The sequence below is a fragment of the Panicum hallii genome, chromosome 3 (assembly GCF_002211085.1).
Source record: "Panicum hallii strain FIL2 chromosome 3, PHallii_v3.1, whole genome shotgun sequence".
Taxonomy (NCBI): domain Eukaryota; kingdom Viridiplantae; phylum Streptophyta; class Magnoliopsida; order Poales; family Poaceae; genus Panicum; species Panicum hallii.
The window spans coordinates 7,184,587-7,253,253 of NC_038044.1; the positions used below are offsets into that span (position 1 = coordinate 7,184,587).

Genomic DNA, 68,667 nt, shown 5'->3' on the forward strand with positions numbered 1-68,667 from the left:
GACAATTGAGCATTCCCAATAATCTTTCCATTTACCTTTATAGGCATGCACCCACCACAGACAGCCCTCCTTCACACATACCACATCGTACTTACGAGATCTGCACTCGACTGTTTTAAACTCTCGCATAAGAGAGAGACCAACACTTAACAGTTTCCTTCACCTCTTCAATTGAGTGGTACCTCGCACCCTGGACAATTTTATTCTCTCTGCAATCCGAAGGCACACTAGATCCGTCATCTACGACAAGATAACTGAAGTCGCTGCTTACCCATTCTTCAGGCACATCATCGTCATCATCAGACAAATCGGCATTTATTGCTTCATCCAATTCACGTTCTTCGTCTTGCAGTTGTTCAACAATAAATGGTATGTTCTCGCCCTCATCAGCCACGCATTGAGGTGCTGCGGTGCCACCTACCTCAATATTTGCCTCCTCAACTTCATCAATATTTTCATCCCCGGAGCAGCTGCTTCAATGTTTATCAAAGGGTTTTGGTGCACACTGACAAAAAGTACCAATGGTCATTATCAATGACTTGCATTTTGCAAATAGGTTAACCAGTCCTCGTTGCTTGCAAGTGGCATCAGCTCTCAGATCAAAGCGTGAGTGGTACGATTTATGACGTACTGAACACTCACAGTGTGTGTCTCCTGATTAATCCTTAATCCCCTCATTAACCAGTTGCATAGGGATTCAAATGTCCTCTCGTGTAGTCTGGTAATTTCTCTAACCGCACAGTTGAATTCACTTAAATCTACCCTATTTGACCCATAAATCACATTTCCTTCTCCATAATATATACTGAAAATACTTTTCTCGGAAGACATATCTGTCAATCATTAATAAATTAGTTATACTACATATTAATACATAACAACTCTAAATTTCAGCGATTCCCAGATTATATTTTACATAATCTAAACTATTTAGAATATAAATTATACTAAAATAATTGAAAATATTAAAAACTATTGAAAAAATAACTACCCTAAGAAATATTTCCTAGATTACAGTTATTTTCAAGTAATTATACGGCTAGAATGAGAATATACCTCCAAATCGACGTGTGAACAGAGTTTCGCCGCTTCCTCTTCTCTCTTCCTCTCCTCCCTTTCTTTTTTTTTCTGATTTTTGCTGAATAAAATGGAAATTTTGGGGCAGGTGGGGGATTATATAGCCCGGAGGGGGATCTCCCGCTCGACCAACGGGCGGGATGCCCCTCGGCACCAACTCCCGCCCGTTGTACGGGCTGGATGCCCCTGCAGGGACCTCTTCGCGAATAAGCGAGGACCTCCCGCCCAATCAACGGGCGGGAATTTTCCGAATTTTTCTCATCCGGTTCCCCTTTCCGAATTTTATTTTTTTATTTTTTTAAAAAAAATTCCCTTTCTGCGCGTGGTGCTTTAATTTGCCGTTCGACCGGGAGAGTGCCCTCGCCGATGCGGTGGCGGCGTTGGCCTACTCTCTCTCCGTCCATCCGCGTTGACTCGACGATGGCGGCGGCGGATGCCCACCCCTGCCCGTCCCCCCTCCATCTGCGTCGCCTCGAGCGTCGGCCAGCAGCATATCCCCACCACGCGCAGATCGACCGGCTGCCTCGCGTCGACGCCGCGCCGCGGCAGACCCGTGGCACGGCGGAGGCTGGGCCGGCCCTCCGTCCCGTTGTGCCTGAGCTGCCTCTGCGGCGTCGATCCGCCTGCCGCCCTCTCCCACCTGCTCCACCGTAGGCCGAGCCCCTGCCTCACCCGCCGCCGCGCCACTCCCGACTTTTTTTCACCGCATCCACCGTCACACGTTTGAATCCCGACGCCGGCCGCTCCCAATTAGTTGCGAAAGAGCGATAATCTTGGACAGACTAGAAGTTATTTAGAAGGAGCCGGAGGTCAGATCAGGAGGCAGCACACAGCAAGATGAGTTTCTCGTTTAGGCTTTGCAATCAATTTTTCCTCAACAATATCCCCTTCCGTCGCGTCGGAGCCCGCCCGCCCGCGAGCTACTCCTGCCGCCGCTCGTTTCCGTTTGCCTGCCGCCGTCCGTTCGCCGCGCTCGTCGTCCCTGCCTCCACGCCCGCTCGCGAGCTGCTCCTGCCGCCGCCCGCTCGCCGCCCCGGCCGCCGCGACGCGGACGCGAGAGGCCTGGTCGCTCGGGGTCACCTGCGCCGTCCAGCCAACCCACCGCGCCGCCCCACAAGCGAGTAAATCGTTCCTGCTTCTCTTCTGTAGCGAGTAAATCATGGGTGTTTCTCCAGTTGAATTTGCATTATAGTTATTGATTCTTCTTTACCTGCTTGTGAATGCTTGACGGCATGATTTTCTTTTTTATTTATTTTGGCCAGGTCTAGATTATTACCCTGATTCCTCTAACGTGTGAATCTGAAGTAAACAAACTGATCCAATGTTTCTAGGTTTTTTTTCCTTATAAGAATGTTTAGGTAGTATTGAAACTACAATTATTCTTTAGGGCTGAGGACGATATGAACTTAGTATCTCAGGCCTAGATGAATAAATAGTATGATATTATATTAGGATCTGTATGTATGATGTCAAATAGTGATTGCATTAGTGTGCAAAATGTCAATTTTTGTCTACATGGGAGGAGTAATGGCTGAAGTGATCTATGTGCTCCTTACAATTTCATCTTGTAGTTTCTTTCATTACTATTTCATCGTCTCCACCTTACTTGAATACAGGCCGTGCAACTCCTCATCCCATCTAATCTCTTGTGCTCTTGTCCCACTATGAGATCACAGAGGTGCAAAAACGTAGGTTGCTCAAAGGTACTACCAATTAACATTGCCTCCACCTTACTTCATTTTGTTTCTTCAACCCACAGGCTAATTATGAATGAATCGATAGATTTTACCTACGTAGGAATCAAAAAAATTAGAATAATTTCTGTGAAATCATGCATCTGTCAGAAGGGAATTTATGTTTTTTGATGCAACTCTCCTTAGTTTGAGCTATACTAAAAATATTGTTGTCAGTCCCTAGATATCATCAGCATATATAAGGCACCGAGCGAATTTTCAGTGTTGCAATTTCGTCAAGTCTCTAGAGATTTTTGTTTCATCTGTACCATTTCTGATGTGAGATATAGTGAGCACCACATATCTGCATGCACTGATGTCTCGGTAAGTTTTTTTAAAAAATTCTGATTTGTTTTCTACAGCCTGTAAACCATAATTGTATTCTTTTTTATTTTCCAAGTTCTGTTACTAAAGTCTGCTGCATTTTAATATTTTATTGATTTCAAAATATTAATAGAAGTGCATTCATTCATCGAGTGCTTAAAATGATATCCATGGAGCAAGTATTCAAGTTATTGAAGTAGATACATCTATCTTAAGTGAAAAATATGTGCTTTATAGCTTGAAAAAGTAAGATCTGTTCCTGGTCCTGTGGCCAACAATGTGGTAATCTTGAGCTACTGTGAACATTTGATTTATAATTATTAATTACTTAGGTTTTCTATCTATGAAAAAATATAAATCGGCAGCACACATAACTTGTTACTTAGATAAATTTGTAGCAAACTCAAGATAAAGCTGGTGATTTCAATTAGGAATATTTGCATTATAGAAAATGGGGATCTTTGCACTATATGTTTCTATTGATACTATGAATTCTAAGTTTCCTATAACACAACAGTTTGTAACGATTTCTTTCAGGAAATTCTATGGTGGCTACAATATTCAGGTTATAATGCCCACAGGTAAGCTACAGGAACTACTTTTTTTTTTGACTTAAAGTGGCAGAACAGATGAATGCATATTACTCTACAAGGAATCTGCAATTTTTTATACTCTTTGGAAAGACATGACATACCTAGCAACTAGCAGCCATGGTGAGTATTGTTTTTGGTTTGTCTATATCATATGGTGTTTACAAGTAAATATTGCTACACTAACTAACCTTTTAGATTAATATCTATTCTATTTGCAATTTGCAAAGTTCTTTAGTAAATATTTACCTTTTAGATTAACCTTTTAGTTTATATAATATGGTGTTTACAAGTAAATATTCTTTTGTTCCTCCTCCTAGAAAATATAGAATATTGATTTTGACATCTGGGTAGAATTCTATATGCTTAGGCTTTTTTAAAGGTTGCAAAGTTGAATGTACTAAATGGAGAATCTTCACTTAAGTCAGCTTCAATCACTCTTTATAATTTTGGAATTCTGCAAGAATTATCCTCGTAATATATTTGACTTTTTAATCTTATTACGTGTCTGATACTGCATATACCAGAGGAAAAACTTAAAATGGTGATGCTGTAGGAGAGGGAGGGTTGCCAGAAATCCGAATTTGAAGCCAAATTAAGGCAGGCTGATGTTAGTTTCAAATTTCTAAATTTTATACTGTTGGGAACTCTGAATGAGCAATATTCAGACAAAACACGGCTTAGATTGAATTCTGAATTGATATCCCTCTTGCAAATGCCTACATTATTTTCCTCAAGAATGTTTGGTATTGCGTTAAAAAAGTTTTTATCTCCAGTAGCAACACACGGTCACTTAACTCTCTATAGACACTGCATGAGATCCGATTACGAAGATTGCCACGGAGGCTTCACGCACGCATATATTTATTCAGACACATTCCTTCCCTTTTTACACGTGCTGTGCGCTCAGATCACCGCGCTGGACCTGGACGACACCGCTACAACTAGCGTCTGCACGTACACCGATACTACCGGATACACGTGACTACACACGCGTCACTGCCTCCCTTCGACACGGCACACACAGCAAAAGGACTCCCATGGGGACACGACGGCGACCCCGCCGGCGGCGACCCTCGAGCTCCCCGGCTCCTCTCTAGCCGTTGACGATGACGCCTCCTGCACATCCATGCACGACGACATGCATGTCCACAAGTCAGTATATGCATATAACATGTAGCATATATACATATATAGTATATGTGCGTATGTGTGTACAACATACCGTTGTCGTGGAGGAACTGTCCGGACATGTAGGACGAGTCCTGCTCGCTGGCGAGGAAGACGTAGCTGGGCGCCACCTCGGCGGGCTGGCCGGCGCGCTTCATGGGCACCTCGGACCCGAACTGCTGCACCTTCTCCTTCCCGAACGACGCCGGGATGAGCGGCGTCCACACGGGCCCCGGCGCGACGCCGTTGACGCGGATGCCCTTCTCCGCCAGCTGCAGCGCCAGCGCGCGGGTGAAGGCCACGATGGCCCCCTTGGTGGCCGTGTAGTCCAGCAGCGTCTTGTTCCCCTTGTACGCGTTCACCGACGACGTGTTGATGATGCTGGCGCCCTCCGCCATGTGCCGCACCGCGTGCTTGGTCACCAGGAAGTAGGAGAAGATGTTGGTGCGGAAGACGCGGTCCAGGTCCGCCTCCGTGACATCCGTGATGGACGGCCGCTCGTACTGCTCCGCGGCGTTGTTCACCAGCACGTCGATGCGGCCGCCGTAGGCGCCGGCGACCTCCTCGACCACGCGCCGGCAGTTCTCCTCGTAGCCCAGGTCGGCGGGCACCGCCATGGGTTCGCGGGCGCCCGTGCGGGACCGGATGTCGCGCAGCGCCTGCAGGGTCTCCTCGGCGTCCCGATCCTCCTGGCCCTTGATGTAGGTGAAGGCCACCGTCGCGCCCTCCAGCGCGAAGCACAGGCACACCGCGCGCCCGATGCCGGAGTCGCCGCCGGTCACCAGCGCCACCTTGCCCTTGAGCTTCTCCGCCGACTTGTAGTTCTGGATGATGGCCTCCGGGCGGGGGTCCATGGCGTGCTCCTTCCCGGGCTGGGACCCCTGCTGCTGCGGCGGGAACAGCTGCTGCGACGCCATGGCGCGAGCCGGCGACGGCCTCGCCCTCGCTCTACCACCCAAAGGCCGGGCCGCGAAGGAAGCGAGCGCCCTTGTGGCGGCTCCTCTACTAGCTGGTGGACGAAGGTGTGGTGATCTTGAGAGCTGGTGGAAGAGGAGCAGCGCGCGCATGGCACGGTGAGGGAGACTCGAGGTGGCGCGGGGGAATATAAACGAGAGGGCGAGGCCGGCAGGCGCGGGCGCGTGGCCGCAGAGGTGTGAGGGACGTGGCGGGAGGCTCGCATCCGCCGCTCCCACGCGTCGAGTGTGGAGCTCGGAGAACCGGCACGACCACCGCTTGACGTACCGGACGTACGCCTAGTGGATCTCTCTAGCAGCGTCAGTGCGTCACGATCTCACTTCGCTTAAAGAAGCTGTAAGCTTCCATCGATTAGAGTATCCATCCTATTTTGGAAGAGGGGCGAGGAGACTAGTGGTAGGCTGCCGGCCCAAGCCCAACGAAGGCAACGAATCCGCTTGCAACGCCAAGCAGAGCAGCCGCGAACTCGGCCACTGGCGACAGCGAAGGCAGAGCTAGCTGCTTCCTAGAGCCCGTCCTACAGTGAACTTGCGATCGATTTGCTTAGGAGGAGCCACGTGTCACCATTCACAGGGTCTAAATTACGGCGATGACTATACATCGCTCGCGCTACGATAGCGCGAGCCATCGTCTAAAGAGGAGCGACGCTCTCAGTACAGCCTAACACGACCCAGCGGTTTCTCCTCTCTCCTCTTCCTCACGGCCGCGAGCTCCTCCTCTTCATCCTTCTCTTCATCTTCCTCGCGCTCGCCATTCATCTAGTCGGGTTCGGGGCTTCGAGATCAGGGTTGGGGTCAATGTTCCCCGGTTGTAGAGGAGGTCCTACGGCGGCAGACCGGCGGTGGCTGTGAGGCGGTGGGATGCTGCCGGCCGCGGGTGGCAGGAGATATCCGGTGGGCGGTGGAGGAGGCAGGGGCGTGGTAGCGAGCCCTCTCACGAAGCTAGATTAGGTGGGGACGACCGGTAAAGGAGGGCGGCGCACGGGAGACTAGAGGAGAGGATGGAGTCGGGTTGGGCGGGTTAGCGGCTCCTACCGCCGGAGATGAAGCTAGAGGGCGGTGTGGGGGCGAACATAGGCAAAACGAGAAAGAAGGCACTGTGGGCCATTGTACTCACGGGCTGTCAAATTTGTGGCCCGTCGAGCTCTTCAGGTGATGAATCCCGATCTAGTGACGCATAGCCGCTTCTCTAAATTACATGGGGAAGACAACAATTGTAATAAGTGAATCATTAGGGAAACTGTGGATTGTTCATGACAAACTCAGTTGTGTTACTAACTCAGCATGCAGGTTGTTCTTGACACCCACATTAATTCAGAGATCTGAACAGCTTTCTAGCATCACATTGGCCTGAGCGGAACATCAAACGTTTGAGGGTTCAGCCTCAGAAATAAAATCTTTTTTAACTTTATATTTGAACAAATAGGCATGTGTAGATTTGCACATAAATCGCAGCAAATGAATAATGGATCCTCTGTAATTTGGAAAACTGGATTTGTGTCAGAGTAGTGGGTGTAGTTTTGAATAAATAGGCATATCCACCCTTCCATGCTTGGTTTGTCTGGTTGTATGTATTTGGCTTGATGCGTGCCGACGATGCAGCCACCATACCCGATCTCAGCGAGTCAAACATGTCTCGACTGTATAAGAATCTCAATTTGATCCATGTGAAGAAAGAAAAGAAAAGGAAAAGTGATCTGCGCACGTCCCTTGGTCTTTGCACTTGCGCACCTCTGACAAGCCACTTGTATAGAATAGAAGTACACGTACATACACTTGGAAATTTTCAAAGCCATAGCCACTACCTCAACTCCTTGCTTGCTCGGTTTTTGCAAGTCAAAACGTGTCTTGAGATGTACTATATATGCATGTTGCCATGCGGCCGGAATTAAGCGAAGCAGAGCACGTCGAGACGCCGGCCATGACGCTGACTTTCACCGTGCGCCGGCGCGAGCCGGAGCTCGTCGGCCCTGCTGAGCCGACGCCCCGCGAGACCAAGCGCCTGTCCGACATCGACGACCAGGAGACGCTGCGCGGGCAAGTGCCGTCCATGTTCTTGTACCGTGGCGGGCCGCGCGCCGCCGACGACCCGGCGGGCGTCATTCGCCGAGCGCTCGGCGAGGCGCTGGTGCCCTACTACCCGCTCGCCGGGCGGGTGCGGGAAGTGGAGGCGCGGAAGCTGGTCGTCGACTGCACCGGCGAGGGGATCATGTTCGTGGAGGCCGACGCCGACGTGCGGCTGTCGGAGCTGGAGGCGGCCGGGCTGACGATGCCGCCGTTCCCGTGCGCGGATCAGCTGCTGTTCGACGTGGAAGGCTCCAGCGGTATTCTCAACAGCCCCTTGCTGCTCATCCAGGTATACCTGCATTAGTCTTACTCGTTACATACGACTATATATACGAGCCAGTAATATACATAGTTGTTAAAAATTCAAAAAATAAATATGGGTCCGCAGCTAATCACTCTTATTTGTTCAAATTCTAACAGATACCCATATATCTTAGATAATTTGCTTTCTTTATAACAGCTCGTGTGTTATATATATATTTTAATTATCAATTATTTTTATCTTTCCATCCTTATTCATAATTTTTTTACTTTTGTATATACCGAAATAATAAATCTAGCATCCTCCTTTTTGTGTGCATGCGTTAAAGCTATAACATGCATGATCATTCGTCAGGTGACACGGCTACTGTGCGGCGGCTTCGTCTTGGCGCTCCGCCTCAACCACACCATCTGCGACGCCATCGGCATCATCCAGTTCCTGTCCGCCGTCGCGGAGCTCGCCCGGGGCTTCCCCGCGCCAACCGTTGCGCCGTCATGGTCCCGCGAGCTCCTGGAGGCACGCAACCCGCCGAGGCCGACGTTCCCTCACCACGAATTCGACGCCGTGCCACCGCCGGCGCCGCCTCCGGGCGATATGGTCACGCGGACGTTCACCTTTGGTCCGTCCGGCGTCTACGCCATCAGGAAGGGCCTCCCACCGAAGCTCCGGGACACGGCCACGACTTTCGAGGTGCTCGCGGCGGCTCTCTGGCGTGGCCGCACGGCGGCGCTGGAGCTCCCGCCGGACGAGGACGTGCGCCTGGTGTTCGTCTCCAACATCAGGGGCGTGCCGGAGCTGGGGCTTCCGGCCGGCTACTACGGGAACGCGTGCGTGCCCACGGGTGGGCTGGTCACCGCGGGGGCCCTCCTCGCCGGCTCGCTGGGCGACACGGTGGAGCTGGTGCGCGAGGCGAAGGCGGCGGTGACCGCCGAGTACGTGCGGTCCACGGCCGACCTGCTGGTGCTGCGCGGCCGGCCGTATGTGGCCATGTCGAACATGTTCCTCGTGTCAGACAACCGGCGCACTGGGTTCCACCGCGTCGACTTCGGGTGGGGCGTCCCCGTGTTCGGCGGCCCCTCCACCGCGATGTGGGGCGGTAGCTTCATCCTCGCCGTCAGGAACGCCGACGGGGAGAACGCCGCGGCATTGCCGATCATGCTGCCGCGGCCGGCGATGGATCGTTTCGCGTCGGAGGTGGAGAGGCTGTTGAAGGATTAGCACCACAAACACACGTTCTACTTCAACCACTGCCATGCAAGTTGACCTTATTATACTAGCAAGGTGCAGTGGTCGACATATATTATATGGCTAGACCAAATCTTTTACCATCTGAACTCGTGAATTGCAGTTGTGTAGACTGTTTGTTCGTTGAACTCGTAATTGATATTTGACTTTTTCTTCGAGTAAGTGTAACTTTTGTACAACTTAGTATTGGATGGCTCAATTGCTTAGGTTTTTAGCTCGTTTTGAATAGAGAAAGGTTTCAAAGCATGGCTTTCCGCTTCTTTTTTTTTTTTGCTCAATTGTGTATCTGTCACACCATCCTAATGCTTTAGCCAAATTAGCTATCAAGGTTCAGAAAATGAAAAAAAAATGTTACTACACAGCCCTGATTTGGAAGATCCTATGCATAGTAACATTTCCTTTGATTCAATCCGAACATTTTGTGACACCATATCTTATTCTCTAGATCATAGATAATATCTATCTATTATCTTAATATCGTAGTATTAAAAGAAGCCATAACATCGATTAAGGAAAAATAGATTTATCTATACCATACTGATCTTATGGGACTAAGTTAAAACGGTAGAGACTGATTTGATCTAGATGGAAGTTGTACTAGAACACAACTCTTAATTTAGCATGTTCGTATCTATACATAGCTAGGAAGAAAACTATAAATAAGAAAAAAAAAGAAATGAATACGTATGACACTAGGTCGGGACTAGGTGCGGGAGAGACAGACCCGCCCTCGAAAAGACCCATGATATTTTACCACATCTGTCCTCACAACACCGTGCGGATGAAATGTTACACCCACACCTGCACTCGTGGTTCACTCATCAGGTTCCGAGCACTCGCCACATGTGCTAATGACACAACAAGTAATATTTCGTCATGAATGCATCAATGTGTACTGCAAGCATTTAACACCTAAATTATCACGCAAGCAACAAATATAACTAAGCAAAGCCATAGCCGAAATCATATTTCTCATAATGACACAAAAGAAGTAAGCGATGTCCATAGTTCCAAACTCCGAATTACTAAATGATTTAAGTCCACCGTACCCTTGCTTGAGGGCCCAATTGCCATCTGCGGGTGGAAATTCTTTTTTTTTTGTGGGGGTTGGGGGTGGGGGGGGGGGGTGGTGGAGAGCCCAGTGAATGGAGGTTGCTGGACATGGGGAAGGAATAAGAATGGTGGAGAAGAAGGTATAAAATTCAACCGATTTCCACCCATGAATCTGACGACAGATTCATATTAGTAAAAATAGAGATTCTCTGCCAAGCCACATGTATAGAAGTGTACACACACACACACACAATTGAAAAACTTCAAAAGCAACTTCAACAACCTCAGCTTGCTCAGTTTTTGAAGTCAAAACGTAGCTCGAGATCTATATTGCCATAGGGCATAAGCGCATAACCATCGCATCCTTCCTAGTACCTCAAGTGGGAAGCGAAGGAGCACGCCCTCCGATACGCCGGCCATGCAGGGCGCTGACCTTCACCATGCGCCGGCGCGACGCGGAGCTAGACGCCCCGCGAGACCAAGCGCCTGTCCGACATCGACGGCCTGGAGGGGATTCGCGTACAGGTGCAGTGCATGTTCTTCTTCCGGGGCCTCCCGCGCAACGACGCCCGGCCGCCGGCTGGCGTCATCCGCAGAGCCCTCGCCAAGGCACTGATGTCTTACTACCCGCTCGCCGGCCGGCTGCGGGAGGTGGAGGCACGGAAGCTAGTCGTTGACTGCGACGGCGAGGGGGTGATGTTCGTAGAGGCTGACGCCGTCGTGCGGCTGGTGGAGCTGGAGGTGGCGGGCCTGAGACCGACGTTCCCGTGCGCGGGCCAGCTGCTGTTCGACGTGGAAGGCTCCGGCGGCTTGTTCTTGTTCAACTGCCCCTTGCTGCTCATCCAGGTAAGGTGACGTTATTCAGGCCGTCAAATTCTGTGAAGATTTCGTACATAATTGAAAACATGTACAGTTTTATCACGAAAACATAGTACTTTCTGCAAAATCTATGTGTTTCCGAATTGAACCTGTAAGGAAATAAATGTAGCAGCTTCCTCTGCGTGCATGCACCATGAGCTTGCAGAGTTGTAACATGATCGCTCGATCTCTAGGTGACCCGGCTGCTCTGCGGCGGCTTCGTCTTGGCGCTCCGCCGCAACCACACCATCTGCGACGCCATCGGCCATTCGGCCTCGTCCAGTTCCTGTCCGCCGTCGCGGGGCTCGCCCGTGGTCTCCCCACTCCCACGGTGTCGCCAGCATGGTCTCGAGAGCTCCTGGTGGTGCGGAGCCCGCCGCTCCCTCGCCCCGAGCCTGACGCCGTGCCGCCGCCGCCGCCGCCGCCGCCCGGCATCATGGTCCTGCGGACGTTCACCTTTGGTCCAGCCGATGTCGGCGCGATCAGGAGTGGCCTCCCACCGGGCCTCCGGGACACGGCCACGACTTTCGAGGTGCTCGCGGCGGCTCTCTTCTGGGGCGTGCCCGGGGTGGGGCTTCCTGCCGGCTACTACGGCAACGCGTGCGTGCCCGTGCCCGTGCCCGTGCGGACCACCGTGGAGGGCCTGACCGCCGGCTCGCTGGGGGACACGGTGGAACTGGTGCGCGAGGCGAAGGCGACGGTGACCGCCGAGTACTTGCGGTCCGTCGCCGTCGACCTGGGGGTGCTGCGCCGGCGGCCGTACAAGGCGATGGCGAACGTGTTCCTCGTGTCGGACTGCCGGCGCGCAGGGTTCCACTGCCTCGACTTCGGCTGGGGCGTGCCGGTGTACGGCGGCCCCTCCGCCGCGGTGTTCGGGATTAGCTTCCTCATCGCCGTCAGGAACGGTGACGGGGAGAACGCCGCGGCCATGCCGATCATGCTGCCGCGGCCGGCGATGGATCGTTTCGCGGTGGAGGTGGAGAGGTTTTTGAAGGATTAGGACCACGTTTTTTTTCCAGGAACACACGTTCTACCAATGCAAAGCACCCCTTTAATATTTCGACTCTCGAATTGCACTTGTGTAGTAGAATGCTTAAGTTGCAGAACTCTAATTTGTTATTTGACTTTTCGTTCAAATAAGTGCAGCTTCTCTACAATTTAGTATCAAATGTCTCAATTACTTAGTTTTTTAGCTCATTTTCAATAAAAAAAGATTTAAAAGCATGGTTTCCGTCGCTTTTTTTTTTGCTCACCCGTGTATTTGCCACATCATCCTAATGCTTTCGCCAAATCAACTATCAAGGTTCAAAAAAATGAAAAAATGTTACCGCACAGCCCTTTTTGAGAGGATCCTATGCATATTAACCTTTAGTTTGACTCAATCCGTACATTAAGCAACACCAAATTTATTCTCTAGAGATCATGATACCATATCTATTTTTTATAGCCACAACCACGTCTGCTTAGATAAAGGGCCTAGAATTACCTTGTTAATCGATGCAAAAACAGTAGATCTTGTGAACTCAAGTTAAAACAATTGAGCGTATTTGATATCGATAGATGCTCTACTAGAACACAAGTCTTAATTTAATTAGCATCTTCGCATCTAAAACGGTAGGAAGAGAACAGTGAATCAAGAAAGTAATCAAGCATCTCAATCATCCTCCCCGCAGCAAGGAAATTGTAGCCACTAATACACCCTTTACGGTTTTGAGCTGACTAAAAGTTTCGCCGGTTGCATACTGTCAAACTTCCTATACCTTCTAGATGACCAGAAAATTTTGCTCTTGAAGGCAAATTTTCTACGTTTAGATGGCGATGGGACTGTACAAATCCTAGGGCCGTAAAGAAGAATGATCTCAACTAATTGAAAATTATAATCTTCCTTACATTATTGATCACACCAATGAGCAAGGAGGAAACAGGAGCCAGGCTATGAGTTCCTACTTCCTAGTTGCTCTGTTACGGGAGCCAGGCGATGAGCCACTGAATTTTTTTCCTTACTTGGTCGGTGCACATAACAATGCCGGAGCGGACAAGGGTACACTAACCCTTCAACAACGCCTCCACCTCCGACGCGAACCTGTCCATGGCCGGCCGCAGCAGAACGATCATCACGGCAACTGCACCCTCCCCGCCGCCGTTCCCGACGTGGACGAAGAAGCTCACCCCGAACAGCGTCGCCGCGGGGCCGCCGTACACCGGCTCGCCCCACCCGAGGTCCACGCGGTGGAACCCGGCGTGCCGGTTGTCCGACACGAGGAACAGGTTCGCCATCGCCACGAACGGCCGCCCGCGCAGCACCAGCAGGTCTAGCGCGGACCGCACGTATTCGGCGGTCACCGCCGCCTTCGTCCCCCGCACCAGCTCCACCGCGTCGCCGAGCGAGCCGGCCAGGAGCGCCCCCGCGGTGGTCAGCACGGCCACGGGCACGCACGCGTTGCCGTAGTAGCCGGCGGGGAGCCCCAGCTCCGGCACGCCACGGAAGTTGACGATGGACACCATACGCGCCTCGTCGTCCGGCGGGAGCTCGAGCGCGGCCGTGCGGGCGCGCCAGAGGGCTGCCGTGAGCGCCTCGAAGGTCGTGGCCGCGAGTTCCGGCGGGATGCCCCTTTTGATCGCGGCGACGTCGTCTGGACCGAAGGTGAAGGTCCGCATGACCATGTCGCCAGGCGGTGGCGGCGGCATCGGCACCGGGTCGAACTCGCGGTGAGGGAACGCCGGCTTCGGCGGGCGGCGCGCTTCCAGGAGCTCGCGGGACCATGCGGCCTCTATGGTCGGTGTGGGGAGGCCGCGGGCGAGCTCGGCCACGGCGGACATGAACTGGGCGAGGCCGATGGCGTCGCACATGGTGTGGTTGAGGCGGAGCGCGAGAACGAAGCCGCCGCAGAGCAGCCTGGTCACCTGGATGAGCAGCACGGGGCAGTTGAGCACCCCACCGGAGCCGTCCACGTCGAACAGCAGCTGGTCCATGCACGGGAACGGCGGCCTCAGCACAGCCGCCTCCAGCTCCGCCAGCCGCACGTCGGCGTCGGCCTCCACGAACATCACCCCCTCGCCGGTGCAGTCGACGACCAGCTTCCGCGCCTCCACCTCCCGCAGCCGCCCGGCGAGCTGGTAGTACGGCACCAGCGCCTCGCCGAGCGCACGGCGGATCACGCCCGCCGGGTCGCGGCCGTCGGCATGCGCGCGCGCCCCGCCGCGGTAGAAGAAGATGAACGGGACGTGCGAGCGCAGTGTCTCCTGGTCGTCGATGTCGGACAGGCGCTTCGTCTCGCGCGGCGTCGGCGCGGCAGGGCCGACGAGCACCGGCTCCCCCCGGCGCACCGCGAATGCGAGCGTCGCCATGGCCGGCGCCTGTACGTGCTCCTTTGGTTCCGGCATGTGGTGCAGGATGATGGTATGGCCGCTGATCGAGTGATCGATGCCTGTGCCCGGCCACATGTGTGTTTGACTTGGAAAAATGGAACAGGTTGAAGTGACTGCCCTTGGAAATTTCCAAGTGTGTAGTATTCAGCTATGCCGAAACGGGAGACTTGTGAATGTAGTGCACTGCCACATCGTTTTTAAGTTTGGACAAATATTCAAAATTTGAAATGTCGTGCAGTGCAGGTCACATCGTTTTTAAAGTTCGGAGAATATTCAAACTGAGATGCTTGCTGGCAGCCGTAAGTTTCTGAATTATGCCGCATTTGTCGGATCAAGCCGGCAGGGGAGGGCGTATACTTCAATGCTAACTGCAATAGCTGACAGCGATTTACTTAACGACGTGCTTAATAGCACTGTCCAGGAAAAAAAAAGGATTCTTCACTGGGCGCAACGGAGCAAGATTCTTTGTGCCATTGCGGCCTGAGGGTGGTGAAAATAGCCCGCTTCATCCGCGTGTGCGCCTCGCGGCACTATCGGAATTTTTTAAAAAAAAGTTAAAAAAAATTAAATTTGAAAAAGATGTGCCGATTTGGAAAATTTTAAAAAATGGGTACCTCCCTCCCGATCAACGGGCGGAAGATGTGTGGCCGGACACCTCCCGCCCATCCAACGGGCGGGAGGTGCGGGGCCCCTACAGTGCGGAGGGGCATAACGCCCGTTGGGTGGGCGGGAGGTTCCCCTCCTAAGTCCCCACCTGCCCCCTAAATTCTCATTTTATTCAGCAAGAGCCAGAAAATAAAGAAAAAAAGGAGAGGAAGAGAGGAGAGGAAGTGACGAAACCCTGTTCACACGTCGGTTTTGAGATATATTCTCGTTCTAGTCGTATAATTACTTGAAAATAATTATAATCTAAGAAATATTTCTTAGGGTAGTTATATTTTGAATAGTTTTTAGTATTTTCAATTATTTTTAGTATAATTTATATTCTAAATAGTTTAGAATCTGGAAAATATAATCTGGGAATCGCTGAAACTTAGGGTCGTTGTGTATTAATATGTAATATAACTAGTTTATTAATATGTAATATAACTAGTTTATTAATAATTGACAGATATGTCTTCCGAGAAGGGTACTTTTAGTATATATTACGGAGAAGTAAATATGATTTATAAGCCGAATGGGGTAGATTTAAATGAATTCAACTGTGCGGTCAGAGAAATTACCAGACCATTATATGTATTTGTAATATTTGCCGTAGCGACTTTTAACAGATCATTATGTGTGTTTGTAATTGTATCTGTGACTTGACATTTGTATACTCTCTCATGTATTCATTATGTATGTTTCTAATATATGTATCGTACTTAATTTTTCATGTAGATATGGCGCAGACACCGGAGCTCCTTGACGCGAGCACCGACGTACGGTACAGGTCGTACCTGGCAGCGGTGGAGGGGCAGCAGCTTCACGAGTTGCGCCCTCGTGTAGCAGAGGAGTTGTTGCACCTGGACGACCGCTGGCTTGAGAGGTGATCCTTTGTATTTTTTTACGGAATGAATGTATTGCTTGTACGACAATTGTAACCATAATGCAAAATATACAGGTTATGTGAGGCTGGTTTGCTGCCACTCGCACGTATGCTTCAGGCCGGCGACGGCCAAGATGGTGGCGCCAAGAAGTGGATGCAGCTCGACCGCTCTCTACTTGCGGCGTTGGCGGACAGGTGGCGTTCGGAGACGCACACGTTCCACTTGCCGTGCGGGGAGATGGCCCCCACGTCGCAGGACGTGTCGTACCTGCTTGGGCTTCCCATTGCGGGGGAAGCCGTTGGCCTGGTTGCCGTGCCATCTACCTGGAGGGCGGAGCTTCAGGAGCGGTTTGCTCCAGTGAACCCGCGCATATTTTCATAAAATAATATTGTCTTCCAAATATTTGCAACAGCACGCAGGGGATATCATGGCAACGAAGTGAACTGGGTTATCAAGCTGCAGGAGTACGTAGGCGGGTGGCTAGACGCACCTGACAATGTGTGGGATGAGCCGCAGCCACACACAGAGGCGTCTTACGGCGCATACCTTCGCTGTTACTGTTTTTTTATCATACTATTTTATTTTTAATGGCTCGATGTATCGTACTATCGTAATATTTGGATTCTACGTTACAAAACGTTATCACTTAACCATCTTCATACGAGTTTTAGATACCATAATCTTCTTCGTAAAATTGAACTAAAATTTTATATGTATACAAAAGAGTATGGAGAATAAATCTTGTATTTGAAAAAAGTATAAATTTTAAATAGTTTGTAAAATATAAATTCAAATAAAAAATAAGAAAGAGGGCACCTCCCGCCTGTTGGGCAGGCGGGATGCCTTTGCCACCGCGGGAGGGGCCTCTTCGCGAATAAGAAACTTACTTATTCGCGAAAAGACTCTCGGGAGGGGCCTGAAAAAAGATTTGGCACCTCCCGCCCGTTGGATGGACGGGAGGTGTCCGGCCCCACGCCTCCCGCCCGTTGATCGGACGGGAGGTACTATTTTTGAAAATTTTCCAAATTGGCACCCTTTTTCAAATTTAATTTTTTAACCCTTTTTTAAAAAAATTCGGCACTATCGTATCGTGGTGGGAACAAAGCTTCGGTTTCTGCGGCCCAAGGGCCAGTCTTGGCCTAACATAGCACAAGGCCATGAATTCTTGATTGTCCAGGCTTTTAACAGGATGCATCTCACTTCAAGCTCCGGCCCCGTCGGCCTTGGGGCGGGCTTCTACCGGGCTACCTGGCAGCTCACCTCTCGGGCCATTTATACCTTTTTGAATCCTTCATTCCCCGCCAGGCCGAGGGAAGAGATTCATGGTCTGTTTGGAGCACTCCAACTTTAAAAAAATAGCTCCACTCTATCAATTATAAATTTTTTAGCTTCATTCCACCAACTCCAGAAAAATAAGAAGTTATTCTATCTGAGTGCCCTAACTCTAGCTCAAAAAAAAAACCTTTAGAAGGAATAGTCTTTTTTGCCCTTCTTTTTCTATCGACCCGCTACAGGACTCGCTGCAGTGTTTTCGCCTTACGCCGTGGATCCGATGGCAAAGGTGACGGACACGAGGAAGCACGCGGCGCTGTGTCTGCAGGCAGACCCAGCGCGTGCTCCACTTGCGCCCGCCGCGCTGCTTGATGTACGTCTCGACGTGACCCTGAGGAGGATGAGGAGGCGACACGCACGGTGACCGTCGTGGAGACCACCGACCCGGTGGCCGCACCAAGCGGCGGCCGCCTCGGGCTGACAAACGAGCACCGTATTGGCCACATGTTGTCGCGATGACCGGCTTGCCGCCGGCGACGGCCGACGTCGCGGAGCTGGCGGTGCTGCTGGCTGGCGTGAGCCTGGACGGGGCCGGCGCGGTCGCGCCCACGGCACTGGCGGGGGCGGACAACGCCGACGTGGTCGTGTGCGGTGCCAACTTCATGGACGTGGTCCAAGCCCTGGACAGGGCCGCACCGTCGCGGCCGCCGTGCGCTGGGGCGAGGCAGACCGCCTCCCGCCGCGCTCTGTGACGCGATGCGTGTTGCTTGACGGTCGAGCTAGCTTGCCTTTCATCAGGGCCAATAAAGAATCTTGCAAGCGGTTCGATGTGTGCTCCTTTGTGCTGCTTGTGTTCGTTTGTTCGGAGCGGTGGTGAGCGGAATGCCGTGGGCGCCGGTTGCCTAAGCGCCAGCAGCTTGCTAGGTGCCGAGCATCTGGGGAACAGAATCGAGGGTTCCGGCTGCCTGAGTGCCGACCGCCTGGGGGCTTATTTTGCCGGTGAACTCCAGCCGCCGGCGCTCAGAACAGATACGGCGGCGGCGCTCTAGATGCAGCTGGCGGCGAGGAACAGGAAGGGTCGGGCGGACGGAAGAAGAAAGTTCGGGCGGTAGTGGGGTGTCAGTTTTTTTTTGGCAAAACATTTTGCGTAACCAGTGGGAAAGCTGGGTAATTACCCCACAACTCTAAGAGAAGGTACGAAAATAAAGTTTTTGAGTACCTCTGACAAGCTGCATGAAAAATATGGCCTCGGGGTATCCCTCGGTAGGCTTGGAGTTAGATGTGTTTAACAGGGAGTTTTTGGAGCGGAGCTAGGAAAGTTGGAGTGGAGTATCCCAAACATGCGCTTAGGATTTTGTCGGTGTTTAATCTCCAAGTCTACCGAGGGATACCCCGAGGTGGTAGATTGTAGGTGGGGTGTCGCCGAGATCAGAAACTCGAAGGTGCAAGAAATACGAAACTTTAGACAGGTTCGGGCTACCGAGAGCGTAATACCCTATGTCCTGTGGGGTGGTTTGTATTGCATTAGATGATGTAATATTTGGAGGAGATATCTGCCCGCCTTTATATAGTCTAGGGGAATAGGATTACAAGGAAGTCCTAGCTAAATAGGGTTACATGAAAGTCCTAACTAAATACATGCTCAGGAGTCCTACCCGAGTATTGCTTAGGTAGTTTCCTTCTGTTCCGACTAGTCCTACTCTTGTACAAGTAGTTACAATTAGTGTAGGGTATGAACCATATCCCATCCTATATCCTAGTAGAATATGTACGCCATATGCGCAGTCCCGTGGCCCCGAGTCTGACAAACTTAACTTGGATTATTTTTTTATAATTTATACTCCATCCATCCTGTAATACAGGGCATTCTAGAAATTCTAAAATAGATTAAAAGAGACAACAAAAGAAGCATAGACCCTTCGAGAGCTCTTTTTTACCAGTTATAATTAAAGTTATTCCTAAAATTAAGAAAAAAGAAATAAATATAAAAGGTATGCAGCTAAGAGCCAAGAAAAATTAAATGATTTCCTTTAATATTTATCCAAAAGTTCTAGAATGCCTTATATTAGAGTATAAATTTTGAACCTTTCAATACTTATATTTCAGGATGGAGGGAGTATACAGTTAATGCAGATTGGTTAGCCTACTTGATAGATATCTTTTAAAAATGATATCTATCTTTTGAAAATGCAAGTCGAGAAACCAACAAGTTGTGGAACCTAATTCAACGAATGTAAAGACACAATTCAAATGCTTAAAAGTAGTCAATTTAGAAGACATAATTTCAATAAAAAAATTTGCAACAGTATGTTCATTTTTTTGTGATTTTATGATCTAATATATATATATATATATATTTCAAAAGAAAATTTGTTCACAAATGGAGGTGGGTCCGTAGACTTCAGCCTGTTCACAAATCCCTTTGGAGTGAAGGGGTGGATATACTAAAGTTGCATACAATGAACCGTTCCAGAGGAATTTGGGGAAAAAAGATCTAACACAGAAAAGAGAAAGAAATGCCGCCGCGACTTCGTCCCCCTGCTGCACCTTGATAGCTTGATGTCAAGGTCACCGCGCTGGTCGTTCACCCACCAGGCCACTACGCGAGCTAAGTGGCAATGGGTAGTGGGCTGGTGGCGCTTTGGCTTGCTAGCTGGCCAAGTCAAGCAGGCAGGGAGGACGCAGCAGTAGGTGGCGCTGAAGATGAAAGGGCAGCTCACGTTTTTTGCAGAATGACAACTCAGATTATATTAGGGAAAAAGAGAAAAAGTACCAACCTAACTCTATGTGGCATTGGTTGCAAGTTTCGTCGTTGCCTAAATAGTTAGGCAAAGGCAAAAGACCATATACTAGTAGCATTGCAGTAGTAGCACTTCTTTCTCATTCTTTAAGTTCGACAAGGATTTCCAACCAACCTAATTACTGTACAACTACCCTGCTGCCGGCTCTGGGAAGTGACGACGCTTCATATACGATATACCCACCGTTCCAGAGTGAAGCCTGGCGCAGCTCGTACAAGAAACCATGGCGGCTCTGAGTTCTATGCTCACCCTGCTGCTGCTGGCGCTCCTCCTCACATGCTGGCCGGCGTCTTCCTCCTCCTCGCTGACTGGCGAGCACGGCGACCGTGAAGCACTGCTAGCATTCAAAGAGGCGCTGTCGGACGACTCGGGCGCGCTAAGCTCATGGAACGCCAGCAGCTCCGACTTCTGCCGCTGGGCCAGCGTGACGTGCAGCCGCCGGCACCCGAGCAGGGTGGTCTCCCTGAGCCTGCGCTACAGCAAGCTGGGAGGCAGCATCTCGCCGGACATCGGAAACCTCACCTTCCTTCGAAGGCTCGACCTCTTCTACAACACGCTTTCCGGGGAGATACCGCACACCCTCGGCCGGCTACGTCGTCTGCGCTTCCTTGAACTGGCGTACAACTCTCTTGCCGGTGAGATCCCTGCAGACCTGTCCAACTGCTCCAACCTCGTGTACCTGAGCGTCGAGGTCAATGGGCTCCACGGGGGAATCCCCAGTGGTCTGGGTTCGCTATCTCAGCTGCAGGACCTGTACGTTGGCGAGAACAACATCGTAGGGCGCATACCGCCTTCACTCGGTAACCTCTCCGTGCTCGAGAGCCTGGCACTCTATCAGAACAAGCTGGAAGGAACCATCCCGGAGGGCCTTTCCCGTCTGAGATACCTCCGGTACATCCAGGCCGGGAGGAACAGCCTCTCGGGCACGATTCCATCACTCTTCTTCAACATGTCGTCTCTTCAGTATCTCGGCTTCAGCTCAAACAAGTTGCATGGCAGGTTGCCACCGGATGTGGGGAGGCGCCTGCCTGACCTTCAAGTGCTCCGTTTGGGTGGCGTTGGGAACAATTTTTCTGGGCCGATCCCATCTTCCCTCCACAATGCCACCGGGATACAGGAGCTGGGCCTTGCCAACAACAGCTTTGAAGGAAGGGTGCCTCCTGAGGTAGGGATGCTCTGCCCAGTGAGTGTTGAGATGGGGAGTAACATGCTGCACGCCGAGGACGATGCCGACTGGGAGTTCCTCAGACATTTCACGAACTGCACCCGTCTTAGGGTTCTAGACATTAGTGATAACTCCTTTGGAGGAGTGCTTCCAAGTTTTGTAGCGAATTTCACAGGGCCACTGATTGATCTACTCATGGGAAAGAACCGGATGTCAGGAGTGATCCCTCCGGGTATCGGAAACCTACTTGACCTCGAGGCCCTAGAATTCGCTGGAAATGATCTGCATGGTGTCATTCCTGAGGATATTGGAGGGCTTTGGAACCTCAAGTACTTTTCGCTGGAGGAGAATCTCCTGTCAGGAGGTATACCGTCCTCCTTTGGTAACCTCACACAACTGCTCACCCTCGTATTATCAAACAACAGGCTCAATGGCTCCATTCCTGAGAACCTTGGGAGCTTGCAGAAGTTAACAGCCATGAAGTTATCCTCGAACAGGCTTACCGGTGCCATCCCTGAAGTAATATTCAGCCTCTCATCACTAACAGATTCGTTGTTGCTTTCTGATAACTATCTTTCTGGTGTTCTTCCTCTACAAATTGGTAACCTCAAGCACGCGACAACATTGGATCTGTCAAGAAACATTTTATCTGGACAAGTACCACGAGCACTTGGCGATTGTGCAAGTTTGGTATCCTTAGCTCTGGATTACAATCACTTCACAGGGAGCATCCCTCCATCAATTGGTGATTTGAAGGGTTTGAGTGTGCTGAATTTCACAAGAAATGCTCTGTCTGGTACCATCCCTCAAGAGTTGAGCAAGATTCATGGGCTGCAGAACCTGTACCTTGCCCACAACAACCTGTCAGGAGCCATTCCACAACTTCTCGCTAACTCAAGCGCTCTTGTAGAGCTAGACCTCTCCTATAACCATCTAGATGGTGAGGTACCGTCATACGGCGTGTTCAGTAACATAAGCAGGATTTCTGTAATTGGAAATGATGGGCTTTGTGGTGGTGTTGCAGAGCTGAAACTGCCTCCATGTGTAGTCAAGCCACATAGCCAGCAAAAAATGTTGCAGCTTAAGATTTTGCTTCCGGTTGCTGGCATTGTTATATGTTTATCTCTTCTTCTATTGTTTGTGCTCTTTCTATCCAAAGGGAGTAGAAAAGGATTGGACAGGAACAATGCTACGCAAGACCGTTTGTTGGACATCAAGTATCCTAGAGTTTCATACCTTGAACTGTTTGAAGCTACTGATGGTTTCTCCCCGTGTAATCTCATAGGAGCTGGAAAATATGGATCCGTGTATAAAGGAAATTTGTCTTTTACAGCTGCTAGGAGTTCTGTTGTGGCAGTCAAAGTGTTTACTCTTCAGCAACCTGGTTCTTCCAGAAGCTTTTTGGCTGAATGCGAGGCTCTGAGACGAGTTAAACATAGGAACTTGATCAATATTATCACCTGTTGCTCCGGTATGGACTCTAGAGGGAATGACTTTCGAGCTCTAGTGTTTGACTTCATGCCCCGGCACAGTTTGGATAGGTGGTTGCAACCAAGCAATGAGCAGACCCACAAGTTAAGTCTTGCCCACTTGTTGAACATTGCGATTGATGTAGCAGATGCACTAGACTATCTTCACAACAGTAGTTGGCCAACAGTGATCCACTGTGATTTGAAGCCTAGCAACATCCTCCTTGGTGGTGACTGGACTGCTTATGTTGCTGACTTTGGGCTTGCAAAGCTGGTTGGTGAACCCATGGATCGATCAAATTTGAATATTGAGAGTGAAAGAACTATAGGGATAAGAGGAACCATCGGATATGTTGCTCCAGGTACCTTCATTATTCAACATTCACATTTCGTAATCAATTAAACTGCATTGATTCATTTGATTTAATGCCCCTACTATACTATCTTCTTAAGATATTTGTCATCATATTTCCATTCTTGCAGAATATGGAGCGGGTGGTCAAGCATCAGTTGCTGGTGATGCCTACAGCTTTGGGGTTACTCTGCTTGAGATGTTCACAGGGAAGACACCTACTGATGATATGTTCACAGAAGGCTTGACTCTGCACTTGCTTGCTGAGGCAGGGTTACCTGACAAGATACTAGAAATCATTGACTCAGAGCTACGGCACGATGAACTGTATGACGACGATTCAGGGATACTCATCAATTGCTTAACTTCGGTAATAGAAGTTGGTGTTTCATGTTCAAAAGACAGCCCGTCAGAAAGAATGAACATGAAACATGCTGCTGCTAAGCTGCACAAAATAAGGGAGGTAATTGAAGGAATCCCTTAGGATTCAAAATAGTATAACGAGCTTCTCCACCTGCACTTCTCAACACCTAAGACTCCAGTACATGGAACATTACCTGGTGTCTCTTTCGAAACATTTCTTGGAATCAGTTTACCCAATTCGGAGAAGCTACGGTACATTAGCAGGTACTTCTAATCAGTTGTTTTCCAAACCCTTAGCAGTAATCGAATGCCTGCAGTCAGCGTTATGTAATTAGCAGGACTTTGTATTGATCTTCTTGCTGCTCATAAATGGGCTGATCTCGTGGCATCCTACATGGCTACATGGTGGAACAAATGGAGTATATATTGAGAAAACAAAAGGAGGCAGACCGTACAAACATTACAAGAATAAAGAAGGTAAAAACAACAACAACAAAAAGAAATCAGAAAAAGCCTTCTAGCTATTCTGTGATGTCCGGGAAATACTCTCCATGGATAACCAAAGAAAATCATGCTTGAGTTTTATGCTTGCTTTTGCCACCGTCGAGTAAATCTGGCTGAAAACGAATGCCATTTATAGAAGCCCAAATACTCCAACACATGAGTAAAATGATCTCGATATAGAATGAAACCGCTACTCTTTCTTTAAAGAGCTCAAGGAATTACGGCCCATAGTTATGTTATCTCGGACTTGAAGACTTAAACAACTCCAGCATTCCTCGGCAGAAGTGCATCTCAGGAATAGGTCTATATTCCACCGTTTCTTCACAGGCATTTGTACAAAGCCTCTGAATGATGCGAGAACCACCCTTGACCAACATCCTGATCTCTTACATGCACCGATGTATAGCTGGCTGTGTCAGTGTCAGCATGATGGGCACCACCGGCATGTAGGGAGTTAAACCCTTTTAACGTTAACTATAAAAAAGCAAAGATATTATAAATAACGTCAATATTGAAAATGTTGTTAGTAGATTACATAACATATGATTTTTTCTATTTGAAAAAACTATTTTAGAGATGGTCAATTTTAAAATAGGACAAATCTAAACGTAGTTATATTTCGTGACGGAATGAGTAGCTTAGTGTCCGGCCTATTGCTCATTTAGGGTCGGGTATGATGATGGATTTGTAGGTAAAAGGCCAATCCGAACCCGACCAAAATATTAAATTAATTATTTTTACACTGAAAAATAATGGGCAGCCCGGCCTGAATTAGACGGCCCCATGGAATTATTAGGCAGGCTTGGGTACTGATTTTAGGCCCGAATGAAGTTGGCATTTTTATTGTCCCGGCCTACAAAACGCTCAGATCTAGTTGTAAACATTTAATACTATGTAGCTTACGCTAGATATGAAAAATAATTTGAAATTTGTTCAAGTATTTTTCTAATACATGTTATGTTGTCCCTATCATAGAACAAACTTTGAACTGTTTTCATTAAGGAAAAGACAGTTTTATTTAAAGTTTTAAACTGTATTAGGAAAATAAAAAATTCTAATATATACCGTTTAAATAGTTTTAGAAAATAGTAGATTTATTTTTCCCTTAATGAGAAATAAAAAGATGGATGCTTATTATATTTACATTGATCAATAACAAGGGGAGTTTCTGCATTATTCATTCATCCATAGAAGCAGTGGCGGAGGGCCCAGTGTGGCGAGGTGTGGCGCTCGCCATACCTCGGCCAGGCCCACAGTGGGAATACCTCGGCTCGGCCCATCCCAACTAAAAAAAAATCTAACCCTATCCCCAGTTCCCCACTCTGCAGCTCTGCTCCCGCGCCCGCCGCCCCGCAGGCCCCGCGCACCGCCGCCGCAGGACCCGCGCGCCGCCGCCCGCAGCCCCGTCCCCGCCCGCCCGCAGCCCCGCGCGCCGCCGCCCGCAGCCCCGCGCCCCCGCGGCCCCGCCCCCCCCCACCCCCCCCCCCCCCCGCCCGCAGCCCCGCCCCCGCCTGCCTGCCTCCCGCAGGCCGCAGCCCCGTGCGCCGCCGCCCGCCCCGGATCAGAAAGTAATTAGCATGTTGCCACTCGATAGTGATGCTTCCAATCCAAGCTCTAGCAGAAAAGGGAAAAGAAAGGCATAAGAAAGAGGTAAGAGAAGTAGTATTTTTTGGGTGTTGTATAGGATTGGGAACTTAAACTAATTTACTTTAATGTGAATTTGACTATTTATTTCAGATCTAAAGAGCTATTTTAGTCCATTCGTATCCAGTAGCACAAACCCAAGCACTCATGGAAGTGAAGTTGGTAATGCCATAATAGAGGAGGAAGAGGTGGTGGAAACTCATTTGGAGGACACCAATACCATAGGCCAACAGCCAGGTAGCAATGAAAATGATCAAGGTACAATAACTGAGTTCAATCCGGATTATATCATTTCTGATCCGGGGCTTCGGATTCCAATTGAGCAATTTAGTCCTAATATTAGAGATGAAATTAGGAGGGCTTTCATGGAACGAGGTCCAACTCAAGCTAGTAGTCATGTTTTTCCTAGAGGAGAAGATAAAAGACGCTTTCGAAAAGAATGGTTTGAGAAATATAATTGGCTGGAATATAGCTTGGTGAATGGTAAGGCTTATTGCTTTTGTTGTTATCTTTTTAGAAGAGTTGGTGTAGATGATGACAAATTTGGTTATGAGGCCTTTACAAAAGAATGCTTTAGGCAATGGAAGAATGCCTACTTAGCACTCCCTAAACATGTTGGTGGCCCTAATAGTGCTCATAATAGATCAAGAACGGCATTTGATGATTTTGATAATTAAAGGGCAAGTGTAAAGGAGAAAATTGTAGTTCATACCAAAGAGGCAGAAAAGAAGTATGAAACCCGTGTAGATATATCTTTGGCTATTGTAAGTTATATTACCTTGCAAGGTGAACCGTTCCGTGGACATGATGAATCAGAAACTTCATTGAACAAAGGAAACTTTCTAGAATTTCTTGATTGGTACAAACTAAGAAACGAGGAAGTGAGGCAGGCATTTGAATTTGCTTATCCTAAAAATGCTAAAATGACTTTTGGAACAATTCAGAAAGAACTTGCGGAGTGTTGTGCTCAAGCGGTTACCAAAGTCATAAAAGAAGAGATGAGTGGTTTTTTATTCTCTATTCTTGTTGATGAATCTCGTGATATATCAGTCAAAGAGCAAATGGCCATAATAATTAGGTAAACATCCACTTTTATATCTTGTATTCTTGTTGAATGTTGATGAATCTTGTTATAATATTTCTAAATATTGTGAGTTTTCTCATATAGGTATGTGAATAAAAAAGGGCAAGTAGTTGAAAGATTTTTGGGTATCAAGCATGTCAAGCTAACTACATCAGAAGCATTAAAGAGAGCAATAGTGGAGGTTCTTAGTGCACATGGTTTAACTATTGCAAAAATACGAGACCAAGGGTATGATGGAGCTTCTAATATGAGAGGTGAATTCAATGGTGTTCAAAAACTAATTCGTGATGAGAACCCATATGCTTTCTATATCCATTGTTTTGCTCACCAATTGCAGTTGGTAGTTGTTTCGGTTTCAAAGTGTTGTTCATCTATAGAGGATTTCTTTGACTATGTGAACATGATTGTGAGCAGCACTAGTGCATCTTGTAAGAGGAAGGCTTTATTGATTGATAGTCATCGTGCAATTGTTTTGAATAAGTTGGAGAGTGGAGATATTTCATCAGGTAGAGGACAACATCAAGAAACATCATTGCCTAGGCCTGGAGATACAAGATGGGGATCTCACTACAGTATATTGCTTCGTATTGAAACAATGTGGGACTCAATAGTAGAAGTTCTGCAAGTGGTGCATGATGAGGAACGTAATCCATCAAGGGTAGGGGGGTTGGTGCCTACTATGGAGTCTTTCAGTTCTATCAAGAAGGCTTTTCAGAAGAAAAAAAATAGAAATATGCAATTGCCAAAGTCTCCTAAACGCAACTAATAATAAATATACCGGTATAACTCTATACTATAATTGTGTATCTTGTATTACATTTAATATTTTAACTCTAATATTTCGTTACTAATTTATGTTTTCTCTTTATTTGATAACTTCTTTGGTCCAATTGTTGATTTGATGTGTACTTTACGTGTTTTTCTTCATTTGAGGTACTTCTAAACCATATTTTTGTTGTGAACCTTTATTTCCGTATAATATTTAAATATAATCTAGTAATCCACCGCCACACCTGAAATTTTCGGCGTCCTCCGCCACTGCATAGAAGTGTTCATCCATCAACGTACAGGCGCTTGAGCTCGCCCTGGCACGGGCATGGCCAGATCGATCCAGTAGCAACTTCAACTAGCTAGAATGCTGCCGGAGCCACCCGTGACCAACATCTCAATCTCTGAAGCGAACCGATCCATGGCCGGCTGCGTCAGCATGATCGGCACCACCAGCTCGTCCTCCCCGTCAACGTTCCTAGCTGCGATGAGAAGGGCCGTGCTGGGCTGCGTATGCACGGGGCCACCGTACACCGGCTCTCCCCAGCCGAAGTCCACGCGCTGGAACCCCGCGTGCCGGCTGTCCGACACGAGGAGGAGGTTTGCCGGCGCCACGTTCGGCCGCCCGCGCAGCACGAGATGGTCGGCCGTGGACCGCACGTATTCGGCGGTCACCGCCACCTTGGCTTCCCGCACCAGTTCCACCGCGTCGCCGAGCGAGCCGGCTCGCAGCGCCCCTGCAGTGGTCACGGCCATGAGGAAGATGCAGGCGTTGCCATAGTACCCAGCGGGGAGGCCGAGCTCGCGCACGCGCCTGAAGTTGGCGACCACCGCCAGCCGCAGCTCGTCGTCCGCCGGGAGGTCGAGCGCCACCGTGCGGGCTCGCCAGACGCCCGCCGCGACCGCCTCGAAGGTCGTGACCTTGTCGCGGAGGTGTGGCGGGAGGCCTTCCTTGATGGCGGCGATGTCGGCCCGGGTGAAGGTGAAGGTCCGCGAGATCACGTCGCCGGGAGGCGGTGCTGCCGCCGTTGGCGGCACGGCGTCGTACTCGCGGTGAGGGAATGCTGGGCGTGGCGGGCTGCGCGCCTCCAGGAGCTCGCGGGACCACGCTGGCGAGACGGTCGGCGAAGGTAGGCCCCGTGCGAGCTCGGCCACTGCGAATATGAACTGGGCGATGCCGGTGGCGTCGCACATGACGTGGTTGAGCCGGAGCGCGAAGACGAAGCCGCCGCAGAGCAGCCGGGTCACCTAGTCATCATGGTACACCACTGTCTGTTCAGCGCAATCATCCAAGCATGAATTCTTTTTCCATGAAAGCTTGCATACCTGGATGAGCAGAAAGGGACAGTTGAGCATGCCGCTGGAGCCTTCCACGTCGAAGAGCAGCTGGTCCATGCAGGGGAGCGGCTCCCTGATCACCCCGGTGGCCGCCTCCAGCTCGGCCAGCCGCACGTCGGCGTCGGCCTCCACGAACAGCACCCCCTCGGCGGTGCAGTCAACCACCAGCTTCCGCCCCGCGACCTCCCTGAGCCGCCCGGCGAGCGGGTAGTACGGCACCAGCGCCTCGCCGAGCGCGCGGCGGATGACGGCCGCCGGGTCGTCGTCCCGGCGGCGCGCGCCGCGGTAGAAGAAGACGGTCGGCACGTGCGCGCGCAGCCCGTCTTGGTCGTCGATGTCGGAGAGGCGCTTGGTCTCGCGTGGCGTCGGCACCGCGGGGGCGACGAGCTCCGGAGCGTGCCGGCGCACGGCGAATGTCAGCGTCGTCATGCTGGCCGGGCGGCGTCTGGGTTGGACCGTCCTAGCAGCTAGATCAGTGCTAGCTCCTTTGCTTCCGGCTAGAGGCAGTGATGGTTCTGGACTTCGGGTACGCCTGCTGGACTCTTAAATGGCTCAAGCAAGTTGACTTCCATACCGTTGACAAGCAAACAAGTTGACTTTGGGAATCGAAAGAGTTGCCTTTGGGAATCAAACGTACTGGCGTAGGCTGCTGGCGTATGCTGCTACGGATAAAGACTATATAAATATCGGATATGTATAGTTGCACATGCGTTAATTTATAAAGGTTTGCACGATCGAGCTATGGACGAAGGGCTGATCGTACTCGCATACGAGTGGACCAAGACCCACATATTGATGATAGAAGTTGGACCAAATGAAAAATTAAGAGGGAAACATTACATGCTTTAGAAATAGGTAAAGATTAGATGACGATCAAACTCAGATAATTCTCGAATAGATTGGTAAGGTTTACAGGATTTTGGCCATGTGAGCGCCAGGTGCGAGAAATTCAGGTATCGGCTACGTCGGTCTCGTGGTATATGCTCTCGCAGGATCTAAAGTCAAAACATAACTTGTATGTAGTGTAGTTCCTTTTCCCCTATATCTTGTCCACTGCGTGTTGTGCATCAGAGACCGAAGAGAGAATCTCGGGTTTGATGTATAACAACAGCATTACAGCAGATGCCTGTTAAAGGATCTCAACTCATAGCCTAAGGGTCTGTCAACGATCTCATAGGTAATCCAAGTGTAATGTTACGTTGGATTTCTGATGTGGAGAAAAGAGAGAAAGATGGGAGAAATAAGTCATTGCTTCATAAAGCAAACACATGTTGAATCAAAATTTAGGAATATAAGACCAATTGCGCATCATTATGCGTGTTGTTGCAATCATACAACCCATAATGTTATTTTGTTCTACGCACAAAATTAAGGGATTGAGAAATTCTCGGAGACAACTTGAAAAAAAAACTCCCTAAAAAAAACTCCATAGCATTATCTGTTAATTTTCTTAAGGTTGCAAGACAAATTGCCCTAAATTAATGCTGAACAATATACCATCCGAAAATGTCAACAGCTGAAGGGCATCTCACCTATCTTTGTCGTATTGAGGTATAACAAAGACTAGATGATCCAAGGGCTAATGTTGAAAAATAACCATTGTAGTCTACCATCCAACTTCCTGCGAAGTGAGGTAGTCATATGTCAGGTATCAACCGCCTTCAAGGCTACATTACAACAGAGGAATTCTGATAGCAGCCACCACATCTTGTTTTATACAACATAAAAGGCGAACAATCTGAGTGAAACAGAGCTTTATCCACGTCCTTGGTTTCGAGGTACACTCGCGCCTGCTGGCTTCCCAAAAGCTCAGTGCACCCTTTCGGCTCCATGCCAAGGTTGGAAAAAATGCATGTTCTACTCTTGGCCTTGGAAAAGCATTTCTGTTATGCGTTGTCGTCTTGCAAATTTGCTCCATCAACCCAAACCTGTGACTTGACTCAACTACCATGATGTAGCAACGTCATCTAGTCATAAGCCTAGTCTGTAAACATCAAATCTAGGCCATTTGATTCTTGAGGATGGCTGCTTCCATTTTCCTCAAGTATATCACATGCATTTTCTTTTCGCATTTTCCGCTCTTCAATCACTGCTTCAATTGAATCCGTACAGTAAAGCCCCCTTGAGTGCCCCTGTGGTCTATCAGCTACGATGAATTTGTTGCCCTCTCTGCCTCGTTCAGGAAAGCCAGCCCAGACTGCAGAAAACCATGCAATGATTCAGGTGGCTATCATAAGGAAATGAATTAATCTATGAACTGATAGCAAATTCTATGTTCAAATGTCTGTCAGAACTTTATCAAGTTTGATTCCAGAACCTAGAACGTGAATGTGTGCTTGTGATTCAAAGGGTCTCTAACAACAAAATGCTTCTATACAATATTGGATTGGAGCTAAGAAAGGGAGGAAAAAAACTGAGATAGAACCAACAGAACATCAGCCCCAGGATTCTGCTAAGGCGATGGATTCATACTTATCAAAGTAACCTTCAGTTGATTGGTACCCAGTAAGAGAGCATGTTTGGGTTTACAGGGCTAGTGGTAAACTATGTGCTAGTGGTAAACTATGTTCCATAGCAAAGATCCTTTCATCACCTTGGCAGAACTACCAAAAAAGGGTACATAACTTGGTGCACTGGGGAATTGTTAAGAACAGCCAGTTTTATGCACAACTATGGTCATCAAACATTGAAGATGACTAAGCAAAAAAAGGAACAAAATCTTTATGCAACAGTTATGATGTAACAGTTAAAACAAATACTAGCGTTAGCATCTCTAAATTTATAAGACCAGGATTGCAGTCTGCCTCTGCAATATTAATAGTGTGCCTTAAGCCCTAAAGTATTGTAATTGCTTATGCTTTCAGAAATCATCACAAAAGATACAGTAATAGATCAGATTTTCCTCTGGATATGCTTTATTAAACAGATTAAAAGTTGAGATTCCAGTGTTTGCAAACATCATCACATCAATAAATATTTTGCAGCACCAAAAGTTCAACTATAACTTTTTTATTGTAAACATAAATGTGCCACTTTAAAAAATTTGGCATATGAGGCCACAGAAGATAGTATAATCAACTCCGGTCGGTTATCACATCAAGTAATATATACCACAAATAGTTCTTGACCATGTCTTGCAGAGAGAATATGTGATTATTTTAGAGTAAGAAAATGGAGATTTGAGACTTTACAGCTCCAAAAAATAGTTAAGTTCGAATGCAACGACTTTGGTGTTACTACTTAGAGCTTTGGAACTTCCAACCTTCTATATGATAAAAATGTTATACATTACCCAAAAAATGCTGCAATGACTGGAGCGGTATGGAATTTTACCTGCAAAGTGGTGGAGAACGATTGAAGCTGCAACTGTAACATTGAGAGATGCTGTTCCACCACCATACTGAGGGATGTAGACAAAGAAGTCACAGATCTCACACTCTTTTTGTGAGAGTCCTGTACCCTGCCGGATGACACCCCCAAGAAATAGACAGTAAAGTTAGAATAAAGGGCAACAATTAGCTATGGCTGTGTACTTAAGAACCTCTAACTGGCATTAGGCAGTACTATGCAACAACCTTAATAGAATTTTCATTCTAGAACGCATCAGTGGTAACATCTTCATGGTATCGAATCGATTCTACAGTTGATGTGAAGCATATGCACATTTGTAGAGAGATGCATATTTCTTCCAAATTACATTTTGGTCAAGCTAATTTATTATTGAATACCATGTTGCCTTGAACAGGTGCTGATTGAAACATCAAAAGGACAGGTAATCTTAAGGAATGCAGCGTTTGCACACAATTTACTAGTGCCCAATCCACAAAACTAAGCCACATCACGTTTCACCATTTTCACTATTCAAATTGCAATCCAACAAACTTAATTTCGCAGTAAGCACAGAATGAATAGAATCCCACCAACCTCATTGCCGAACAGGAATGCGGTGCTCCGACGGAACGGGTGAGCGGTCACCGGCTGCGCGTCCTCGGTGATCTCAACACCGCAAATGTCACAACCTCTTTCATCCTGCAGGCAAAACACACGCACAAGCACTTCATTCACGATTCACAAAAGAAACAATGGAAAGGGGATTAGGGTTTAGGGGTTAGCGAGGCGTGGGGGTTGCTGCTCCAGAACGGAGACGGCTTGCTTGCTTGCTTGCCTTGAGGTAGGCGCGGGCGAGGGCGAGCGAGGCGAAGTGGCGGAAGCGGAGGTGCGAGGTGGCGCCGTGGCTGCCGAAGGCGCTGACGTCGCGGCGCCCGACGACGACCACCTCCGCGACGCCGAACGCCGTCGCGCTCCGCGCCAGCGTCCCCACGTTGTGCCGCTTCGCCACGTTGTGGACCACCACCACGCTCTCGACCGCCGCCGCCATGGCCGCCGCTTTCGTCGCGCCTGCTAGATTCGTCGCCGCCGCCGCCGCCGCCGCCGCCGCTGCCGACTCCGGGTTATTCTCTCTCTCTCTTTTTTTCTTTTGCGAGGACTCCGGGCTATTCTCGGTGATGTGGTTTAGCACTCGTTAACTGTATCACTGGTTTGTGGGCCTGAAACATTAAACGAATGGGACGGCGCATCGTGCCCACTAGACCGGACGCATGAGTGGGACCCACCTGTAAGCGTCCCGTGCTCTACAACCGGAGAAGAGATCGAGTCGGATCGGAGACAGCCGGAGTGCCGGAGAGTGGGATCTGATCGGACTCGCAGTCGCAGGCAATCCCTTCTCCTACATTAACCGCCGCCGCGCACCCGCAAACCACCGCCCAGTTTTTCTCTCTCCGTGAGAAGAGAAGGAATCCGCACCGATCCAAGGGTTCGCCGGCGGCCAAGATGTTGGAGGAGCTGCTCATCTTCACGCGCGGCGGCCTGATCCTGTGGGCGCTCAGCCCTGAAGGCTTCCCCCGTCGACGCGCTCATCCGCTCCTACCTCCTCGAGGACCGATCCGCCGACGGCGCCGGCGTCTCCCAGGACGGCAAGCACGCGCTCAAGTGGGCCTTCCACAACGGGCTCTCGTGGCGGTGTACCGGCGCGTGCTCCGCCTCCTGTACCTCGACGACCTCCTCGCCGCGGTCCGCGCGGGTCTACCACCCCAAGCGCACCAGCTACGACGGCTTCGGCACGTGTTCCGGCAGCTCCACCTCGAAGCCCAAGCGCGCGCCGATGAGATGAACAATTCTAAACAGGCGCCTGTTACGTCCCGTCCGCCGTCGCAAACGGCGTCGCACAAGGCTGGTCCCAAGGTTCCTGGAGATGATAGCGGCAATGCTGGTGGGAGCAAGCAGGCCGGCTCCGATGGCGACTCCGGGAAGAAGGAGAATTCAGGAGGAGACCCCAAACCCAAGGATGGCGGGGCCTTTGATCTAAGTACATTACAGAATCTGCGAAACAGGGTGATTCGGAGGAACAACAATAAGCCGAATAACAAACCCGACATAAAGGGAAGACACAAAAACCCCAATGAGCCTTCCGACAAGAAGCTGGATTTCTCAGACGCAGCAGAAAGGGGCAAGGTGACTGATCATGTCGCAATCAAAGAGGGACAAAGCAAGATGGACAAGGATGAGCAGGTTGGAGATGGCCCAGAAGCAAAAGGATGGTTCTCCTCAGTGTTCCAGAGCATTGCAGTAGGCAACAAAGTAATTGACATGTCTGGTCTGCAGCGTGCGCTGAAAGCTCTGAAAGACAGGCTCATGACCAAGAACTTGGCCGAGGAGATTGCAGAGAAGCTTTGCGAATCGATTGCAGCAAGCCTTGAGGGCAAGAAGCTGGGATCTTTCACAAGCATAGCATCCACTGTCCGGGCAGCCACGGAGGAGGCTCTTCTTCGCATTCTGACCCCGAGCCGATCCATCGACATTCTGAGAGACGTGCACGCCTCCAAGGAGCGTGAGAGGCCTTACGTCATCGTCTTCGTCGGGGTGAACGGAGTCGGCAAATCCACCAATCTGCAAAGGTCGCTTACCGGCTCCTCCAGCACGACCTCAGTGTGACCCTTGCAGCTTGTGACACCTTCAGGTCCGGTGCTGTCGAGCAGCTGCGCACCCATGCTCGCAGGCTCCAGATACCAATCTTCGAGAAGGGCTATGAAAGAGATCCGGCAGTCGTAGCGAAGCAAGCGATCCAAGAAGCGACCCGGACCAAAGCAGATGTTGTTCTTGTCGACACAGCTGGGCGTATGCAGGACAACGAGCCGCTCATGAGGGCGCTCTCCAAGCTCATCAACATCAACAGCCCGGACCTGGTCTTGTTCGTCGGAGAAGCACTGGTTGGAAATGATGCCGTGGATCAGCTGACCCAGTTCAACCAGAAACTGGCTGACTTGTCGTCTGTTCCTGCTGCAAGGTTGATCGATGGCATCCTGCTCAGCAAGTTTGACACTGTCGACGACAAGGTTGGAGCAGCGCTGTCCATGGCTTACGTCTCTGGAGCCCTGGTTATGTTCGTTGGCTGCGGTCAGTCTTACACCGACCTGATGCAGCTGAATGTCAAGTCCATTGTTAACACCCTCCTCAAGTGAACGCTAGGACAAAATGTGTGTTCTGCCCGAGTTAGTTACTACCTTTAAATCCCCTGTGCTCTTGTAATAATCTTGACGGTTGACGTGTTTTTTTTTTTGCTACACTTGGTGAAAACTGTCATTGAACTATTGTCTTATGTGCACCTTGAATAAAGGAAAAGACTAAATTAAATTCAAAATCTTCTGCCATGGCTGTGCCTCCATTTGTAAGGTTTAATTTTGACAGTCGAAGGTTACTTTTTTCAAAATGCAAATCATTCGCTTTCCAAATTTCAGTCACATTGCAGAACATGTTCTTTATATTATTTTACTTCTGCTTGGGCAGCGTCAGTAAAAGAGATTTTGGAGGTGACCAAATCTTAGCGGAGTTCTATTTGAATTGAACCTAATAATGTGGCATATTGACATCTCGACCGTGGAGCTGCAAGACTAATGTGATGATAATCAAAATCTGTTACATGCGGGGAATTTATCCATTAGAGCACGGGGAAGATTTAATTTTTTCCCCCCGTCCCCGTTGACCCCGCGTAGTCTAGTTCTTCTCAGCAATTTAGCCCAACAGTTCAAATGAATTTAGCCCAAGTTAGGGCCTGTTTGGATCCTACCGCAAAAGGGCAAAAGGGAAAAAAGTTGCTCTTTTTTTTCCATTTGCACCCAAACACTCTCTGTCAAGAGGGAAAGAGCAACAACGGGTAGCAAAAGAGCAAAAGGAAACAGCAAGCGCCCCCGCGCCTCCGCCTCCGCCCCCGCCGCCCGACCCCGCGCCTCCGCCCCCGCCGCCCGACCCGCCGCCGCCGCCTCCGCCTCCGCGCCTCCGCCTCCGCCTCCCCGCCCCCGCCGCCGCCGCCGCCGCCTCCGCCCCCGCCCCCGCCGCCTCCGTGCCTCCGCCTCCGCCCCCGCTGCCCGACCCCGCGCCTCGGCCTCCCGCATCCCGACCCCGCGCCTCCGCCTCCGCGCCCGTGCTGCAGCGACTCGTCCGAGTAGGAGCCCTTGCGCATGAACCGGGAGAGCAGGTTGTCGTGCGCCACGGCACCCGCCGCGTCGCACCTGCCGCTGCCCGGCGCGAGCTCGAGCTTGCGCGCCTTGATGACGGCGGCGAGGTACTCGTCCACGTGCGCGACGCTGCGGGCCAGCGTGGTCTCCATGCCGAGGCCCAGCCACTTCTTGCACCGCCACAGGCACTCCGGGAAGATGAAGTGGTTGAGCGTGGCCTCCGTGGCGCGGTCGAAGGCTGAGGCGAAGGCATTCTCCGGCAGGCCCGGCACGAGCGTCTCGGGGTCCTTGCCGAACGCCAGGCCGCAGATGTTGCCGAAGGTGAGGCGGAGGAGGAGGTCCTGCAGGTCGACGTGCGTCTTCTCGGTGGCGGCCTCCTCCAGGATGGGCAGCAGCCTGAGGTGGATGGAGCGTGACACCCAGCGGGACATGGCCGTCCAGAGCGTGCGCGTGGTGAACTCGAGCGCGGCGGTCTTCTTGCTTAGGTGCTGTTTGGATCCAACCAGCAAAAGAGCAAAAGGGCAAAATTTTTGCCATTTGGATCCAAACACCCCTAATGGCAAAACTTTTACCACTTTTGGCAAATGGCAAAAATTTTACCCTTTTGCTCTTTTGCTGGTTGGATCCAAACAGCACCTTAGAAGCCAATATGGCCCATCAGGCCATCCAGCCACTAAAACAACCCTAAAGGCCTAAACTAGCAGCACTCCTGCTCCGTCTCCCGCGCACGGACGGACACTACTGTAACTCTGTAGGCGGCCGCCGCCGCATCTCTCGTTGTCCCTCCTCCTGCCCCTCTCGTTCGCAAACTCGAAATCGCAAGTCTGCTGCCTGCCCCTCTCGCTCTCAGTCGCTACTCGCAAGGCTCTAGCATGCCCCTGCTCGAGGAGGCAGGCAAGAGGGCGACGATGCATGCCGGCCGCCGGCGACAGCGGAAGCCAACGAGGCACAGGAGTTCAATCCAGCAGCGCAGGCCATGGTAGCGCCTGCGGCTGGTCGAGCAGGCGCAGAGGTCTGTGCGCTTCTATTCTGGGGTTGCTTGTAGTCTGTAGCCGGCCAGCCCGGTACGGGTCGCCGCGGGGGTTCTATCCCCGATCGAGCGGGCCCCGCGGCCGTTTCTTCGCGGAAGAGAAGTCATAGATCTCCACGTGCCCCATCTCACGTGACTGCCGGGATCTCCTCCGGCCCCACCACCCAGAATTAGAGGACAGAGATAATAATAACCCAAACTAAATTCAAAATCTCTCTCCTCCTGCCATTTTGGACCACAGAAACCGACCCGTCTCCCTCTTGTCCCACACCTGCTCCTCTCGTAACGCGACAGCGACGGCGACGGCGACGGCGGCGACGAGGTAAGCGCGCGATTCCCTTCGAGATGAGCTTTCCCCATTCATAATTCCTGCAAGTTCGCGATCCGCGCTGCCTCGCGCATGATCTGTTCCTCCGAGTTCCTCCGGGTTGGATTAATTTTGTGGCGCGGGCAGGTGCTTGGTTTTGGTTGGAAACTCGATCGCCGTCGGGAATTGGGATCGGGCGAGAGAATTCAGTGGGGGGAGGCGGATGCTGTTCCGCTTGCTGTTTTCGTGGCCGGAGTGGATTCGGTTTGGTTGGGTGGGGAGGTGCGAAATGGGGGCGCATTGAGGAGGCCGTGGCAGGGTTCCAGCGCTCACAAGTTGGTGTTTCGCGAGTATGCTGAGATGTCCGCGGCAGGTTTCGCTTAGCTTTGCGGGTTTGGATCGGGGAATTACTGGATTGCATGTTTTCGCCTTGCCTGGTACAATACGGTCATACTCCATGCTCATAGAATTTGGATTACTGGGGCCGTTGTGAGTTATGAGCTCAAGTAGCGTCATTATGTTCGAGAGAAACAGGGGAGGAGATTGGTAATGTGGGAGGGAAACAGGGGAAGATTAGAATTGTGGAACGGAAATGGGGGGTGATTAAGATATGGAAGGATTGATTGGTAGGGGCACGGTATGTGGGATAGCCATACTGGATTGCTGAATTGGTGGAAGCCTAAAACATGCAGTGGAGATCGAAGCCTGAGGATGTTTAGAGTAGATCTATCCTTCCTTTACCGTATAGCGAAGCTCAAGTGATCAGGCTCTTGCAGCAATTTATCGCTCCATGTGGCAAGTAACGACTATGTGTTCCAATAATAAGGATCTAGAATGACAGATCATGAATCAATTCCCTAAACAAATGCTGACCCAGTGGCCCTTCACGATTCAAGATGACCTCTGTAAACAAGGTTCAAAATCTAAAATTCCTTGTGTGCGTTATTTCAGTATAGTTATTTACAATGGCTCATTGGAGGTGAAATTCTAGTATGGCCAGATCCACCCAGCTATATGTACAATGAGTGATTACCTGGAAAAAAGTACTTTTGTACTGAATTCCACTGCTGGATCATACTCCAGAACACTGTCCCAGTATATATGATCAACTGATTACTCTCTATTGCATCCTGTAGTTATTGATTTATCTTTATTTTTAATGACTAACAAGATTAAGATTGTGCTCGTCTTTAGAAATTGAAAATTGAAGCTTCCGCCCTTTTTACACGTATGCCGTTCATGTCAAATTTAATGGAGTTACAAAGCAAATCCAAAGAACTTTTTATGTGTTTCTGAGCAGCACACCTATGTGATTATATATGCTCCCACAGATATTTATTCTGATGAACCTTTAATGCTATAATTTCAATCAAGAAGATGGAAAATAAGCTCTCAATTTAGTGTTATGCAGCCTGCAGTTTCAATGTGGCATGGTTGGAATGAGAATTTAGAGAGCTGCTGATACTATAATTAGGGTTTGCTACTAACTTTACTTTGATGGTGTAGATATTTCCATCATTTGGACTCTAGGATTTAAAGACATAAAGCATGTTTATGCTTTCAACCTTCTCTCGGAGTATATTAATCATCTTGGAATAAAGGAGGAAACCTCTTGGTAAGCACTAGCTCCTACCATTCGTTACCATTGTTCTGCTAAAGTACAATTTATTTCTAGTTTTTTGTTTGAACTTTTATGATTAGAACTGTGGCTTCTGGCATGAGCCCTATTTCTGCCAGGTGTCATCAAATATGGCAGCATGCCATGGTGCTTAAATGCATTAGAACAAATGTATTTTATCCAGTACATGCTAAGCACCTTCTTGTAAGATTTATTATGCAGAAGCTAAATCTGAGCCTTCAAGTTAACAACTATAAAGTGCATGAAAGTGGCTTAAACATAATGTAAGTTTTCCTTGTTATTTTATAGGTTTGGCATTCGAAACTAAAATTTTGAGTGCCATTTTTGAATAATGTCTGACACTCAAAACAGTTGTATGTGTACTCTGAAGTTCCAAATTACAACCAGATAGTCCTGTCTTAACAAATCTCTATAGCTAGAAACTAGTATTATTATTATTATCTTGAAGTTGAAAAAGCAATACTTGAGCCATATAACTAAAGTTGTAGGGGCTGCTTGGTTCCCAGCCACAACTCGCCGCGCCATTGTAGCCTGGCGGGTGTGGCGCTCAGAATCGGCGCCACAGCCCTGTGGCGTGGCTTCCCGTGGCTGGGAACCAAGCACGCCCATAGTGAATTTTCTTACCTCAACTTATATAAAAGAGCTACAATTCACTGTTTTGTTCTACGAGTAGTTATCTGTGTGTAATGAAGGACAGCTGTCATACAGTGTCAATAATAAAAGCCAGGTTATTGCGTTAGTTGAGTCAAACGTGCAGGAGAATCATGCTAGTGGAGTCAATGAAAATGCTAACAAAATTCTGGAAACTTTGTTGCATAAAAGCAATGGTTACTGGGGAATTTCTTCCTAGGAATGTTGTAGTCAGGAAGAACTGGGTGGAGCAGCGCTTGAGTAATGATTTGGGGAGATTTTTAGGCTAGGGAGTATTCCAGCACATGGGATTTAGTGAAAGTACACTATGTTTCTGCTGCGTATTGTACTCTGATGAATACCTATGTTCTATGGGAACATGAATTATTAACGCAAAATTCTTTTGAGGTTGGCAGAAAAGTTCTGCACATAATGTTAATTTCTTTCTTTTGGATGTATGATGGGAAACTTCTGCAGTAGCCAAAAGTGGCGTTACATGGTAGATTTTTTTTACAATAAGTGGTGTACTTTTTACTTATCCTTATCTGCGCTTTTTTCCTTTTCCTACCCATCAGTAGTAATTAACAAGATGCAGTATTCGAGTGCACAACCAGTCAGACTTTCTTTTTCCCCTACCATTAGTTATAATTGATAAGATGGTGTATTTGAGCGCACAATTAGTCAGACAAAGTGCTTACATGAACCACGAAAATTGTTGTCATTCATTGCCATGGTTACTGCCATTTGGGCAAGCACTCACAGTTGTCCATTATCATTAAAAATGTTACGATGATATGCATTTTGGCACATTATCTGGCACTAGCTAGCCCTCCGCAGTACAATGGTGTATTTAAAGGAGAATTAGATGCTATTGATTCCGTACAACAAACCATGAACGTCTGTTAGGTTTATTTGTCCCGTTTGTTGAACAGAAAACTTGCTGGGAAATGTTAGGCAACACGCAATGAGAACGATTCCTGTTCCTTCACTATTGATAGTTAGTCAAAATATTCGCAGTCTTTTCATCTTTTTTCCCCAAAGATTAAGCCATGCCTTAGTGTGATTCATGCAAGGGGATATCTCTTTTGCTCTAATTCTATTGAATATAAAAAAACTTGACCTGCGGGGGGTATGACGGCCCCCGAGCATTGACTAAGAGAAGACTTCTCACGCAGGCCAAGAAAACCCCCGAACCCCTACCCCACCCTTACACAGGGGTGCTGTTCCCCTTACCGTAATCCGTGTGAGAGCGGGCTGGGACCACTTTTCCATGTGCTTTGGTGTGTAGGCAGGCGAGGGGATTTTTTTAGCTTCAGCCTGAAATTCGCTCCCACTGGGAGTCGAACCCAGGACCTGAGGAGTGCTATTGAGGCCACCTAACCAAGGGGTCAATATTCAGCTTATTCCTGGATGGTTAGGTAAGATTTGGCCAAAGGACTTATGAGTTGTGTAACTTGGTTGCTCCGTAGGTTTCTATTATGATTGGAGAAGCCATAGGTCATTCATTTTGTACCGTCAAGCTTCGCTACCTAAATGCATCAAAACATTTGGATTGTCTTGTTGCACCACTAGGCGAAGGTCCCCAAATTATGTTGTTACCACCCTTTTTTGTGGGTAATATGGATGTTATTATTTGATAGATCTTTTAGCTAGCACTTAACTAGGTCTAGAGACCATTCTATACTGCCACTTGGGGTGGAGGTTACTATACTGCCACTTGGGGTGGAGGTTATGCTTCATCGCTCTTTCCCTTATGACCAATTTGAATGTTGTCTTAAATTGCTATCAAATTCTCAGGAGTTGTCTGCTGAGAGCATGTTGGTTTCAGTCACTCTCTTCGCCTGTCTAGTCAGTTAATAGGCAGATAATAACAAATCAAACTGACAGAAAGCACACTCCACTTGGAATATGTTTATTTGACAATCAGTTTTTCTGGAGAGTTATACTACACTAAACCCAGCCTTGCTTCTACGGATTGTTGGGGAGACATACTGGCCAAAGTTATGGGATGAAAAGTGAACTGAGACTGCACTGCAATCCAAGCTGGACCCATTATCCTATCCACTTACTTACGTGCGCCAGAGCACCTTATGGCCACATGAGATGTTCTTCTTCCTTAGGGGAGAAGACTTGTTCCCAAAAGCTTGCCTACCTTCGGGGGCATGTGGTGGAGACAAGATATTGCGCTGGGTGGCTGGACCTGGTGCCTTAGGCTTTGTTTATAATGTGGAGTGTTCATTGGGATCATGGATTTGAGTTCCCAAAAATCAGAAAACAACAGTAGTAGCAATTAGTTTTCTGGTGTGGATTTGAAGCCCTGTCTGTTAAACCTTAGCCATACATCCTACCAGTTGATGGTTTTGTGTCTGATTCTGGAGTTGCTGAAATTGGCTTTTGATTTGGATTTTTAGTGGATCTTATGGTTCTTGGAAGACTAGGTCCACCTGGTCTCCAATTGGACTTGCTTGGCCACGACATGCATTTGCATGATACACATTGCTTCTGTATGGTACCAAACCTGTCTCCAAAAGACAAAGCTTCAAAGCTATTCCTAGTAGTTTTGAGCTGGACTTCATCATAGGGACCTTTCATGTTTTGTTCGCATCCTTCATATACATTGCTTCACTCTATGATTCTTCCTTTTCATAAAGCGATCTCTGTTGCGTGGTTGTTAGCAAAGGAATTAAGTTCCAAATAACTTTTGAATCAACCAAAAAAAGTTATTCTTTTTAGGTTACAAAATTTATTTATCTTTTACATGGCCACTCAATTCGAGCAGAGCATTATTGGGGGTGGGGGGGGGATGTATTCTTCGTACATGATGGATAAATAAACATTGTCTGTCATAACCTTTTTCTCTTGAAGATTTGCTAATTTTCAGTCACCTGAACAATGAGTAACTTGTAAGTCACCTTTGCTAATCACTGGATCTATCTGACATTCATCATCGGCTAATCACTGGATCTATCTGACATTCATCATCGGCTAATCACTGGATCTATCTGACATTCATCATCGGAACTATCTCGAATGGTGCTCTACATGAGACGGTTCATTTTACTCATGATTGGGTAGACTACCGTTTGGATTGGGCCTTGTTAGCTTTGGTAGAGCTGGTTTCATGAATTGTCGTAGCAAATCTGCATGCCTTTTCTTTTTAACCGACCGCCACTGGATTGTGCCAATTTCATTGCACATAGAGTGGATATCTGCTGACCATTCATGCTGACTTCAGTGTTAGTGTCACCATCAGTAGGGCTAAGTGTTTGGTGTAACGTGACTATCAGCCCCTGCCTGAATCATGTTTGTACATGATGTATAATAGGTCCCAAGCAGGCAATCTCGATTCTGATTACAAACAATTAGTATTCTTCGGCCCCTGCCTGAGACCTGTCTGTACGGTTCTTCAGGTAGCACATACGGCCGTACGCATAAGCTCATCGGTTGAGGCGTTCGGACCCATGTTGTTGCGTCGATGCCGTGTCAGCGCACACGGTTTTGGCCTTGGCTCTGGCTGGGATGTGCGAACGGCACACTCAACCCGCCGACTTGCGGCAGGGAGGCGCAGGAGCTGCTGCCGGGCTGCTTCTCGTGGCGGCGTGGTCCCATGTGTGATGCGCACATGCACCGACTGCTTGACACGGGAACAAAGGAAACTGGGATACGCTAGGCACCGTATCGGCCACCTTTCCACCGTGTTTTATGAGGCACCATCCCCCTTGATCACGTGGCGAGCACGGGGGACAGTTCTCCTTTTCGTTGAGTTGAGCACCTTGCTTGGTCGGGTCACTACTCACTAGCCTCCGAGGAAAAGATCAGCAACAGAACAGTCACTTGCGATCTGTCTCGTAAGCTGCACCAGGGAATGCTAACCTTGCTCTTGGTTCATGAACTTGCACTGTGTAGCATCATGGTTCTTTCATCATCCAGCAAGGGTCCCCATTTGGATCTGGGAATTCTAGCCGATTTGTGCCATTCCTTGTGCCCCCGCCCCAACTTGTCTTTGTTTCTTTTTTTCGAGGAAGGCCGTGATTCGAGTTGACGAATTTGGTAACTTTAACTAATCTCCAATTATTCCTTGCAGACTTGCGGTGTAAGCCTGCGTGCCAGCGAGGCCGGATCCCGCGGCTTGTTTGCAACCTCCTCCATGGCTCCAGCTGGTGACCGGAGCGCCGCTGCCCCGAACCCCACAAAATAAGTTGTTGCTCGCGTTCCATCACCCAACCACCTCCTCTCCCCTGCTCTTTATATATCCCGGCACCGGCGCCAGCTACCCATGTCACACGACACGGCTGCGCGCCACCCCGTCGCAACCCCGCAACAAGGAGGAGGAGAGGAAGGAGGAGACCAGCCCTCCGGCGGCCGGGCCAGCTTCGAGTTCGGCGGCGAGTGCCGGTTCTGCGAGATGACGCGGCAGCACCACCCGCAGTGCGCGCGCCGGCTGCCCAAGCGGATCATCCTCGTCCGGCACGGCGAGAGCCAGGGGAACCTCGACATGTCGGCGTACACCACCATCCCCGACTACCGCATCCCGCTCACGGCGCTGGGCGCCGAGCAGGCGCGCGCCGCGGGGCGGGGCATCCGCGACGTGGTGGCGTCGGGCGGCGGCAACTGGAAGGTCTACTTCTACGTGTCCCCCTACGAGCGCACCCGCGCCACGCTGCGGGAGATCGGCCGCGCCTTCCCGCGGGACCGCATCATCGGCGCCCGCGAGGAGTGCCGCGTCCGGGAGCAGGACTTCGGCAACTTCCAGGTCGAGGAGCGGATGCGCGCCGTCAAGGAGACCCGCCAGCGGTTCGGCCGCTTCTTCTTCCGGTTCCCCGAGGGCGAGTCCGCCGCCGACGTCTTCGACCGCGTCGCCAGTACGATCCCATTCCCGTCGCCTCCGTTCTCCCGATCTGAGCCCTCAAACCTTCGATTTGTGCGTCCAACAAACTGATCTCGATCAATGCGCAGGCTTCCTGGAGTCGCTGTGGCGGGACATCGACATGGGGCGTCTGGATCAGGACCCGAGCTGCGAGACCAACCTGGTGATCGTGTCGCACGGGCTCACCTCGCGGGTGTTCCTCATGAAGTGGTTCAAGTGGACGGTGGATCAGTTCGAGCGCCTCAACAACTTCGACAACTGCGAGTTCAGGGTGATGCAGCTGGGGCCCGGCGGCGAGTACTCCCTCCTCGTCCACCACACCAAGGAGGAGCTCGAGCAGTGGGGCATGTCGCGGGAGATGATCGCCGACCAGCAGTGGCGCGCCGCCGCCAACCGACGCAGCTGGGCCGAGGAGTGCTCCTCCTTCATCGACTCCTTCTTCGATGACCCCAAGGATTCAGAGAGCTCGTCCGAGGAGGAGGAAGAAAAGGAGAATGGCAAGATCAAGGAACTGGAGTAATCGACTCTGCTCTGTCCCTGGTTCGCTGAAATTCTTTCAATTCGATGATAATTTCTAGATTTTATACTGTGGAGTGGTGGCCTAGCGAGTCATTGCTGATTGCTCATTTTTCTTTCCCCAATTTGTAATCTGTTCATAGTAGCTAGAGATTGGAAAGAGCGGGGAGAAATTCAGAAAAAAAAAACTACTAAAGATTTCAGTAAGACATATCTAGAGGGTCTTAGTTCTAACTTCTTTCCCGCGTTCCTAGCTGGAAAACTGACAAACTCACCATGGTTGGCTGTCTTTAACTAAAGATGGCTCCTTTTATTACAACTTTCTTTATCTAATCAAGATCCTTTCATGCTGCACATTATCAGTTTCTACATGTTCCTTTCTGAATAGAAAGCATGTGGGGATACAAATACAATATATCTCTGCATCTTGTTCGGTAGCATCCATTTGCCACACCCGGCCCTGCTGCTGAACTATTGGTTAATTACTGTCAATAGACAGCGCTGGTGGACACTTGCTACCATTTCTTTTCATTTTTTTTCACATGCTTGTCAGCAAACAGACGCTTGTCCAGATGCAAATGCGGAGATTCTTTCCTCACAGCTGGCACCGGTAACACGTTCCTCCATGATTTTCTCTTTGTAGTCTAGCGACTAGACGTTTGGATTGAACTAGGTTCCCCACAAAATTTTGGGCAGCGCGCTACAGAGCCACTGCTAGTTTGTTCCGAGTTTTGCTTTTGGAAGAGTGGCTTGCTGTCCTGTTGTGCTCTTCCTTGCGGTCTTTTCTATTTTCCTTTTTTGTTCTCTCCGCCCCCCCTCTCTAGCTGGTCCAAAAAGTTTGCAGTCTGAGATAACGAACTGTTTATCTGGTTGTGTTCTCTTCCGATGGTGGCATTAGAGTATTATAAACAACTTATTATCTTTGCCCCAAGATTAGATACGATACAGTTGACGGGGAAAGGTCAACTATTAAAGCGTTGTAGCAACCAAGAGCCCAAGAGGGGGGAAAAACAATGAGACCAAATCCTGATAAACCCACACGGCAGGCTCAGCTCGCATCGAGTAACTTGTTCGTTGGGCTCGATGGACACCGGCCGTTACGAGAAGATTCAGGTGACCGTGACACGAGCGTCGCAGGACTAGCGGAAATCCTGCTGACAGCAACCTTCGACACGCGCCCGGCATGATCCCCGAATGCCGGAGCCGGTGCGTAGAATACTCGGTCGACTCGAGCCAGGACCTGACTGACCTGGCATCCTTGTGGCCGTGTACGCGACGACGATCCGGGTCGGTGCCGGTGATTGGCCATTCCGTTGGGTATTTTGCGAACGCGCAGCGGCGCAGGACGGCCTGCTCGACGACGAGGAGGGCGTCGTGTGCTCGTGCCGCGCGAATCTAGCAGCTAGCCAGCGCCGGACCGGTGCCTGAGCGATCCAAATTTCCACGGCCTCGTAACCCGCGTCCGCCGCGCCGGCCTCTGAAGGCGCGCGGCTAAAGCCGGCGGCGGAAGCAACGCACACGTGACCTCGTCACGTGCTCCCTCGAGCAGTCCAGCGCAAACCACCGGCGGCGCTGCTGGCAGATTGGTGGTCACGGGCTGCTGCACGAGCCGATGCCGATGCGGGCGCTCCCTCCTATCTGCCTTCCGGTAGATGGTTAGCTTGTACATCTATAATCCAGTAGCAGTCCAGTGATTAGCCCAATACAGCCCATGAAAGTTGGTTGTTTGTCTTTTTTTTTAAAACTCCGCGTTGCTTCAACGAAAACAAAGATGACCTAGTGAAGTGTTGGACCACGTGCAGCCTGGACGCGAGATGAACTCTCTCCATGGTCACATCTCACATACGCATGTTAGTAATTTTTTCTTTTTTCTTTTTTTCGCTTGTTCTCATTCTGTACTTTAAGATGCTGATGTTCCCTTCTATATTTTTGAAAAGAACATTAGTAAAAACTAAGCTAGTATTTTCAACATTTTGAAATACTAGTTTTCAAATTTCTTCAAATCTAATTCAACATTTTGAATAAGTTGAAAATAGTATGTCTAAAATGTTGGAACAATATATTCACAATATTGGAATGGTACATTCGGTTTGTTGATTTTTTTTAAAAAAATAAATAACATAAAAATATATTCAAATTGGATGCCTTTGGGGCCAGTTGCTGGAGTGACGGACCGGGCGGCTTTCTTCTTCCCGCGCGCTCAATCCAAAATCTATTGGAAACCCCTTGATATTGGACAAGCAGTTTCCGACTCAGGCATCCACGGGGGTCTATCCGCCCCAAGTGACCCCTTTTTTTTTTGAAAAAACCAGGTGAACCCATTTAGCAGGCACACAGCACAACAGGACTCGAGCAACAGAAACAGTGCACGCCCTCCCCTTTTCACCATTTATACACGATCCATCGGCAGATCATCGAGCGATCGAAACGGCACAAGAGACAAGCCGCCGACAGCCCCAATGCAATCCCAATCCATCGTCTCCGCTGCAGAACCTGGCCTGCCACTCACAGCCTCTCGCCACCAAGCCGGTATGCCTGCACCAACTCGAAACAAACCAATGCATGAAGCCCTCTCTTCCTCCCTCCATCCAATTCAGCCCAATCCAATCCTCTCCTACCACGTAATGTAACGCGTGCCGTTTGCCGCTGCACGCGCGCGTGATCGATCTTCCACTCCGCCTCCCACTCCCGCCGCACTCGACATCGTCGCATTTTCGCGTGCTCCCCGGCCAGCTTGCCTCATACTGATCGCCGCCTGTAGTGTTCGTGCCACATTGCATTGCGTCCCCAAATCCTCCACCAGTAAGTCCGCAACCGCGCAGCAATTCATGCGTCGCCATCATCATCACAGTTGATAAATCCCCACAAAGCAGAAGGAAAATATTGTAGTTCGATTCGGGAAAAGGATCGGAAGACCATGGATATATGAGAATGGACTAATGGAGTGAAGCGGGACTTTATCAAAAACCCTAGATAGATAGTGCTTCTACCCTCCCCAGGACGAAACCCATGGTCATCTCATCTCCACTCCAACCCCAGCATCCTCATGGCCGGCAAAACCAAGCCATGGATCCGGACGACTAAGCAACGTCCGTGCATTATGCTAGCTGCGATCGATCATGTCGAGCGAAGCCGCCGGAGTACGCGTGAACGTCTGGTACGTCACGGTCATGGCGCCCGGGAAGGTCTCGGCCGCCCGGCTCCGGCAGGCGAGGCCCAGGGGCTCTACGGCGTCGGCGACCGCCGACCATACCCAGGCGGAGGCAATGGCTTGAGGAGTGCCCTCGGTGTTGGTGGTGGCCGTGGTGCCGTAGTAGCAGACTGAGACAGAGACCGTGGCCGGCCAGAACACGGCGACGGCCTTGCCGATGGACGCGAGCGCGCCGGCGCAGTCGCCGCCGCGCTCGTAGCTGGCGTAGCTGTGCCCGTCCTCGGGGGTGACGTGCACGGTGGCGTAGCGCGCGCCGTCCAGCGCGTTCATCGAGTAACCGCAGGGCGCGAACGCGTACCCGAAGGCGAGCGAGCGCTGGTTCACGTCGCCGAGCCCCGACGCCGCCGTCATCGCCTCGCCGGTAGCGTGGCTGGTCCGGCCGTCGCCGGGGGTCAGGAAGAACTGCCTGGCCAGCGCGCGGTCCTGATTGGTCATGCACACATCCACGGTGAAATGCGGCGTGCCGTCAGCGTGCTCGTCGTCCTTGCCGGTGACGTCGTCGTCGGACGCGGACGCGGCGTACTCGTGCCACCTGTTCTGACCGCTATGCCTATGCGACGCCGGCATCACGCTGGCGCGGCGGAAGCGGAGGCCGCTCGGGACGGCGCCGTCGAGGTAGCGCACCTCGTCGGCGAAGTCGTCGTGCGGGAATGGCTGCGCCTCGGGGAAGAGGTACGAGCCGCGCGAGTACCGGCACGACCGGAGCGCGAGCCCGAGCTCGTCGCCGGCGGCGCGGAGCAGGACCGGCACCGCGCGCAGCAGCCGCGTGGTGCCGCACGTCTTGAGGACGGCCCGGGATGGGTACACGAACAGGCTCGACTCCGACAGCACGTACGCGTCGAACGCCGTGTTCCCCGCCGCCGAGACCACGGCGCACTGCACGGCCTCCAACGCCTCCCGGAGCGCGCCCACCGGCAGCAGCCGGAGCCCGTGCTGCGCCCGCGCGCCGCCACAGCTCGGCAGTGAGAACACGAGCTCGAGCAGCTTCTCGAAGCCCTTGAACCCAGAAGAAGCCATTTATCGATAGCTGAATCGTCGCTAACACACACTGTACTCCGTTGGGGAAGCAATGGATTGTGCTGCTGCACTGTTGCATGCAAGCAATGGTGAGAGGGAGGATTGGAAGGGGTGAAATGAAGGGTTTTTATAGTGGAGGTGAAATGTTTTTTGTTTTTTTTTATGCCTGTCTGTAGAAAGAGAGTTGAGTGAAGCTTAGCATGCGCATTAGGCAACCAATGGTAATGATTGTGAGTATTATGGGGGAGGGAGGAAGATGAAGTTTCATGAGAATTGGTGGCAGCTCCGTAGTGGTGCAAGGCAAGCTGCACGCCAACATGCCTTGATGCTTAGTGGATACGAGGAATGAGGGATGACTGAGAGCGATCTCCGGGGAACATTTGCGCAACTGAAAGCAGTGGTGGATCTAGAAAATTCCCCTTGATGCACACTAGAGGCCACAAGTTCAATGTATAGCAAATTAGCAATGTGCATATTAATTAAAGCCATGAAAAGCATATTTTCTCAGAGAAATTGGGACTTTGGTATATCAAGAAAGTAGTTGGTAGTGCAGAATGTCTTTAGCCTTCCGCTGATGTATGACGTGTAATGTGAGTGTCTGCGTCTATTCACTGGAAAAAAAACACTCTATATCGTGCATTTATAGAAGACGACGAGCGGCGATAAGCAATTGGGCAACAAGGGCAAATTATACTGCTCCCGTAGGCACCGAGCCAACCAGGTCGATCCTGTTTGATGAGGATAGACGATGAGAGATTTGCAAGGCCATTGGACACTCGTGGCAAGTTCGTCACTCGAGCCCCTTTGACCGGCGGCAGCACTTGTTGCCATAAGTGGCCCGACACAATGAAGGGAGCTAGATGTATACTGTATGAAATCTTTGGAAGGAAAGGAACAGAAGGATTTTAAGCAGAAGCTATTGCAGCCACTGCAAGTATTCCAGCTAATTAAAGAGGAGGTAAATTTTAGAAGGGTTGCTTGTGGCACCCCGGTGGTGTTTTAGTTTGTAATCATGAGTCGAGAAGTTTCTTTTATTTCATGTAATCACAGCCTCTTGTATTAACTATAACCTCTGCGTCTGTCTTAGCCTAGTTTTTAAAAAAACAATAATGGGAGCTAGTGCACCACATCACCATTCGTGCTGCGAGCGCGCGGCACGAGAGACGTACGTGTACCGCGCCACGCGGCCACACCATGGCTCGCAAGCACGGGTCGGCTCGTATACGTATAGCAGATACACTGGAAAGTCTGGAAAATACATGCTCCATGGTGGCACCACGTTGTGTGTGGTGTTAGGCTACTTAATAAAGTTATAAGCTTGCATATATACATGTGTTGGGAAATAAGTTTAATTAGCAGTGATATTGTACAGCATAAAATTAGGCACACACGCATGGTAGTCACGCAAGCCGCCTTACGGTGCTCATTGTACACAACAAGCTCACACTACTAATAACTCGCACACATAATTTCTTGAGAGTACATATATACGCGAGAGGTGATCAATAACTAGCTAGCATCGTACACGACGAGCATCTGCATGTATGGTGCTTCTCGCATCCGTGGACGACGACGATGTCAGGACGACGACGTCCCGCCGGGCTTCGAGCGGAGGGCCCACATGCTCCTCTGCCTGTTGATGAACTCCTCCGCCTTCCTGTCGATGTCATCTCCTTTCGCGGCGCCACCGCCACCCGGTGGAGCAGTACGGACGCCGCCGCCGCCGGGGACGGGGGGGCTGGCGCTGGGGTCCTGGATGATGAGGACCTGGTCGATCCTGTCCACCTTCTGCACCGCCACCTCCCCGAGAACCGCCCTGGCAGCACCGGCGCCGGCGGCCAGAGCTGGGCCGCCCTTGCTCCAACGGAACGTCTCCGTCTTGCTACCCATACGAGCCTAGCTAGCAAGCTGCCCGGTTTTCTCGTTTGGATTTGGTTGGATGACGCAGCTGGCAATCCATGGCCTCCGTTTATATAGGGACGACCGATCCTCTTGGCTCTCATCAGATACAGACCTCGGAGCAGACGTGTTCCCAGGTCAAGTCAGGCGGTCAGTCGCTTGATGCGATCGACGACGACGTCTGGCCGGTCGTCATCGATCCGGTGATCACGTTCTCACGGATGGCTGGTTGTTGCCGCGGCTGCAAAGGGATGGGATACCGGAGACGCGAGGGAGATTGGCTACGCGAGGAGCAAGTTCGTCGCAGCTGGGGCGGCATCGTCGGTGGAATCGATCCTTTATTTGGGTGAAGAACATGAAGGCGTGTTGAGCATTTCATACTGTATCTAGCTAGGCAATTTTAAATTTGGTTGCTCCGAGGGAGAATCGAGCGAATTTCTTGCACCGCGTTCTCAAAGGCAAAAGCGCCGGCCAGGAGGTCGAAGAGGCAGCAGGCGGCTGAAATGAAATTATTTTTCAAAAAAAAAGGGAATCCAGTGGAAATGAAGGCTAGCAATGGAGTCCGAAGAAACTACAGATAAAAGGGTCTGACCTTCAAGTGCATGGCTAAGGCAAAACTATACATGGGACTCCAGTGGAAATGGACGGATTGCAGCAGGGCGCCGTGGCTTCAATTCACGATCAGTCCAGTGAAAATATATATCGGCTAGAAAAATGGAGAATGCTATGCCAACAAAAAGATTAAGGAGGATTTGGGAATTACCGCGGGTCAAAAAATAAGTGTCTCCTTTTCTGTGATAAAATCTGTGATTCAACTTGGGGATAAAATACCTCTAAATATCTCTTTCGGCAGGCCGATTATATTGTTGGGGACAAACAAAGTAACCGTGTGGAATCATTCAGTGACACATTTGTGTGGTGTGCATTTATGCAAAGTGAGAGATGCATTCAAATGGCAAATTCTAGGTACAAGTGATCTATTGGAAAACGGAAAACCAAACTCCAACAAGATTAAAACTTCCGCTCAAAATTAAGATCTTCCTACGGTACTTTGCCGGAGGCATCATTCTGACAGAAGATAAGTTGGTCAAAAGAAATTCACTTTGTTAGTACTTTTGTAACCAAATCGAAACCACTCAACATAGTCTCATTTTGATAAGTCCATTTGCCGTAGTCAGAACTGCCATACCATTGGCCTAGATACACCTAGGAGGCTAGGAATATGCATGGATCATATCTATATTTCTGCAAAATCGTAGGTAGCTGTTGGATTCATTGACACGACAAGCAACCTAATAATTGAGCATTTTTCAATGACTACAAGAATCAAGAGAAAAGCAGAGGAAAAAGCATGCTGCTGGAAACAAAAGCGCTATAAGATCACAAGGTGACATGAACATGTGGGGCAAATTATAAAGCTAATGATATTCATATACAGAATGGAAGAAGTTTATTACCGGCGGAAACTGTACGCGCTCTTTGTACACAAGCATATACATTGCTACTTCGTATACATACAACTGGTGTAGAGTATAATACGATGGGGCCATAACAGGGGTTAGTTAACTCTAATTAACATACTTATATGCGCTACATACACATACGATCGATCATGTATGTATAATTGATGCTTCATGGGCGATGGAACCACAGCTTCCTCTGCTTGATGAACTCCTCCGCCTTCTTGTTGATGTCGTCTCCTTCCGCGCCGCCGCTGCCGCCGCCTCGTGGAGCACGGGAGAGGCCGTAGACGGAGGGCCTGGAGACCAGGCTGTGGACCTCGATCTTGGGCACCTTCTCCACCGCCACCTCCCCGGCAGCCCCAGCACCGGCAGCGCCGGTCGCCGGCGGAGCAGGGTTCTTGCCCCAACGAATCATGTCCTTCTCCTTCTTGCTACCCGTACACGAGCCTAGCTAGCAAGCTAATGATTGGTCAGATGCTTCTCCGGCTTCCTGATCGATCAGCTTTGATTGAGTTTGCTGGATGATGGAGTTTGCAACCGATGGCCTACTACGTTTATATAGCGAGAGATCCTCTTGGCAGTGGCACTTTGCGCTACGGTTCTTGGACGACGATAGATGCACGTGTTCTCAGGTGTCTGATTGCTTTAGGTAAGCTGCATATGCATCCCTGGTCATTCAGTAGAGGTGGTGATGATGTTTGACAACTTGTCCAGTCTCAGATGGCTGCTGCATGCTGTAAGGGATCTAGCTCAGAGATGCCAGCAACTTGGCTACGCTACAAGCCGTTCTGCCACTTGCCGCTACATCAAGTTCGTCGCAGCAGGGGAGGCATCTTGGGCGGAATCCCAGCTTTGGCTAAAGCGCCTGCAGGCGTGTTGCGCGTTTCGCCACGTACTGTATGATCTCACAATTTTTGGTTGGGCAATCGTGCACCACATTCTCAAAGGCAAGAGGCGCATCTTAACCGGTGGAAGCTGCCGGACTCTTGCGTTGGGTCCTACGCGTGTCAGGAATCAGGACTGACCAGGGCATCGCAGCAGGGAAGACGTCAGGATGGGTACGTCCGCATAACCAGACGATATCAGGGATATACGAGTTCATCGCATTGAATGAACAAAGCCGGAGCAACGGCCGTGGAGTCCCAACCTGCAGTTTGGGTGTTGGTTTTCTGGGCTTTTTTTTTTTTGGCTAACAATGCTGTCGGAAGAGTGTAATATATTTGACAGTTGAGTACAAGGCTGAAGGAGGTAAAACCACAGTGCCGCAGAACAGATGGACGATCCGATGTAATTGGAAATGGAAGGATTCCCACTGAAATCATGGCTTTGGTTTTTGCATCTCTTCAATCATGCGCATTTTCTAATTCTAATAACGTGGTAGTAAAAAAAAATTTCACGCCGGCCACGTGCAACTAACCAATTAATTCTTCGTGCGCCACAATATTGTAAAAGTTGCTTTTGGATTCACCTTTGTTATATTTCTCTTACCTTTGAAAATGGTGAACCTTTATGTTGCTGCTGAGATTGTTTGAGAGTTCTTCCCAGATAGAGTGGAATCTATGCTGCCGGATTAGTTTGGTAGTGGAATCCCAATTAGATAAAAAAAATTAGCACGGTTAAGAACACGCGACCTCGACTATGCATCTAATAAAATACAAGATCCTATCATCATTACGCGAATATATCACTGTTAACTGCAGCTAGCTGTCAGGTAATTCACCGCACCAAACAAATTAAAAGTGTACTTTCCAATGTTTGCAAGAATCAATGCTACCCTGGGGATTCTAGCTGATATGAGAGCTAGCACTGAGGAAAGGTTTTGGGTTGCCGCACAAAATCATCAGGGCATGATCTGTATTACAGATGTACAACTTAGAGATATGTAAAATCATTCTACCTTTAACTATAGATATGCAAGGAAAGCATCGCTGCTATTTCCATGCTTGCTTGTTACTGAACAATCCTGATCTCACGATCGTGATGGACAAGGAATAGAACCCGGAGCCAGATATGGTACAGTACCACAGCAATGCGATGGCATCTTATTAGTGCAGTTTTAGCAAAGCCTTATTAAATGTAAATTATATATGTAGCTCATCCATATTCCTATAGGAGTTATAAGGAAAATTCATAAGATATTAGGAATTAGGATGTACACGCATGCGCAATCTGGCAGCGACGAAAATGGATAGAGGCGTTGATCTGATTATAACAATGCTTGTCAAATGCCCCTGTAGTCTAAAATGCAGATTGGGCCGAACTGTTCATTTAGCTGACAGTGCTGTTGGCAAAGTGCTATATGTTCCAACAGTTCCGTAGAGGACTGAAGGTAAAACTACAAAGGTTGTAGCACAGAGCAATCTAATTGAAACTTGAGGAACTGCATTGAATTGTGTATTTGATTCACGTTTAGTCTATCATATTTAATCTGTTTCCTGCTAGCATGAGTACCTGCCTTTTTTTTAAAAAAAAAGTTTAACAACTAGCTAATTCAGCATGTGTGGTAGATTAACTATTATTTTTTTGTGTGAACACCTTCATATATTACTCTTCACTTTGCAAATCGTAAACCTTTAAATTGCTGCTGAGACTGATAAACGGCAAGAGCTGATTAGTGTGGAATCTCTTCTACCAAATTGGTTTGGCAGTGGAATCCAGTCAGATAAAATAAATGAAACAATCAGGAAGTAAGGCGTGGCAATGAATATAAATTCAGTATTTGTAACATCATGATGCGAATATATATCTACTCCAGCTAGCTATCTGGCAACTCAACACGACTAGCAAATTAAGTAAGCATTTTCGAAGACTCAATAATCAGGACTTCAAGAGAAAAGCAGAGTCAAAAGTATGCTGCTGCCAAACCCTTGTTATTTTACATGTACAATTGGGAGCTTATACTAGGGTTACAATTAGGTTCATTTATTTAAATATTAATCCGGCTCATGTGGCCTTGCCATCCAAGGATACATTGCCCCCCTTTAAGCTTGATTATAAGTAATATATGGCAGAGATCTTTATTCTAAAAGTATACACATGCTGTACTTTCTTGTAGAGTCAATGGTCACCAACACAGAAATATCATGGAACTCTCGTTCCCTGAAAGTCCATAAGGATTTGAGTGGTTCCCCAAAGTCCATAAGGGTCTGGATGGAATATGTGCCTTTTCTCGATCGCTTCCCCACATAAATTGTTCGAGATGTTGGGCTCCAAATTATTTCAGCAAGTGGGAGATATAGAATACTGTGCAAGAAACTATTTCATACGCTGGTTAATCCAGCTAGCTAACATGCTTAATAATGCATCTGTGCATGGATGCATCCTGAAGACGAATTAAGTTCTTATTCGGCACAGATCATACAAAAAAGAAAACTCAGATTGCTTGGCCAGGAAAGCTCTCTTCAGCAAAGCTAAACATCAGCATCAAATCGATCACTGGCGAAAATTTTGGCATAATTTGGCAAAACTGGTAACTTCTAATTGGTTATATTACCATGTGTCCTGAGTAGGTTGAGGTCTAAAGATCTGCTAGCTGGATTCAGTGATGTGAGCTAGCTCATGCACTGTACAGGGATTGATGCGGTGCTTGATTGATCATCTTCATGTCAATCACAGTCGCAGTCAGAGTCGAAGTTCCAACCGGAATCACACGACAATGAACAATCAATTAAGCTGCCACCTGCCAATGTAATTTAAATGTATTGCTCAGACAGCTCCACGTTTCCTCCTGTCGGTCTAGCTCTATCTAATGAGAGCTAGCCGCATGCCTGGATTTATCGACCGATGCAAAGGCAAGCTTGCGGTTGCACGTTTTCGCAGAAGGGCATCAGGTGCCTTCCACACCGGCTGCAATACTTGACTACTCCATCTCCATCCTTTGGGTTGGGTCTCTCTAGCTAACGTCCTCCATGCTGAAGCGAGATGTATACATCGAGGAAGGCGACTTGTTCCCCGTGTAAACTGGTCTTTTCTCCTTTTCGACCTTGCAGGGGACTGTCTGAAACAGTCATGATGGCTTGCCTGGAAAAATTTAGACCTTAGATAAGGATGGATTAGTGGACGAGACCGACAGGGTGTTTGATTTGAGTAGGGTACTAATAGACCTCAACTGACTGCAGTCCTCGAAACTTCGCATGGTGAGAAAATGAGCAAAATCCAATATAACCCAACTTTTGGCATAACATTGAATCCTTACTAATCTTTTGGGGAACGGTTGGGAAGCACAAAACTAAAAGAATGAGAAAAGAAAATTACATGAATAAAATATGGTAGTAAATTTGACAGTAAAATTTCCAGTACCATTCAGATGTTATGTATGTAGGAAAAGCAAAAATAATAAAATTACGGACATCAAAAGAGAAGGAAACATGAGGTACCACCATAGGACATATGTTAGTAAATCGGTAGCCCCCCCACCCCACCCCCCCCCCCCCCCCCCCCCGCCGAGATATCTTATGAAATGAAATGGTTGAGCTTCTATCCCTGATCCCAATAAAAATGAGACTTGTGTCAGCTTTCCCCCAATCTTTTTAATATCTCATCCTATATGGCAATTTCAGAGAAGACAATTTATTTTGTTCCAAGATCTGTCAATGGAAATTGATAGCAGGATTTTGGTCAACAAAAATGCATTTCCTGCTGTTTCATCAAGTGGGAGAAAACAATTAAGCTGTTCAAGAAACTAATCGAGCTAGCATATTTGACAGTGCACGGAAGCATCCTGAAAACGCATTAAGTTCTTATTCGGTGCAGATCACGCGTAAAAATGCAGTACTTTTTGGTCAGGAACCTTGCTTTAGCAGAGCTAAATATCAGTGTCAAATCACAGGCAAAATGGGGCATAATTAGTCTGGTATGGAATGGTTCATAGCCTGTACTCTTTGTACGTACGCGGAGCTTACATTGAGGGCAAAAGATTATGTTGCTGATCTCATCCAAACCCAAGAGAGGGTGATGATACAGACATACAGTATAGGGACCATACCGATGCCATTGTTGATCCATCATGTTTTTGGCAATCGCAATCAAATGCATGCCTAAACCCAGCAGGAATCAAATCATTTCTGATTGATTGATGGAGCAAACTGCCGATGCAAATCGAATGTGTTGCTCAGACTGCGCTCAGACTGCTCCGCCGCGTTAGCTCGGATCAGTCTAGATTTTTGCTAGCTGGATATATGAATCGATGCAAAGAGAATCAAGCAGTTGCACGTTGCACGAGCACATCGGGCGCCGGTGCCTTCCACGCACCAACTTGGACACTTGACTACTTCCTTGGGGGCTGTGTCTCTAATGTTGTCCAGTCTGAAGTTGCGCATACATGAACCCTAATATATACACTGTCCCCTTGTGTGAACTGATCTTTTCTCTACTTTCAGGAGACCATCTAAAATAGTCATGATGCCTTTTGTGAGGTGAAATTTAGCCCTAACTCTGCAACCGGACCACAAAAGATTGTTCGTCAACGGTACCAATGTGGTGTTTGATTTCAGAAGCAGCAGTGCTGATACACACACTGCAAGTCTGCAACTAACAGGAGGCACTGAAACTTGTTCAGACAAGAAGATGAGGCAGAACCAGTACGACCCAACTTTTGACATAGTACTGAATCCTTATTATTAACTAATCTTTTGGAGATATTCCAAAAGAACAAAAACTAAGAAAACACGAGAATACGAAAATACATGAGATTGTTTGTGCCATGTTCTTTGGATACTGTATTGACTAAAATGCCCAAAACCTTATGTGCGATTCATCTGGATGTTACAACAGAAAAGCACAAGAGTTCAGTACATAGAAGAAATAAATCAGGAGTTAGTAGACTTGTGTCAGCTTTCCTCCCAAAGTTCCTAATATTCGATTCTGTAGCTATTTCAAGGAAGCCATCGTTTTGCTTCAAAGAGAGCCTTAGCTGGTAGCGGTGCATTTGACTGTTTCCTGATTGTCATGACATGAGCAGTATAACTGTATAGCTTTCTGAAAACTGAGCATTGGTATCATATTGATAAACAAGATAATTTTCTCTATACCATACACATATCCAACATACATATCAAGCAGAAAAGCATTTAAGCAATCTCTTACATATTCCATCCCAGGGTAATATCAAATATACATATGACCAAACCAATTCCATGGATGCAACAATATATTATCAGATCTTCACCTTGTCACAGCCTCACAGGGTCAAAGTAAACAAGTACTAGCCAAGAAATCGTTTCTTCATCTCTGTGATGTACTTTTCAGACCTCTTGTTGATGTCTTCTACAGAGACTATACCTTTGCTTGGGTTCCCAGTCTTCTTCCAGCCTGCAGAGACATCATGACCAGAAGTAGGGTACTTTCCAGTTGCCGCCACTGGCTTAGCATAGATTGACGGTTTGGTGAGGATGTTGTAGACGAGGTCAATCTTTTCAACTTTTTGAATCCTAACCTCACCTTCGATGGGAGGGGCCATGGTGGTATTGGCACGTCGGCGAAACATCTTCAATTGGTTTTTGCTGGAAGGGAGTACTCTATATTGCTAAGCTAGAGTTTGCTCTTGAGCTTGCTTGGCACTGGCGGGATGATGGTGGTCTCTATATTTATAGGCGGCCTGCGTGTTGTTTTCTTGTGAGATTCCCTAGCTAGGCACTATTCCCATTTGTCTCTAGTTTGAGAAGCAATCAGTACTCCCATTTGTTGTCTGAAATGTCTTTGCTAGATGCTCTATGAATTAAGCAGGTGAAAATTAAATTATCACTTGGGCATCTTTGTGGAGACCCTGATGTAAAAATATCAGCATCCTTAACACGCACCCCATAGCAGAAAGTGAAAGGCACAGATCTCAATTGAAGGAAGCATCACGGAAGGGAAGTGAATGACCTAGTTCCACGGTTGATCTTCAATTTGAACGTCATGGTTGGATGGTTATAACTTGACCCTTTACATTCTGTGAAGAACAATTAATCCGAATTCCGAAGTGTAGGAAGAATGTGTGGGCACATATATATTTTGTGCATATATAATCCATGACAGAAGGACAACAGTCATGTTAGTTTCACTGCACTACTACTGGCAGTGCCTCTTTTTTTTACTAGCTCCCCTGTTCGGCCGAACTACCTATACCTCGCGCGCTAAGTGGAAATGGAGCTCACTCGCCAACAAAAAAAAAGTTGCACTTTTGCAAATAATTTTAACCATTAAGTTGCAGTTCAGATTGGCCAGTGGCACTGTCTACTAGTGTGGAATCTCCGCTACCCAATTAGTTTGGTGGTGGAATCTGATTAGATAAAATTAACATGATTATGAAGAAAGAGTGATTGTACATCTATAACAATGCTTAAAAGTACAAAATCATATCTTGCAGACATATCTACACAAATTGCAGCTAGCTGTCTGCACGTAATTTGACATGACAAGCAAATTAAGTGAGCATCCTTCAAAGACTTCAAGAAATCAACTAGAAAGCAGAGGAAACAATTAAATCAGCTAGTTAATTACATGCAGCTGATCTATATGAATCAAGAGCATATAGTAGGATTTGGGAAAGTGCCAAGAAACTGACTGGTAATGGAATTAATTGCAACCTTGACCCCTCCTACTAAGAATCTAAGATCCAAACTCCTTATTTAAACACAATATCCATTGCATGCGGATGTGCTACTTCCTCTGATAAAAATTTTTAACTCATTTTAAACTTTTGCATAAATATTAGTAGTAAAGTGGATAACATGACATTGTTACTCTTCATGTATCTAGAGTTTTTGGTATAGCATATTTAGAAAGGTGGGGAAGGCTACTGAACCAATATATATATTTGGAATCAGATATGTCACCAAGAATCTAGCCCTTGTTTTCGGTCCCAAATAACTGACTGGCAATCGTTTAAGAACCATGACAGGCTAGTCCTACGTCCCAGTCAGTAAATTTAATTTTTAATCCTATCACAGAGATGTTCATTCTAAAAGCATAAATATGCCGGCTCTATTTTTAAGAGGTTGATGGTCGGCAAGCAGAAAAATCATGGAAAGCCCCATCTCCTGAAAATCCAAAAGCGTAAGTGGAATCTGTGCCTGTTCATTGTCTGTTCCCACAGAAATTGTTCGAAATGTTGGACCCTTAATTTCCGTCAAAACAGAAGATATCATTGCAAGTGGGACTAATAATATAATTCCTGTCGGATACAGCTTGCTGATGATCATAGCCTAGGGAGCTCATACAGCACTGGGATCTATGCCATCCGTCGATCAATTATACTCGTGGCGATCGCGATCAAAATGGAGATCAAAGTTGCAGCCACAATCACAAGTGATTTTCATTTAAACATTTAGAAAAAAAGGAATTATGGTCTTTGCGACTGCACACAGCCAAGACTCCATTTACTTGTTTATCTCTCTCTCACTTATGCTACTCGCTAGTTGTTCGATCGTCCTCCAATGGTTCATCTTGATCTGTAACTCAAATGAAAAAAATAATGTGGCATTTGCAAAAATACCTTTGTTCTAGAAGACCTATCATTGGTGTGATTGAATGAGGGCTAGAAACTTATAACCATCCAACATTCATGTAAATGTTAGACACCTTCATAAGATTAGAGGATGCCCTAACGAACTGAGATATTTTAGATTGTCCTGATCATCATCATGTGAGATGAGACCCTACATATCATTTTCAATCAATAAAGGACAAGTTGCTTAATCTCAATGTCCCACAAGTGAAAAGAACACGAAGAATTTGTTCGAAGTGTCTCATTCCTGCTTTGGGAAACAGACCAGCACTTCTCATATAAAAAGACAAAAACTAAAGTTGGTGCACTGCTTGATCAAAATCGATGGCATTACAGATGTGCATGTAAGTCTTTGTCGATCTGCTGAACTTTTGCTGCAGGCCATTCAAAAATTAAAAATTCATATTACCAATAAAGAAAGGGATTTCAGAAAGTAACTATCTTAGATTGAACCAATAGCTGTTGAACACTGGTAGATAAAGATATATATATTATATATAAGATCAACTAATCATATCTTGTTATATATGTATGTATATCATAAAGCAAGAAGCGCCGGACATGATACATATGTGCAGTACTATGCATAAATTAAGCAGTATATCATAGATGACATTCTGGTGCTACTTGACTTACATAGTACAAAGCTGTGCTATATGTATAAATAGAGAGCATTAAATCATGAGCACCAGAGTTGGGCTTTTAGACTTTTCATCTCTTCTGAGACAAACTAAGGGTCTGGCTCAACAAATTGCTTCTTCTTCATCGCGATGTAGTCATCGATATCTTTCTTCGATGGCACACCCTCAAGCGGGACCCTAAACATCTTCTGGCCAGAGACCTCAACATCAGCAGGTGGCTTTGCCACCACCGTCACCGCCGTCGGGTTGGTGTACATAGAAGGTCTTCTGACCAGGTTGTAGACAGGCTCAATCTTGTCCACCTTCTGCACGCTCACCTCACCGTCGGCAAGAAAACGGTTCTTGTTGCGAAACATGGTGTGTGTTTACTGGTTTGTCGCAAGAGAGGAGGCTAGCACTAGCAGGATGAATTGTTGAGGTTGCTTGCCTTCCATGGTGCTGGTGGTGGTCTCCATTTATAGGCCCTGTGGGGGTTTGTACTATTCACTGTGATATTAGTGAGAATTAAAGGTAGATGCAGTATTTTTTTTTCATATGTTGACTTTGGTTACTAGATGCAGTAGGTACAAGTTAGCTTGACAATGGGCAGAGCCTCCAAAGCTCCGGCTAGTGTGAATACATTAGCATCCTTAAATTTCAACCACATACTCGAAAGTAAAAAAGGCTTGTGCATGTCTCCAACGAAGGCAAGTAGCTTCATGGAAGGGAGAGTTCAAGGGTGAATAATCTAGCTGACCCTTCTCTGTCTCTGAACAGTCCAAAGATCAGGATCTAATAGTTAGAAGTTAGGTATCCATTTGTGCATATTTGATGTTTCTGTCAAGGCCTGATTGATTTTGGGATCTGCTGGTCGGGACAGGTAAGGTACTAAGGTGCCATACATAGTGCACTGGCGAAACCATTTATACAGATGTACTACATCACAAGAGAGATTGTAGCATATTGTAGCTGAACATCAGTTTTCTCAGGTTTAGCCAAGGCTTAGCTCCAGGATTGCACTACTCACCTAATTTGGTTTGTCACATGACTTGCGGCCTTGAGTAGGACCATGGGGATCAATGTTTGCTAATTCTTCAGTTTCTTTGATCATGTCCATTTCATGGAACACAAAACATTGCTGAACAAAATTTAAATTCAGTGCCTCCCCTCTTTTCCCCTACAATTTTTGTCAGGTGATCAGGGATACAACATCGCCAACGTACAGAATATCTGCAAGCAAGCCGTGTAGGTGTCAATTGGCAAAAGGAAAGAATCCAATTAAGTGCAAATACGATATCGATCTTTGGAGACCTAACTTTACTCTAGTAGGTAGATTAATTAATCATGAAACCTTCTTGTTCCGTATCGGACACGAGTGACTACACATAATCTCAGGTTCTTGTTAGTGGAGTTCTAACTCCTCATTATTTGACAAGTGTGCATGCTAATATCAGGTGCTAACACTTTTCGATGGCAACACGCAACTCTGCCAAGACTCGAATGATGTCGAATCAACCTGAGAATAGACCGTGTTTGCCATTGCCGGCTTACCAAAATAGATGAACACTACGCACCATCACATTGATCTAATCACCTGTGTCACATTAGCAACTTATCTTGTTAGCATCAGGTTTTTTAAATTGTGCTGTTTCATGTGCATGAGCAACATTTTTCTTGACCATTCTGCATTTCAAGTGAAGCCTAAATCAGCAAAAGAGGGTTAGCTGTTTGGGGTGCGCTTTAAGCCATCACCTAAGGCTAGGGATCGCTTTGCGTAAAAGAGGCTAAGTTAGGGGGTCTTGGGGCTTATTTACAAGGTCTAAGGATTTAGTTGCACATCCAGGGACCTATTTGTAAGTCCTAGGGGCTCTTTTAGAAATTCCAGGAAACTTCTTATAATATTTGATCCCACTAATGGAATAAATGTAAACAACCGCCTCCTCCTTTCTATAAATAGATCCCTAAGGCTTGGAGGAGAGGACCTTTTACCCATTTTCTCACTTGCTCACTTAGCTTGCTCTCTCTCTCACTTATCACTCTAAGGTTATTAAGTTGAGCTTGAGTTCTTTTTTCAAAATCTGTCTCGTTTCGTCGCCGCTACTTTAGCTCGAGGCTTTGACCTTCATCACAACCTTCACCTCAATCATCACTTCGGCTTCAAGGGCTTGTGGTCAACTTCGACTTCATCGTCATGACCTTCGATATTGCCATCAACCTCGCCTCCATCGCCACTTCGGCTCGAGAGCTCGCTGGCTCGTCGTCAACTTCAATGGCAACAGCATAACCTTCGACCACTACTTAAACCTCTAGGTCATTTTACGTCGACTACTTCAACTACATGCGAAGCTTATCTCACGAGCACCAGCCAAGAGGGGCTGGGGGTGTACTGGAGGACCAGTTCATCTCAGACAATAGAGTCTTGTCCGGCGCTCGTGAGAGAAGACTTGAAGATGTAGCGGTCTACTCCGACTATGTTGGCTCTTGGAGCAGGCCTACTGTGGAGATATATTGGAGGACCAGTTCATCTTGAACGATGGAATTCTATACGAAACTCAAAAGAGAAGCCACCCGCCGATCGAAGCTCAAGAGCCAAACGGCCCTCGAAATCAAAGCTCTAGAGGGTCTAAAACTAGCGCTTGTGTAAATCGATGCATGTGCATGCTCTTTTCTCCATGCCTTTTTTTCCCACTGGATTTTTGGGCTAGAGTTTTTAGCGAGGCACATATGTAGGGGTTGCAAAGGATATTTCTTACAATCGGGAGCCGGATTGTAGATATGCCTCTTTTAATAGGATCGGCTACTCGGCCTTGTTGCGCCAGCCGAGATCGAATAGACGAGGGGCTACTGTTGGGGTGCGCGTTAGGTCATCAGCTAAGGCTAGGGATCCCCTTTTGTATAAAAGAGACTAAGTCAGGGGTCTTGGGGTTTGTTTACGAGGTCTAACAACTTAATTGCACATCCAGAGATCTATTTGTAAGTCCCTGAAAGTGCATCTAGGCCCCTAGTGGGTTATTGATGAATTGAATGACACCACGATTAAAGAACTAATCAACTTATTGAGTATATGAGCAGGAAGTGATTATTATATCAATAGAATATTTGTGATGAAAGATATTGAAAGTAAATACAAAAGGCTCATATGACAAGATGCGTGACTAGGCTATGATTAAAGTAACAATATTGACAAGCAATAAATACTATATGGATTGAGTCACGTGTTTGATAACAACTATTTATTCTCATATCTAAATGAAGCTTGTTGACAAAGTTATAACACTAGAAAGAAATTTCTTGTGAAGAAATGGAAAATCTATCAATAGAAGATATAAGTTGCAAAGAATTGTAAAGAATGGATTTCACTGATGATTTAATTATGATACAAATCTATATGGAACTTTATGTGATGCAAGGATGAAGAGTTGGAATTCGGGATAGTTTTTCGAGGGGCTAAGCTTGGCGAAGGGTAATTGGTTTGTGCCGAGGCACCAACGCTAAGGTGAAGAAACTTTTTTGATTCAACTTGAAGAATCTTGGTTATATATGGTGTTTATATTAGCAAGTATCAATGTTTCTAGAATCTTACACTGAAGATGTTGATTTGAACTAGAAGTGGATTTCATTTAAAGATAATGGTTCAAGTCACTGGCTCAAGGATGTAAGTTACAGAAATCAAGTTGGATGCACTTCTCAGATTGAGAATGATCAACGCACGGCATGGTAAGAAACTTAAGTGGTTGAAATATAATCTATTTTTTATCTTGAGTACAGATGTGCCGTACTATCAAGAGTGATGCATCACATTGTATTTTGGTTTAGTCTCAGTGCTCAAGTAACCCAAGTAAGTTGAGAGAGATACAAAAGTCTCAAGTGCACATTGGGTGAAATTAACAAGGGCAACCCGGAAGTTCCAGCTTTCCCAACCCAGAAGTTCCGGGTTTTGCTTACATGGCACTGACGGCTAGTAGGTTTGAAAACTCGGAAGTACCGGGTTCTAACTATCACATAGCGACTAGTTTCTTTGGACCCAGCTATTTATACTCTTGAACCCTCTCCTTGATAGGCTGCTGTTCCAGGCATTACTATGCTGCTTGCTGGTCATCCTAAGAAAGTTTGGTAGCCTTGTTGAGCTCTCCCCAACCTCTCTTTGTGAGATTGTGTGATTCTTATAATATCTTTGAATTGGATTTGAGTGAGTGAAAGTGTGAAAGCACTAGAGAGCACAGCAAACCTTGAGCACTTGAGTTTAGTCGAAATCTTGTGTTTCACATTTGTTACTCTTGGAGTTTTGGCTCCTAGACGGCTAGGTGTTACCTGGGGAGCTCCCAATCGTGTGGTGAGCCGCGGGAAGTTTGTGCAGGTTGCGCTTTGCTTCCGCAAGGGAAGAAGCAAGCTTAGTGAATTGGGGAAGTAGTTGGAAGAAGACCCAACTCAGTAGGAGTGAGGTGGAATAGACTCACATCCTAAAGAGTTCCCCAACGGAGAGTAGATTCACTGTGCTTTAGTAGCAGCTTTGGTGGCAAGCAATGAATCTAAACTTCTGTAAAAACAAATCTTTGTGTGCCCCACCTTTTTGCCTCTCATTGTACTTTTGTGATATTTGTGAAATTGGTTGATCTACTTAGTTGATAGTATTTCTGTGTGCAGAAACTGTATGGATCTGTATGGATCTGCTTCAGAAACTTCGCTAAGCATACTCTGCATCCGGGGGTTTGAACTTACTCGCTCTAAATTTATTATGTTCACTCTGCTCTACGTGAACCCGGAAGTTTCGGTTTGTAAAATCTGGAAGTTTCGAGTTCATCTACTGCCTTGCTCAAATTTGAAAGTTCCGGATTTGCTAAATTGGAAGTTCCGAGTTTGGCAGGCAGTGAATTTTATCCGCTGCCTTGGAGTAAAAATTTTGTAGGTACACCTATTCACCCCTTTATAGATGACATCACGGTTCTTTCAGTCCTGTGGGCTCTTTTATAAATCTCAGGGATCTTCTTATAATATTTGACCCTATCAATAGAATAAATATAAACAACCGTCTCGTCCTTAGAGCTCTAGAGCTTGGAGAAAATAACCTTTTGCCTATTTGCTCATTTGCTTACTTGGCTTGCTCTTCCTCTCACTTATCACTGTCTGGTTTCGATCTATCCGAACCCAACATTAGCAACAGAGTAGATATTTTAGAAGGTCCTGACATGCAGATAAGGATCAGTCGATGAGCAAGGGACAGGAAGGTGCCTAAAAAGTACACAAGAGTTGGGTGGAATGATGCAGATTCCTTTGTAGAAATTGATCAAAAGTTCTTGATTCCTGCGTCGACTAGAAGTTTCCACCAAGTGGAGAAATTGTACATCAGCATGAAATTGGTGTTGGTTAAGTATGTTTGTTTCTCCGCAGAAGCATGCTCCTGCACTCTTCAGTAAGTTCGATGTCTTTCAGGAATTCAGGTTCTTATTTAATTAAAATTTAAATTTTTAATCAACTAGAAAAGGGAAAGACCCCTCAGACAACTAAATCATTAAGTATGTATTGTAGTAGTATGCATGTCTTGTTACAAAATCACAAGTGCAAGATTATATGCTTGTGACAAACACACTATCACAGAGGCTGAAACATCAGGGGCCACATCCTCATGGGAGTCTTTTTTTCCAGCTCTGTCTCAGTAAAGAAAATAGAGAGAAGAAGGAAGTTTACTTCTATGGAAAAGGTCGTCATCTTAAAGAGGTCGACACTTCTATCGTCATCTAACATTTTCTCGATAAAGGAAGTTTTATTGATCAAGGTGGTCATGAATTCGTGATTTCAGATGATTTTGTAATATTCTTTTCACTCTATTTTTCTAGGAAAGGAAATTATGATCTGGTGATAGGTTGCTTATACGGCTCCACATTGCTCCAACGCCAAATCAGCGCAAAGGTGTATCATCGATCATTGGTTGTGAGAAGCATCAGGTTCGTTCTAGACTCCAAAATGCAAGACTTGGACTCGTCGCAACAGTCTAGCCTGCATCTCCCAGAATTAAACAAGGAAAACACTAGGAAGAATATAGACACATAGTGAATCATATATAGCATGGGCATGCTGCAGCTGTAGGGAGAATCAGCATTCTGGCTTTTGTAGGAAGATATGTTTGTGGCTCTTTAAAAAGAGCTCTGATCTTCGACAGATTGGCCTTAGGAGATCTACTGCTTATTGGTGGTTGCATTCTGGGGATGAAGAATAGTACTAGCTAGCTGTCCATGGTTGATTCTTCTAGCAAATTACTAGCAGTTGTTATATGGTCTTTGATCGCGGCCTAGTATGATTCTTGCTGAATCTCTATTTTCATATACAAAAAGAAAATTCCAAAGGTAGTCAAGTAAAGTCATGATGGTAATATTTTTATATTCAGTTACCTTTTTAGAACTGAACTATATATCGTTACTATTCTTAACATTGACAGTCTACTAGACTATCGCACAGGAAAA

The 68,667-nt window shown here is 47.9% G+C and overlaps 8 protein-coding genes, 1 long non-coding RNA gene and 3 pseudogenes across 12 annotated transcripts; 6 read left to right on the top strand and 6 right to left on the bottom strand.

The window, feature by feature from the left end:
• The first annotated feature begins 1,429 nt into the window (after window positions 1–1,429).
• On the top strand, window positions 1,430–4,440 carry LOC112885917. The gene is made up of 2 exons (XR_003227291.1): window positions 1,430–2,780; window positions 3,672–4,440. It is a non-coding gene; the product is annotated as an uncharacterized LOC112885917 (long non-coding RNA).
• A 103-nt stretch (window positions 4,441–4,543) lies between these two features.
• Window positions 4,544–5,953, bottom strand: LOC112885916 (glucose and ribitol dehydrogenase homolog). Its single transcript, XM_025951617.1, has 2 exons — window positions 4,950–5,953; window positions 4,544–4,843 (listed from the first exon to the last, which is right to left on the bottom strand). Exons 1-2 carry the CDS (start codon window positions 5,809–5,811, stop codon window positions 4,821–4,823), a joined length of 885 nt encoding a protein of 294 aa, XP_025807402.1. The 5' UTR covers window positions 5,812–5,953; the 3' UTR covers window positions 4,544–4,820.
• Window positions 5,954–7,789: 1,836 nt separating this feature from the next.
• Window positions 7,790–9,415, top strand: LOC112885095 (benzyl alcohol O-benzoyltransferase-like). The gene is made up of 2 exons (XM_025950770.1): window positions 7,790–8,224; window positions 8,552–9,415. Exons 1-2 carry the CDS (start codon window positions 7,790–7,792, stop codon window positions 9,413–9,415), a joined length of 1,299 nt encoding a protein of 432 aa, XP_025806555.1.
• Window positions 9,416–10,587: 1,172 nt separating this feature from the next.
• Window positions 10,588–12,396, top strand: LOC112885096 (annotated as a pseudogene).
• A 796-nt stretch (window positions 12,397–13,192) lies between these two features.
• Window positions 13,193–14,859, bottom strand: LOC112886377 (benzyl alcohol O-benzoyltransferase-like). Its single transcript, XM_025952271.1, has one exon. The coding sequence runs from the start codon at window positions 14,795–14,797 to the stop codon at window positions 13,400–13,402; it is 1,398 nt and encodes a 465-aa protein (XP_025808056.1). The 5' UTR covers window positions 14,798–14,859; the 3' UTR covers window positions 13,193–13,399.
• A 5,677-nt stretch (window positions 14,860–20,536) lies between these two features.
• Window positions 20,537–24,069, top strand: LOC112884207 (probable LRR receptor-like serine/threonine-protein kinase At3g47570). 2 transcript variants are annotated; one of them, XM_025949569.1, is made up of 3 exons: window positions 20,537–21,215; window positions 21,324–23,320; window positions 23,442–24,069. In XM_025949569.1, the coding sequence occupies exons 1-3, from the start codon at window positions 20,548–20,550 to the stop codon at window positions 23,792–23,794; spliced, it is 3,018 nt and encodes a 1,005-aa protein (XP_025805354.1). In that variant the 5' UTR covers window positions 20,537–20,547; the 3' UTR covers window positions 23,795–24,069. The 2 variants fall into 2 exon arrangements, with proteins under 2 accessions (XP_025805354.1, XP_025805353.1); XM_025949568.1 differs by having other exon boundaries at window positions 20,537–23,320; window positions 23,442–24,065.
• Window positions 24,070–27,907: 3,838 nt separating this feature from the next.
• Window positions 27,908–29,485, bottom strand: LOC112887480 (benzyl alcohol O-benzoyltransferase-like). The gene is made up of 2 exons (XM_025953657.1): window positions 29,000–29,485; window positions 27,908–28,921 (listed from the first exon to the last, which is right to left on the bottom strand). Exons 1-2 carry the CDS (start codon window positions 29,438–29,440, stop codon window positions 28,028–28,030), a joined length of 1,335 nt encoding a protein of 444 aa, XP_025809442.1. The 5' UTR covers window positions 29,441–29,485; the 3' UTR covers window positions 27,908–28,027.
• A 941-nt stretch (window positions 29,486–30,426) lies between these two features.
• On the bottom strand, window positions 30,427–33,489 carry LOC112886306 (putative TrmH family tRNA/rRNA methyltransferase). The gene is made up of 4 exons (XM_025952173.1): window positions 33,177–33,489; window positions 32,936–33,040; window positions 32,345–32,471; window positions 30,427–31,208 (listed from the first exon to the last, which is right to left on the bottom strand). Exons 1-4 carry the CDS (start codon window positions 33,387–33,389, stop codon window positions 30,991–30,993), a joined length of 663 nt encoding a protein of 220 aa, XP_025807958.1. The 5' UTR covers window positions 33,390–33,489; the 3' UTR covers window positions 30,427–30,990.
• A 352-nt stretch (window positions 33,490–33,841) lies between these two features.
• On the top strand, window positions 33,842–35,687 carry LOC112887114 (annotated as a pseudogene).
• LOC112885097 lies at window positions 35,648–36,953 on the bottom strand (annotated as a pseudogene).
• Window positions 36,954–37,761: 808 nt separating this feature from the next.
• Window positions 37,762–45,865, top strand: LOC112886279 (phosphoglycerate mutase-like protein AT74H). 3 transcript variants are annotated; one of them, XM_025952126.1, is made up of 4 exons: window positions 37,762–37,874; window positions 39,366–39,474; window positions 44,213–44,990; window positions 45,085–45,865. In XM_025952126.1, exons 3-4 carry the CDS (start codon window positions 44,405–44,407, stop codon window positions 45,513–45,515), a joined length of 1,017 nt encoding a protein of 338 aa, XP_025807911.1. In that variant the 5' UTR covers window positions 37,762–37,874; window positions 39,366–39,474; window positions 44,213–44,404; the 3' UTR covers window positions 45,516–45,865. The 3 variants fall into 3 exon arrangements, with proteins under 3 accessions (XP_025807911.1, XP_025807913.1, XP_025807912.1); XM_025952128.1 differs by lacking the exon at window positions 37,762–37,874 and adding an exon at window positions 37,893–38,773; XM_025952127.1 differs by lacking the exon at window positions 37,762–37,874 and having other exon boundaries at window positions 37,893–39,474.
• A 2,749-nt stretch (window positions 45,866–48,614) lies between these two features.
• LOC112885098 (S-adenosylmethionine decarboxylase proenzyme 4) lies at window positions 48,615–49,739 on the bottom strand. The gene has a single exon (XM_025950772.1). The coding sequence runs from the start codon at window positions 49,737–49,739 to the stop codon at window positions 48,615–48,617; it is 1,125 nt and encodes a 374-aa protein (XP_025806557.1).
• Window positions 49,740–68,667: the final 18,928 nt, after the last annotated feature.

Excerpts from the sequence above, each read along its gene's own strand:
- LOC112885916 (XM_025951617.1), bottom strand. The coding sequence starts at position 5,811 with ATGGCGTCGCAGCAGCTGTTCCCGCCGCAGCAGCAGGGGTCCCAGCCC. Across the intron at positions 4,844-4,949 it reads ACAGTTCCTCCACGACAACG|GAGGCGTCATCGTCAACGGC; the intron begins GTATGTTGTACA and ends ATGGATGTGCAG.
- LOC112885095 (XM_025950770.1), top strand. The coding sequence starts at position 7,790 with ATGACGCTGACTTTCACCGTGCGCCGGCGCGAGCCGGAGCTCGTCGGC. Across the intron at positions 8,225-8,551 it reads GCCCCTTGCTGCTCATCCAG|GTGACACGGCTACTGTGCGG; the intron begins GTATACCTGCAT and ends ATCATTCGTCAG.
- LOC112886377 (XM_025952271.1), bottom strand. The coding sequence starts at position 14,797 with ATGTGGCCGGGCACAGGCATCGATCACTCGATCAGCGGCCATACCATC.
- LOC112884207 (XM_025949568.1), top strand. The coding sequence starts at position 20,548 with ATGGCGGCTCTGAGTTCTATGCTCACCCTGCTGCTGCTGGCGCTCCTC. Across the intron at positions 23,321-23,441 it reads CATCGGATATGTTGCTCCAG|AATATGGAGCGGGTGGTCAA; the intron begins GTACCTTCATTA and ends CCATTCTTGCAG.
- LOC112887480 (XM_025953657.1), bottom strand. The coding sequence starts at position 29,440 with ATGACGACGCTGACATTCGCCGTGCGCCGGCACGCTCCGGAGCTCGTC. Across the intron at positions 28,922-28,999 it reads GTCCCTTTCTGCTCATCCAG|GTGACCCGGCTGCTCTGCGG; the intron begins GTATGCAAGCTT and ends CATGATGACTAG.
- LOC112886306 (XM_025952173.1), bottom strand. The coding sequence starts at position 33,389 with ATGGCGGCGGCGGTCGAGAGCGTGGTGGTGGTCCACAACGTGGCGAAG. Across the intron at positions 33,041-33,176 it reads TCGCCCGCGCCTACCTCAAG|GATGAAAGAGGTTGTGACAT; the intron begins GCAAGCAAGCAA and ends TTTTGCCTGCAG. Across the intron at positions 32,472-32,935 it reads CATTCCTGTTCGGCAATGAG|GGTACAGGACTCTCACAAAA; the intron begins GTTGGTGGGATT and ends GTCATCCGGCAG.
- LOC112886279 (XM_025952126.1), top strand. The coding sequence starts at position 44,405 with ATGTCACACGACACGGCTGCGCGCCACCCCGTCGCAACCCCGCAACAA. Across the intron at positions 44,991-45,084 it reads CGTCTTCGACCGCGTCGCCA|GCTTCCTGGAGTCGCTGTGG; the intron begins GTACGATCCCAT and ends ATCAATGCGCAG.
- LOC112885098 (XM_025950772.1), bottom strand. The coding sequence starts at position 49,739 with ATGGCTTCTTCTGGGTTCAAGGGCTTCGAGAAGCTGCTCGAGCTCGTG.